The 72,089-nt window shown below is 34.1% G+C and overlaps 1 protein-coding gene across 1 annotated transcript; it reads left to right on the forward strand.

Moving 5' to 3' along the window:
* The first annotated feature begins 37,253 nt into the window (after nt 1–37,253).
* LOC122138364 (endoglucanase-like) lies at nt 37,254–45,698 on the forward strand. The gene is made up of 3 exons (XM_042730459.1): nt 37,254–37,470; nt 40,129–40,179; nt 45,445–45,698. Exons 1-3 carry the CDS (start codon nt 37,407–37,409, stop codon nt 45,696–45,698), a joined length of 369 nt encoding a protein of 122 aa, XP_042586393.1. The 5' UTR covers nt 37,254–37,406.
* The last annotated feature ends 26,391 nt before the right edge of the window (nt 45,699–72,089 follow it).

The following is a 72,089-nucleotide window of genomic DNA, read 5'->3' on the forward strand; positions in this document are numbered from 1 at the left end:
TTAGACAACACATGATGCAACGCTGTTATTATATTAGGCAAATTCGAAATCAATATTCAGAGTTCGTAGTTCCATAGTTCCAAAATTCACCTGCTTTCTTTCAGTTTCTTAGACTGACAGTGAGACATGGGGGTTTGTGTTTTTGTTTGCGTGTGTTTGAGTGATTTTCAATCATTTTTTATTAATTATTAGTTTAGTATCATTTTGTATTTGGCACCACTGAGTGTGAGTCTCGTTTGGGTGCATTTTAGTCTTGTGATGAAGCAATGAAATGAAGCATTTGTTCAGGACATCATGGATTGTTTGAGAAGGAACATCATCAATATAATCCATCTCGATCGCATTCACTGAAGTGATTCAAAAGGAAATCATAGCTTGTTTTTCTATAAAATGGTGAAGGTAAAATGAGTTCTTTACAAGAGTTCTGAACATGAAAATATGGATGTTTTCATATCAAATAAATGGACACTCTGAATCCCGCTGTAAATCAAATGCATGTTAATTTCATTGTAAAAAATTGCATTTATGAACAACACTTGGTGGGGAATAGTTGATAAGTGTTTTTTGATTACTCGTATCAATGTTAAATAAATGTAACTATTTGGAATTGATTTTCGGTGATGTTGTGATCATATTGCTGTTCGCAATTATTTAAAGCACAAGAGGGTGTGCAGTACAATGATTTACCACAATAAAACACTGATTGCGGACCATTTTAATCATAATGAAAGACAAACAAAAGACAAACAGCTAACAAACAGTTTTGCCAACATTAACTAAGTTGTGAAAATATTTTTATAAATGTTTTTTTTAAATGTGAAAATGTCCAGATTTTTTAATGCATTAAGAATTTTTCTTTTTGGTTATGTGAACATTGGATAAACATTCCATTCAATCAATTTTGAAAATGTACCCATTTTTTATAAAAGAAATGCTTATGTTCTTGGTTTTGGAATATGCCATTTTATCATTTTGAAATCATGAAAATGTAATTTATTAATTATTATTATTTTTTTTTTATTATTTAAATGTTTTTTATTAATTCATGTTAAAAAAACACATTTTTATGAATTAAGAATTGTTCTTGGTTTTGCAAACGTTAAAGGAACATTTCATTCTATCATTTAGAAAACATTGTGAAAATGTTACATTTAAATGTTCGCTCAGTGTTTAAAACATCCATTTTTTTATGTTTAAAGAACATTTCTTTGTGGTTATGCAAATGTTTGAGGAATGTTCCATTCTATCATTTTTAAAACATCATCAGAATGTGACATTTGAATGTTCTCTCAACATTTAAACAGTTGATGTTGTTATACGCATTATTTCTTGTAAGAAAACATTAGAGCAGTGTGAATGTGAACAAAAAACTCAAATGTACCGTTAATTTAATTATATCGCGTAACATTCGACCAAGCATGTGTTTGTCACGGGCAAAATATATAAGCACAAAAAATGTGTACAAAAAATGTGTAGTGTACAAAAAATGGTAGCGCTATATTTTCATATCAAAATATCAACTAAATAAATGTAGAATTTCACTGTCTGTTTTCTCATGTGCATCAATTGGAGAACAAACAAGTGAGAGATGTTGAGGCAAGTGCGACGCTTACGTACCACGGGACGCGTGCTCCAATAAAAGAGACTGAAAAATATAAGGTAAGTTGGTAATGGGGTACGGTTAAGCTTGTAGGTGTAGAGGGAGGGGTTGGTTGTATTTTTTTTTGCGTGAATCAATTAGTGCGCATGTGCATCAAATGAGCATCAGTTAGTAATTTAATAAAAATAAAAAAATAATAAATACAATAGGTTGAATACAAATGATGTGTTGTTTTTTATAAATACTTTAGCATGAGGGGGTTACGCAGAAGGACCACTGCATTAGAGCAACATTCTGTTCAATCATTTTGATAATGTTACGAGAACGTCACATTGTTACTGATGAATGTTATCGAACATATAGCGTACTAATAACATCATAAGCACACTCCGAGAATGTTGTTCTAAGAACGTTTCCTCTCAACATTACGAGAACATATATTAAAAATGTTTCATAAACATTATTCTGAGAAGGCCTGTCTTAATAGGAACGTTTGCAGTTAGCTGGGGAACACAAGTTACTACTTTTTGATGAATGATTACGAAGACAAACATATTATTTACTTGAGATAATGTGCACTGATGCATCATTCACAATTAGAGCATGGATATAAGGGAATGAGTCTGTCATGTTGACTTTTAAGAAGGTGTTATTGGTTAATAATACAGATCAGGAGCCCAAAGAAACGCAGCAGAGGTTTGTGTGAAGAGAATGAAGTACAGCAGCACTTACAGATCAGAACTGAGCAGGAGATTTGGCTGGAAAAGGAGCTTTTTTGGGGGGAAGGACATTCACAGTGATCCTCCAACAGCGCCGAGCCCTTCAGAAGAACCATAAATGACGGGACAGGAGTGATGCGACTCCTCACAGTTCTCCGGTGTGAGATTGTCAGTCCTTCGTTCTTCAGTGCCGCTGATGTTAGTGAAGGAGCTCCGAGTCCTGGAGGTCCAGCAGATCGAGTCCAGCCTGAAGATCTTCATCGCAAGACACTGCTGAGGACCTTCATACACGCAACATCCACCGACTCCTTCCAGATCCAGAGAAGCGACAGTCAGCCAGAGCCTGGAGATCAAATACAATGTTCATCAGTGTCAGTCTGCATTAGGAATAGTGTTCTCAAAGGACTGACTTCAGTGCAAGTCTTTTTAAAACATGTATTCGAGTGCTGTTTAGCAGATTCTTAAACACTGCTGATTGGCCAATGTGTTGTTCACACGCTCAACAGATATGTCTGTAATTGGCTACAATGATCATCGCTTCACACTCTTCACCGAGCCGCCTCTACCAGCGGATCCGTCTACATGTAGATATATTAGAGATCAGCTGACAGGCGCTGATTAGGACTGTTTAACACATCTGATACTACTACTACTACTACTACTACTACTACTACTAATAATAATAACACATTAGCCATGAATAATAGAATTTTAATAAAAAATTTTTTTGAATAATAATCATAATAAAAACACGTTTAACACATCTGATAATACTAGTATTATTATTATAATAAAAACACAATAACCCTTTATTGTAAGTATAATAATACTTTTATAATAATAATTTTGCCCTTGTAATAATAATAATAATCATAATAATAATGTAAATATTACTTTATTATTATAAGAGCAGATAGTATAATAATAATGAATTATCCCATAATAATAATAATAATAATAATAATAATAATAATAATAATAATAATAATAATAATGTATCCCCTTATAGTAATAATAAGAATATTAAGAATGTAGCATTTGTTATAATAAAATTAATAATAATAATAATTAATTAGCACTTTATTATAATATTTTTATAAGAGAGCCAGTGTACTCATAATAAATTATCACACTAATAATAATAATAATAATAATAATAATAATAATAATTGTATCCCCTTATAGTAATAATAAGAATATTAAGAATGTAGCATTTGTTATAATAAAATTAATAATAATAATAATTAATTAGCACTTTATTATAATATTTTTATAAGAGAGCCAGTGTACTCATAATAAATTATCACCTTATAATAATAATAATAATAATAATAATAATAATAATAATTATATTTTAGCACATTTTTTAATATTTTTTTTAGGGGAGTGTGTGTATATAATTATTATTATTATAGGAGGTGTTTTTTTTTATAAAGAAGAACAACAAACATTATTATTTGTTATTATTATATTTTGTTATAAGAACAATAATTAAATAATGACAACAATCATAATTATTAGTATTATAATATGTTATAAGAACAATTATTATTATTATTATTATCATCATCATCATAACATAGGCATAACAATAATAAATTAGTACATTTATTAATATATCATAAGAACAATAATTAAATAATGACAACAATGAAAATAACAATAATTTAGCCATTTATTATAAGAACAATTATTATTATTGTTATTATTATTATTATAGTGGGTACATTTGCTAATTTCATGAATGAATTAAAAATTCAAAGAGTTACAATATCATGTGGGTTTGATTATTATTAGTGGGTATATTATCTAATTATTTTAATGTTTAGTTTGTGAAAATGAGACTGAAGGCCTGTGCAAAAACTGAAGTCAAATTTTAAAGGATTTAATCTTCTGAATCACATCCATGAATTCAAACTCAGTATAAATGATTGAGTTCGGGGAGATTTTAACAGCAGTATATGGACAATAAAAGCAATATTCAGTATTCATCACCCAGAAGCTGTTCCTGTTAAAAATAAAGCATGAGCTGGCCTACTTCTGACTCACACCAATCATTATCTCTTATTAAACAGACCGGCACAGTCCCAGACGCAAGGACAGATAAAGGACAAAGACAGAAGAATGACTTCAGCACAGAGAAACCAGATGATTTCACACGCTTCACGTGATCATGTATGATAATGATGGTAATGAGTGACTCTCCTGTAATATTTCACTCATTCAGTGATCCACAGCAACACACACTCATATTCATGTCTGATAAATGAGTGTTTACATGCACATCATTTTAAATGGTCATAAATAGATGCATGTCTCACTCTTCAGTGGCACGGATATAAAATAGTGCTGTTATTTATCACTAATATGCAATAGACAGTGTTGCTTTTTTCTGTCAGTGAACTCAACATTTGACATTGTGATTCATTAGTTATTTTAGTATTTATCAGGTACTATTATTTATTAATATTTTGGAATAGATTTTATTTTTACATTTTATGTTTTCATTTATATTTTAGTTAAAGGTTTAGTAATTTTTTTTTTCTGTTTAGTTGTTTCTTTATTTTAAATACACACACACACACACACACATATATATATGTGTGTGTGTGTGTGTGTGTGTGTGTGTTAAAGTTATATTTTATGTAATATCACATAACATGAATTTTTTCATGGTTTACGTTAACTTTAGTTGACTAAGTATTTTTATTATAGATTTAAATACAACCACATCATTGCATTATGATTGACCTCTTAGCATATTATTATTATTACCATATTATTATTATTATTATTATTATTATAGAAATATGTTAAGTGGGTAAATTAACTATACCATATTATTATTATTATTATTATTATTATATTTTAATATTTAGTTTGGGCAAATTACACTAATAAAGAGATTGAAATCCTGTTTTAACAGTCGAATACTGATAATCTAAAGCAAAGTGAGAATGACTGCTGAGAACGAGGAGAGCTTAATAAATAAATAAATAAATAAATAAATTACAAACATTAAAAGAAAAATGTCCACAAGAATTAAAGTAATGAGAATTTTAATGGGGGGGAACCAAACACTGTCATTAAAATTAAAGGATGCAAAAAATTACAATATCAAAATGCAACTTTTATTTCCTATAATTTTAGGGTGAAATTTGATCACTATTTTACATCAATCCACCAAACAGAAAGTACTGCACAAGACACTGAGAAATATAGAAAATCTCATGCTACTAATATAACATTTTCTATGAATCTCTCAGGTTTATAGCACATCATCGAACAATAACGTTAAAAATAATATCAAACATTCAGATAGCTAACCAAATGAGCGCCAAGGCCTTTCTGTCCGGCTCTGATTTAAACACCCTGCTGATCACTAATCCGATATTCCCATAAACACACAGAAAGGACTGGAGAAATGAATTCAGTCAGCTGATTTTTTCTGTATGATTGGATTGCTCAGTAGATGGTCTGTTGGAAGATGAAGGGCGGGGTTCTGAGGATCTCGACTCCCCAAGGGTTTCGACACACAAAACAGCCCGTTTTAATTAAATCAAGAACATGACGAGCTTTTGAGGGGTGGGGGGGGGGGCGGGGTCTGCTGCTGGAATCAAATGCAACTGTAATTTATTTGATTTTCAAGGTTTAGAGGCGACTGTTTATTGACTTTAGAAATTCCCAGCTGAGTCACTGATGAATCATGAGTCAGGCACATTCACAGCACAATCAAACTCAAAGAGAAGAAAATATGTGAAAGGGAAATAAAGATTGTTTTTGTATCATGCCTTTATTTTTAAGACAATTAAACATATATTCCCCTAAAGTCTCATTATAGTATCTCATTTATATGTGAAAAATCTCCAGATTCTTCTGATATATATATAATATATATAATATATATATATATATAGATATTATATATATATATATATATATTAGGGCCGGGGACTCGTAGATTAAAAAAATTAATCTAATTAATTTCGAGGCTTTGCATAATTAATTAATCGAAATTAATCGCATTTTAATCGCATATAAATATTTGCCCTGGAGAACAGTGAGAAGTATTTTTTTTTTCAAATGGATTTATTGTAATACCATTGAATAATGACTGAATACATAAGCTTAAGCACAAAATAAATAGTTTTATTTTTTGTTCAACCAAGTCTAGCAGACCAGTGCACTTGGGGTTGCCAGGAAGTGTAGCAATAGCATATTTAGAAACACTTTAGAAATAGTACATTTCAGAAATTCAGGAAGCTTAAAGGTGCTGGAACTTCTGTAAAGAGTTTTTTAAGTATCGTACACAATACTGTCACATTACATTCAGAACATTGGAAACCCTGACTATTAGGAAACATCTCTCTGTTGCTTCAGAAGGCCATAACATACTCTGCTAGTCCCATAAGTCCAACTCTCAATAAACGTGGGTGTGGCCAAACAACAATAAAATACCTAGTTCAACATCCAGAACACTGTTGCACCCAATCCAAAATACTACATAGTTAAATAAAGTGGTAAAGTTCCTACGCGAAAGCACTGCTCACGCTTGCTGCAAATGTGTAATGCGTTGAGGTGATACTTGACGGCTCGATGTGTGCTGCGCCGGTGATATGCGAACGCTAGTTTGGTGCTTCACGGGTATAATCGGTCCGGCCAGAGGAAAAGAACGCATCCAGTAGAGAAAACACTTTCGCAGTTGCATTAAAATAAGTTATTAAAAGGATCGGGAAATTTTTTTTCTGTAATTAATGAATCTTAATGTAACGCGTTAATTTTTTGTGTAATTAAAAAATAGTAAGCGTCAATAAAAAATAGTTAAAAATATCAAGCGCAAATCCTCTTAAAGTCTCTCCAAAATTATACGGCCCATTTAAATCCCGGCCCTAATATAAGATAGAGATAATATATATATATATATATATATATATATAATCGTCAAATGTAAACTGTATTATTGCACAAGTCTATATATAAAATTGGAAGTGTACTACATAAAAAAAGAAATAGTTTTTTCATCAGGTTTATTATTAACTATATATATAATCGTCAAATGTAAACTGTATTATTTTTAGATTTGTCACTAATACACTTTCATATATGATGTAAGTCAGGTCCGCTCCATGGACAGTGCAATTATTAAAGAACACAAACACAAAGAACAATATACAAAAAACATATCGATATGGAAAAAGTAAGATAAAAAAAAATTAGAATAAAATAAGATGCTTATAAAAAAAAATGTGCATGGACAGTATACTGTAGACTTGAATAAAATATTAAAGATGAGCAGGAATGTAACAAGAAGGAGAATGTGCAAACAGGTTGTAAAGGGTTTTTACCATAGCAGCAATAGAGGTAAAAAAAGTAAATAAATAAAAATAAAAATTATAGAAATTGCTGTGGTTGCAAGTGTCAGTGTCGGACATGATATTCACGTTCTTACTGAATAATTTAAGTGACAGTCATAGTAGAGTTTAAGAGACCTGATTTTTTTGAGTTTAAAGAGCCTGATGGCCTGTGGTGGAAGAAGCTCCCCTAAGTCTCTCAGTTTTTGCCATCAGTAGTGACGGAAGTGCTTACCAGATGGCACCAGCAAAAAATGAAAAGAGAGTTACCAGGGTGATTTGTGTCCTTAAAATGATTTTAACAGCTCTGCTTATAATATATATATATATATATATATATATATATATATATATATTCTTATATATAATAAATCTGAAACATAATAAATAAATATCATATAATATATATATATATATACATGATATAAGAAGTGGACGAGAGAGGAGAGACCGGAGAGGAGAGAGAGACGGCGAGAGAGAGAGAGAGAGAGAGAGTTATTTTAGTATCATTGGGATACTATTAAATTTTTTGTTAATATTTTGAGTTTTTCAAATTTTCAACTTAATTTTACTTAGTTTTTTTTAAATGTCTATTTTGTTTTTTATTTTTAGTTATTTTAATACATCAAGATAAACTAAATGAAAATTATAAATGTTACCTTGAAAAATTCTCCAATTTCAGTTTAAATGTTTGTGTCTTATTTCAGTATATTTAATTTTATTTCAAGTAAAAAATTTTTTTTTTATGTTTTTTTTCAATAGCTATCAAGCGTTTACCAATACTTAAAGTACTTTTTCTAAACTCTTAACACAGCAGCACACCTACATCACACAATTAGCCAAAGAGTTAATTTTCTGGCCAAAACCACATGTTGTTAAATAAATACAAACTCTACATTTCATCTACATCAGCTATTTCTAAATAGTTCAGTGATCTGTTACTTAAAAATGCTTATCAGTTTTTATAATATTTTATATATGGAGAGTTTTTTTTTCAATACTTTTGAGCTGCTGTTGTTGCAGAAGTAGAAGTTTTATACTATATGCAAGGTTTGGATCATTAGGTCTTCATTTCTGTCATGCTGTGTTTAAGCATTTGTAAATAAGACTAAAAAGATCCATGATTTTGGTTTTGGGTAAGTATATGTGAAAATAAAATGTAAGCATTTTAGAAACATGGTAATTGACTAAATTGTGTGAAAACAACATGAACTGTGTTAATGGTATGGAGTTTTGAAAACGTGATGAGAGATTGGACAAAAGGATGTTACCAATTGAAAAAAAAACTGTAATATATATTAAGCCTATAATAAATATTTTAAAGTACAGTATATAAAGTTGAAAATATATTATATCCTGCTTTATCTGCATGCATGCATACAGTACACTGACATGAAGCAATATATGTACTATATAGCACAGTTCAATGGCATGAGTGTTTTTAATGTCAGAAAATGTAATTATATAACCTTCCAGCTCTAATATGTAAAATATGAGGCATGAAGATATTAAGATATTATAAACATTGAGATCATGATTTTCTGTAAAACTCACTGAAATGATGTGTAACACTTCCTGAAGATCCTTCAAAACCACAAAACTCGCTCAAGTTTTAGTATTATTTACTTTTATTCATTAATATTTTTGTTTTTATATTTTAATTTTAGATTAAGCTTTAGAAACATTTAGAAATGTTTGTTTGTTATTTTTATTAGATTTTGCTTTAAAATATTTCTATATAGCTTTAATTTTTTAACTTCAGTTTAAATTATTTAATGTAGTTTTCAAAGCAAAATCAGGAATATTACTGTTAACTAAAAGTAAAACACCAAAAAAAAAAAAAAAACATTAAATTACTTCTTAAAATTATTTTATGCAGATTTGTCTTTTTTGTTAATTTTTATTTTAAACATTTCTACATAGCTTTAACTTATTATTTTAGCTTTAATTTTAGTAATTTTAGTTTTTCATCAGGGGTATTTTTTTTAACAACAACAACAAAAACTAAAACCATAAAATTATTTTCATTATTTGAAATAAAATAAACATTAACTAAAATTTTTGAGTTTCAGTAATTGTATGTGCTTTTGTCATTTTTTTTTTTAATCTTTTGAAATAAAATAAACATTAACTAAAATTTTTGAGTTTCAGTAATTGTATGTGCTTTTGTCATAAAAAAAAAGTAATTTTAAAAAAAAATCAGTTAGTTATTCAAAAAAATAATACTTTACAAAAATTCTTGTTAGTTTATCAAGGCAAAATGCTTTGTTTTTATTTTTAGTAATTTAAAAAAATTCAGTTAGTTATCAAGGCAAAAATTCATTTTTTTTAATTTTACCAGAATGTATTGTTGGCCCACTACCCCAAAAAACATTTACTATAGGGGTCAACATAGAACTTTAATTAAACATAAAGTTAATAAATAAATAAATTGTAATTAAATTGTATTATTTACAAATTACAATGGTAGCTCTACAGAAAAAAAAAAAAAAAAAAAGAAAAAAAAAGAAAAAAGAAAAAAAGAAAGAAAGAAAGAAAAGGGAAAAAGAAAAAAGATAAGAAAAATGTACAAACTAAAATTACACACATTAAATAAACCATTTTAAAAGATTAAATATTATCAAAATAAACAATAATAAATTGAATCAAAAATCAATGGCAGCGGCTATTTGCACTAAGTGTAAATAGTGATAGAGGCTATTTACACTAAGTAAAAATCGCATATTTTCTTAGACGATAGATTGCGATATTACATAAGTATGACAATAGCATAATTTCTTAGAGATATGCTATTCCATAAGTGCAAATAGCTATAGATTCCAATTTACACTATGATAAAATAGCAGGATCTTTCTGCTATTTATACCTTCTTATTTCAAAATATTGGAAATTTATCTGCACCTCAGTATTTGTAGTAAATTATTAAAAACAGTATGAAAATATAATAACATATTGAGTGTAAATTGTAAATTTTGAGGTGTTCAAAAAAATATGGATGTCCCTTTATGGGACACTTAAAGCCCTTCCCTACACCTACCAGTACCCTCTACCCGATTACTAGTTTCAAACTTTTCGATTCCTTTATTTTTATTGAAAATAAAATACCTTTCCAATGTGATATGAGATTTGAAAAGGAAGAAAAAAAAAATTCAATCTCGGGTCGATCCCATCAAATGGATTAGTGGCACACAATATTATCATCTATGCCACTGAAGCTATTGTTTTGCTATTATTTTTGTCTTTTGTAGTGTTGGACTTCCCAATCACACGTAGGTGGGCAGAGCTCTGTAAATAGCTTCCTGCCAACAAGGCGGGGTGATTTGCACTAGTCTATATAATAGACACTACCAAAAATCAACAATTATTCACATCAACTGCTGGAGCATTCCAAATTTCAAAATTTACAAAGGCACACTCCTGCTTTTTCTGGAGGCGAAGTCATCAGTAAGGTCATCATATGATAATTAAAACATGATTTAACGTTAATAAATGTTAATAAATGTATAAATTTGCAAAGCCAAAAAAGTTTCACAGGATTATTAATGTACCTGGAGGGGATGCATGGGCTTCATCTTGGCTGTTTTAACTTTTTCTGTGTGTACTGTAAAATGCAATGTTTTACTAATTCTGTATGATAGGTGTAAGTTTATATTGTATTTATCTATATTCATAGTGTTAATATTAATATAGAACAATCGTTTTTTTTTTTTTTGAGCAACTAGGGATGGTTGCCCGATGCCAAAAGGCGTATCTGCGTTTAGGGAACGGCGGGGGGGTACTGGACAAAACTACTACTAAAAAAAAAATTAAAAAAAACAAAACTACACACCCACAACACCACACACACACATATAGTATATATATATAGTATATATAAACTTAAAAACTAACCAAAACTAACAAAAACACAACAAATCTACTGCTAAACTAAATTAAATGAATCTATAAAGAAATCAGTTAATCTAAGTTGATTTAAATACGTAATGACATCACCATGTATTGGTTATTCCCCAACCCTGCAAATCAGAGTCACTAGGACTGAAATAGAAAACAACTAACAAAATAAAATCACTGCTTGAGAATCAAATACCTGCAAAGACAAAATAAAAAATATGAGTTATGACACAGGTCAATATCACATTATGACTTGAACTCTGCTATCATAAGAAATAGTCCTTTTGTTGGAAATTAAAGTAAGTAAATTGTGGTATTGCAACTATAGTCTTCTTTGACTTGTCTGTTTCACACCATGCTCTGTCTCTCTCTTCACATTACTGCTTATATTTATTCATCACTCCGTGCAAAACAAAGTCCCGCCTGCTCTTGCATAATACATTTACAGCAGTATAAACAGAACAGCAGATCTCTTCCAGATGACACATGATATATGTGATGATAGACTGAGACTCTAACACGCATCAAGAAGACCGATAGAATGTAGATAAAGAAAATAGATAGATAGACCTAGATAGATAGATCATGCAGATACCAAGAGAACATATGGTGAAAATTCAACAAGAAACAAAAGGTAAGAAAATAAATAAAATACAATTATCTACACTTATACCTAACCATAAATAACTTACATTTTCAAAAGGTTTATCTTTTCACAACAACAAAAAAAAATCTAAAACTAATCTACCCTCAATTATTATTATTATTTTAAAATCCATTAACATATATTTCAGATATATTGGACTGTGGCATAAGAGGAGCATAAAAGAGGATCTTCAGGGGTAGAAAATAATTCATTAATAATAATAATAATAATAAGAGAGGGATTGATAGTCAATGTTTACATGATCGTTTCTGAGGATGTACGTGTTATGGGTTTGAGGTTGAAGGTGGACATGGCGTTGTGCTGAGGAGGATTCATGAACAGGATTATGAAGCCATTCTCAGGTTATGATCGTTGATATGAGGCTGACACGGTAACCAATCACCAGCCCCGCATCAAAGTGAACGAACTACCAAAACCTCTCGCTCCAGGCCAGACGCGCTCTTATTCGTTGATTATTTCCAGATCTCTGCGCTCTAGATCCGCAGATTATGTTGGTCCCGGTCACTGATTTCCCCTGCAGACGTCAACGGACATGGGGGTTAAGTGAATAATGACTAAATTTTTCATTTTGGGATGGAGTCACCCGTAGAGGAATGTTGACAGCATTGTTTTGCCAGCTAGGAGTATGTTGCTTTTAGATTAACTTTGTGTGCCCAAAAACAACCAGACATGTATTGTTATTGCCACTACCCCAAAAAACATTTACTATAGGGTAAACATAGAATTAGTTAAACATAAAGTTAATAAAATATAATAAATTGTAATTAATTGTATAGGTCTACAAATTTACAATGGTAGCTCTACATGCAAAAAAAAAAACAAAAAAGAAAAAAAAAAAAGAAAAAAGAAAACAAAAAGAAAAGAAAAGAAAGAAAGGGAGAAAAAGAAACAAAAGATAAGAAAAATGTACAAACTAAAATACACACATTAAAATAAAACCATTTTAAAAGATTAATATTATCATAAATAACAATAATAAAATTGAATCAAAATCAATGGCAGAGGCTATTTGCACTAGTGTAAATAGGATAGAGGCATTTACACTAAGCATAAAAAATCGCATATTTTCATATTTAATAGATGCCATTTACACTAAGGGACAATAGCACAAGTTCTTAGAGATATGCTATTTACACTAAGTACAAATAGCTAGAGATTCCATTTATTATCTGGCGATAAAATAGCAGGATGTTCTGATATTTATACTTCTTACTTCAAACTATGGGCAATTATCTGCCACCTCAGTATTGTAGTAAATTATCAAAAAAGCATGCAATAATAAAACATATGAGTGCGTAAATTGTAAATTTGAGTGTAAAAAAAAATGGATGTCCCCTTATTGGGACAATAAAGCACTATCCCTTACATCCTACCCCTAACTCTACCCTATACTATGTTTCCAACTTTTCGATTTCCTTTATTTTTATTGAAACTATAATACCGTGACAAGGTGATATGAGATTTAGAAAGGGAAGAAAAAAAAAATTCAACCTCGCGGTCGATCCCATCAAAAATGATATGGCACACAATTTATCAAGCTATGCCACTGAAGCTATTGTTTATTATTAGTCTTTTGTAGTTGTTGACTATCCCAAGCACATGATAGGTGGGCAGAGCTAGTGTAAATAGCTTCTGCCAACACGGCGGGTGATTTGTAATCAGTATACATAGACACTCCAAAAATCAACAATTATTCACATCAACTGCTGGAGCATTCCAAATTTCAAAATTTACAAAGGCACAATCTGCTTTTTCTGGAGTACAAGTAATCATTAAGGTCCTCATATGATACGTAAAACATGATTTAACGTTAATAAATGCACAAATGTAATAAACTTGGCAAAGTCAAAAAGCTTCACAGGATTATTTAATGTACTGGAGGGGAATGCATGGGCTTCATCTTGGGTTTTTTACTTATGATCGTGTTCTGTAAAATGCATGTTTTATAAATATGTAAGATATGTTAATGTTTCTATTTTGTATTTATCTATATTCATATGTTTGAAATATGAATATAGGAACAAAAGTTTTTTTTTTTTTTTTGCGCAACCAGGATCGGTGGCCCGATGCAACCTGCGTGACTCTGCGCTTAGGAACGGCAAGGTACTGGAAACAACTACTACTAAAAAAAAAATTAAAAAAACAAAACTACACACACACACACACACACACACACACACACATAATATATATATAATATATACTAAAACTAACAAAACGAACAAAAACCAAAAAAATCTACTAAAATTAAATTAAATGTAACTATAAAGAAATACAGTTACTCATAGTTTGTATTTTAAATACGTAATGAACATCACATGCATTTCAAGTACGCCCCAACCCTGCAAACAGCCTCTCTTCACCTAGACTGAAAGTATGAAAACAAACTAACAAAATATCAATCATGCTTAGAATCTCAAATAAGCAAAGACAAAAACAAAAATAAACAAAACTATGAGTTATGACTACATGGATCTAATATCACATTATGACGGACTCTATATCATAGAAAAAATAGTCATTTTGCTGGAAATTAAAGTGGCAAATTGTGGTATTGCAACTATAGTCTTCTTGACTTGTCTGTTTCACACCATGCTCTGTCTCTTCACATTACTGCTTATTTATTCATCACTCGTGCAAAAAACAGTCCTGCCTGCTCTGCAAATACATTTACAGCAGTATAAACAGAACAGCAGAATCTCTTCCAGATGACACATGATATATGTGATGATAGACTGAGACTCTTAACACGCATCAAATGATAGAACGATAGAATGATAGATAAATAGAACAATAGATAGATAGATAGATAGATAGATCATGCCAGATACCAAGAGAAACATGTGAACAATAAAAGAATCAAAGGTAAACAAATAAATAAATACAATTATCTACACTATACATAAACATAAAAAACTACATTTTCAAAAGGTTTATCTTTGTTACCAACAACAACAAAAAAATCTAAAACTAATCTACCCTCAATTATTATTATTATTTTAAAATCCATTAACATATATTTCAGATATATTGGACTGTGGCATAAGAGGAGCATAAAAGAGGATCTTCAGGGGTAGAAAATAATTCATTAATAATAATAATAATAAGTAGAGGGATTGATTTAGTCAAGTTTACACTGATCGTTTCTGAGGATGTAAGTGTTTAATGGGTTTGAGGTCTGAAGGTGGAACAGGGCGTTTGTGCTGCAGGAGGATTCATGAACAGGATTTATGAAGCCATATCTCCAGTGTTTATGATGTATGATATGAGGCATGACACGAGTAACCAATCACCAGCATCACATGTGACACAGAACATACCAAAACCTCTCGCTCCAGGCCAGACGGCTCTTATCTGTGATTTATTTCAGCATCTCTGCGCTCTAGATCTGCAGATTATGTCTGGTTTCGGGTCACTCGATTTCCACTGCAGACGTGTGCTGTGTTTTTTCCACTCACATGCTGAGAAGATTCCTGCAGACGGGCGCCGCGGCGCAAAGTGTGCAGAGGAGGAGATGCTGACGCACTTCTGAGCACCTTCATCCTTCCCAGAATGCACCAAGCTGTCCAGCAGAAGGCGGGTCAGCAGAAAGTGGTCTAGATAGTTAGTGGTGAAATGAGTCTCAAACCTGTCTTTGGTTCGACCTTCAGGAGCCAGCATAACAGCAGCTGACATGAAATAGAGGCCTGCACTCCCGCAGAAATATATCTTATTTGGTCCCGCTCCCGCCCATAAATACCTATATATTTAAATAAAATGGGTACTTGGACTAATACCTGTTGATTAGTACTGTAGAAGTGGACTGGTAGATGTTGTTAGACTTAGGGGCTCATATATGATTTTTGCATACAGCACGGCAGCCATGTAAGCATAATCACGCAATGCAATTAATTTATTAAACTGTATTCAGCTTCAGATACATCCTCTTTTGTTTCTGTAAGAGTGAGTCTGGGTAGAAAGGTGTTATACAAATACTTATTATTATTAGTAGTATTCTTATTTATTATTATGCTTATATTATTATTATGATTATCTACATTACTACTATGAATAAATACATTAAAATATTTTTTGCTATAATATATATGATATATATATATATATCTATTATAGTTATATATTGATATATATATATATATATATCTTAGCATAAATATATATACAATCATCTATATATGGATTAGCCCTGCTTCAGGGTGTGTTTGATTGGGGTTGGAGCTGAAATCTGCAGGACAGTAACTCTCCCGGAGCAGGGTTGGAGACCACTGTTTAGTGTTCCTACTCATTAAATAATTATATTATTAGTGTTATTGTTATGATTATTATTATTCATGATTATAATTATGTTTATCATCATCAATCACCCTGAATAACACGACGCATCTGAAGATCACGGAGGTGTTCAGAGTCACAAACATCAGTGTTCCTCACAATCAACCGCCGCACTGTTCAGACTCTCTGAGCACACATAATCAGGATTTAAACTGACTTAAATAGTGTTTAATCAGAAATGGGTCTCATAGTAACAATCGACAACTGACGTCACTTCTGGACTGCCTGATGTGACAATGACCAAAATAACAGCAAACTACTGCAACCGTTGACCCACAAAAAACGCCTCTGGTTTGATCTGATGTAGCCAGGACAACAACAATAAGAAGAGAGGAGAAGCACGGACAGGTAAAGAATGACACTTCCCTAGCTTTCATGTTGTTCAGACTCCAATTCATTGATAGACAATTGTTTCATCAGACAGGATGCAACATTTTGTGGAGTAAATGTTCATGAGGAAATCACATTTCTGCCTGTTTAATATGAACAAGATAAACACCCCTAATTCTTAATTGTCCTATTATGTCATGTTAATAATTGTATGTATTAGTGGGTCTGTTCAAATTCCTTATTTACATGAATGCACTTCACAAATGTTTTTATCCATAATGACTTTCAAAGACGTTGCATTCAATGTAGGGCTGCAGAAATGGGGGAGGAAAAAAAATAGTGATTTTTTTCAGATAAAAATTGTGTTTATGGTTGTTGGAAAATGTGAATCCAGGTTTGCTGTGTTGGGGCTGTGCACAATTTTGGCTAAAATTAAATATTAATTACGGCTAATAAATACCAATAATAATTACCAAAATAATACAATTTACAAATCAAAAATTATGTTAAAGTTTATGTTAAATAGGAAAAGTGTTTAAGAAAAAACAATCATATTAACACAAACAATATTTAATAAATAATACAATAATTTACTGTAAACAAAACCTACAAAATTGCCATACTTTATTCATGTCTGTCTTTATTAAGTTGTATATAGGTCTGCCAAATTTAGATATAAATTTCTGTGATTAATGTTTATTAATATGACTTCAACAATAATAATAATAATAATTACATTAATACTTATATTTTTATTAATAATGTATTATTTAATCACATGAAATACAAAATAAAAAATACAATTGTTAACAGATATTTCACACAGAAATCAGCGGGGATGTTTGAAATTACAATAAATATTTGGACTATTTTACTGTATTTTTGATCAAATAAATGCAAAATAATAATAATAATAATAAGAATAATTGTAGCAATCTAATAGGTAACTAAAAAATGAAAACTATAGCCATAAAGTTTAACATTTCATTAATTGATCATAAAATAAACGTTAACTTGGGATTGAATGAATGAATACATTTAGCAAGTTGCTCAAAGCATCATCATAAAAAAAAGGATCTAAAAAAAGTTATTTGTTTCAGTGGCATCTGGATATTCATGTATACCAAAAAAAAAAAAAAAAAAGGATACATCCTATGTTATGCAGAAATAAACATGTTATTCATTCGTGCTGCAGGTTCAGGGACGAAAACTTCTGCAGTTGAGCGTGCAAACTAAAAGCCATATAATCGAAGAATTCGCTGCATTACAGAGGCGCAGCGTCATTATTTACTGCACAATGACTTCTAATTTATTCTGGCCATCGCTGAGATGTTCGGCTGGACCCGAAGGGTGTCTGGCGCTCGTTTAAGCGCCCTTCATAGGGAGGATGGTGACGGTGGTGTTCTAAAAAATGGTGTTATTCTTACAGAACTGAGGAGATGTTTTCTGCCTGACACATGTGGAGAAGATATCCTCTCTTTCCATTGAACTGTGCTGATGTGTTTTTCAGAGGACGGTGAGGTGTCAGAAATTTCAGAGATTCTGTCTCTGTGTACAGCTTTGCAAAGAGGCAAACTGTAAAAGAGCTTTGAAGTGTACTGCAAAGTCCACAGGAAAAACACTGTTTGGGTTTAATCATCTTTCATCAGAATGAAATAACTCTTCTTTTTCAGTTGTCAGCAGCAAATCCTTTTTTTTTTCTTGTAATTCCTTTTTTTTTTTTTACAAAACACATGACCAAAGCTTTCAACATCCAATCAGAATCCACGTGGCTAAAACCCTTAACTGCATGTTGACAGGTTCACCTGGGAATCTTATTGTTTATTTCTACAGTTTTAATTAAATGGAAATTGGCACTAAAAATGAAATTGCAAATACCCCACTAAAGAACTAAATGTGGAAAGAAAAAACTGTAAATAAATATTTCTTATAGATTATAAGATATATAAATATAAAAAACTAATAATAGATAAAAAAAACATACAAAGAACACAACTAATAAAATAAATTAAGAATAAAAAAGTAAATGAATAAAACAACACTGTTGAAAACCACAATTTTTAACTTTTTAAATGTTTATTTTTTACATGAACACCATGGTCAATTAAAAAATGAATCAATCCTTTTGAGTCACAGTGTTTAATTGTCAATCAAGCAAGTTAATTTGTTAACTTTGGATGTCATTTGTGTTCGGGTCGAAAGATGGATATTTCTTTTTTCATGAAAAAAGTGAGTTATTGCCAAAATTACTGACAAATAATGCTTTTTTTCCATTCAAAAACTGAGGTGCATGAGTTAATTGAAAGAAAACAAATTGATAATAAGATTGAATCCAATATTTGGTGATAATATAGCATAATGAGATATTTACAAGCAACTTTTAAAAAGTCAGTAATTTCTTGACTGGGAAAACTCTAAATCAGGCAAACAGCTGTAAACTCATGTAACAGTAAAGTCAGTGAAGTCGCGCGCATAAGAAAATCAAGCAGTAGCCAATGAGGAATACACAGGATTAGAGCACCTGTTTTGCATCTAATTTGGCATAGTCCACATGAGGTCACTCCAATATACTCCATTTCATGATTCTGATTGTAGGAACAGGTCTGTTTCAGACACCAAACTAAATGACAAAATATTCAATTCTACTCAATTAAAATGATATGATTTGTTTGTTTTGTGTGTGATGAGAGGTAAAACAGTGTTAAGATTGTCTATGATTATCTCTCAGCCACACACATTACAGCACGCTGAATTATATCATATAATCTAGCTGCATAATGGAGACTTGAGATTAAAAACCAAAAAAAAAAAATAACCACAAGTAGCAAATTCAGACCAAATTATTCCACAGGTGTTTGTTTGTTTGTGTGTTGTTGTTTTTTTTTTTAAGATCTTATGTGTTTTCATTATTTTTCTTTTCTTTTCTTTTCTTTTCTTTTCTTTTCTTTTCTTTTCTTTTCTTTTCAGGCCTGGAAACCAGGGTTATCATAGTAACTAAAACTTTGATATTTAAAAAGTTTTTTATTTAAATAAATAAATAAAAGCAAATAAAAATCAAGTAAATTAACATAAAAAAAAAGTTATTATTACTGAAAATAAAATAAACGTTTCACTGAAATAACCAAAAATACTATAATTATTTCATATTTATGTTAAAAAGAAATTTAAAGTTAAAGTTACAAAAGTAACAAAATTGATTTTATTTTTACTTTTGAAAAAGTAATGGAATTGTGTGAAATCCTAAAAAAAAAAAAAAAAAAAAAAAAAAAAATTATTAACTTGTGTTAACTTTATTGTTTAACTTATTTATATATACATTATTTATTTATTTATTTTTATTTTATTTATTAAACATTTCTTTCAGCTAGATGTCAAGGCAACATATGCCATTTTTATTTAGTTTAACTTAATGTACTAAAACAATTAAATCTCAAATCTAAAAATAAATCCATAAAAATATATATAGACAAAAAAACTATTTAAAAAAATGACAAAAACTCACAACAAAATTTCTAAAACATTAACTAATTTTAAAATTAAAACTAATTTTAAATATTAGCAAAACAATAACAATATCTCAAAGATACTAAAATAACACTGCGGGCAACCACAACTTGTAACTTTCCTGATATTCCAGGTTTTCCATGAACATAAGAACCTTTCAATCAAACAGATCAGTGTTTTGAGTAATCAAGTCAACTTTAAGTGACCTTCTCACACTTGACTCTGAGACAGAAGCACTGTGTTTTAACTGAACTGAGTAATTCTTCAGTATCTTCTCATGCATTGGATTTGAGATTATTCTGAAGGTCTTTCTCGACAAGCTTTATCTGGAGCAGATAAGAGCAGGCAGCTGTAGACGCACAATCTCCGTGTGAAGATTGCTGGAGGGTCTGAGCTCTTCAGAATAAGATCCTGCCTGAACAGGTTCACCAGCAGCATTAAACAAAGTTGCATTTTCAAAGAAGGCAGCTTGTTTAATCTTAATTTGTTGAATTTTTAAAATTAAATTTTCATTTTTAGTATGTGATGTTTAAATTAAAATTTCCATATAGTATGTGCATTTAAATGCACATAAATTTAAATGATTAAAGATATATTACTATGTACAAGTTGTAAAATATGTATATGTTTACATGCATATAGATCTAAATGGATCTAAATGCCTATAGTATATTGGTATATGCATGCAAATTGATATGCATATACATTTCTATAATATAAAGAACTTTCTAAAAAGTATGTACATGTATATGCATGCATATCAATTTTAATACACATTCTTTTCTTTTCTTTTCTTTTCTTTTCTTTTCTTTTCTTTTCTTTTCTTTTCTTTGGCATACAAATTAATATGCATATAAATTGACATAATAGATAATACAAATATTCTATTCCTGCAGTGCATAGAATTTATTTTCTATATAGTATGTACATTTGCATGCATATTCGTATAAATTTAAATGCATTTTCTATTTAGTATTTTCTATATAGTATGTACATTTGCATGCATATTCGTATAAATTTAAATGCTTGATATGCTTAATTATTCCTTTGCCAGTGTTGCATGCTTAATATTCCTGCCGTATTTTTTGTATTCTTATTTCTTTATTTTGTATATAATTTTAAATGAATTTATTTGGTTAATGTTCTTTATTATATAAATTTCCATGCATATATGTAGAAAATATAAAATAACATACTAGTTCATAAATAAAAATTAAATACCATCTAACCCAGTGTATAAGCATATAGAATACTGCATACAATTTCAGCATATATATATTTACCAGAATAGAAAATTGGGAAAATGCAATTTATACACTCATGCTTACTAGCCATGCTTACATGGATAGTATACATGTTAGATGCATATGCATAAAGATCACAGATATATGGCACACTGCACATGCGCCAAAAGTCATATGCGTTAGGCAACCACTGTAACCACACTGCGGATCTATTTATAGGGTGTAAAAGGACTGATCCACGATTAATACATCATAAATAATAATAGTTTTGTTTACATAATATATGTCGTGTATATGCTGTTATATTTATTATGTATATATAAATTACACACACATGCATGTATAGATTTAAGACGAATATGTTAGGTTCCTATATATTAAATATATTTAATATAATAGAAATATAAGCATTAAATATATAACTGTATATACATTTTTGTACCAATCATTTTTCTTCGTGTAAATATCTAAATTCTATGTACTGTTTTTTTTGTTTTGATGTATTCGAATATATACATAAGTACATAAAACATTATACATAAATGAAAATGATGTAAACAAAACTTTTATTTTGGATCTGTGATTAATCGTGATTAATCATTTGACAGCCCTACTATTTATATTTATGATTTTTAAACTTCTATCCAACTTTCTGGCTTTTTTAAACCAAAAGGCCTTGTACTTACAAAACACTCAGATGGCAGCAGGCGTGCAGTAGATTGTGTGCGACAGGTTTAACAGCAAAGATGGGATCATTCAGAGGCCTTGTGCTTTAGAGGGTTTTTAAACCAAAAGGCATTGGTTTATCTTTGTTTTTGATTTTTATGTTTTTGTATTGGTTTTAGTTCTTTTTTGTTTTTCAATCGGATTTTGTATCGAGTAGCTCGTGTCTCTACTGAGTTTTCCTGCTTCTGGTTTATACGAATGGACAAATGCTCGTTTTCCTGACTGATTTATAACCCACACAAAAGCATTGCTGCTGGCCACATGTCATAAACTAGACACCAATAAGCTTGCAAGCCCAACTGAGACTTCAACACAGATTCCCTGTCTGGGCAACATCATAACAGCCCCAATAAGCTTTCAAGCACAACTGAGACTCCATTGATTTTTTCTATGTGCTCAAAAACACCCAAAACTTCTTTTACTGTAATAACATGCAAAAGAACACATTAAAGTAAGATTTCACTGCAGAATATATGCATTGAATCTCATTCTGACTCGATTCTCATGTGGATAAACTGATATTGATACTTAAATCCAAAGAATCAATATGTGCTGATTGTCTCATTCTGACTCGATTCTCATGTGGATAAACTGATATTGATACTTAAATGATTGATACATCAGATAAAGATATATCAACAAAACATAATCAAACAGCTCCTCCCATTCAATAAATCACAATTATCTTTGTGCTTTGATATGTTTGATACATCAGATAAAGATATATCAACAAAACATAATCAAATAAACATCAATGAACATCAGAACTGAAATGAATCAATGAATCAATAAATGAATGAATCAATCAATCATTCAATCAATCAATCAATCAATCAATCAATCAATCAATCAGTGTTTCAAACACAGAAAGACATCAATAAAACAACTTCACATTTACCTCAGAAAAGACATTCAATGAACATAAACTCAATAGTCAGCGACATCAATAAAATAACTTCACATTTACCTCAGAAAAGACATTCAATGAACATAAACTCAATAGTCAGCCAGAAAAACATTTTGATAAATATGTGCACTATATTACATATTCATTTTTACTAAACCTGTTCTTCAGTATCTTATGAAATGTTTGTATGTATGTGTTAGGACAAAACATTCTTAATCTTCTTATAACTTTATTAATATTTAATAATACCAACACCCTAGCAACCATCCAAACCTACCTGGCAACCACCCCGGGTGCCCTAGCAACCACCCCAGGTACCCTAGCAACTGCATAGCAACTTTTAACTTTATTAATATTTAATAATACCAACCTAGCAGCCCCAATAGCAACTCCTAGCAACCATCCCAGGGTAGGCCTATCAACCACATAGCAACAGCCCTTAGTAACCACCTCGGGAGCACCCTAAGCAACCTGCCTAGCTAACAACCTAGCACACTCACCGCAGATTACCCTAATCCAATTAATCTGTAGTAAATAACCATTCAAATAATGCCACACTTTTGAGTAAAAACAAGGTAGAAATGGGATGGATCAACGTTTTTGTAACGCTTATAAATATCGTCTGCGATTATGACAAAGACAAACTGGTCATGCTTAACGTTCGCAATGGATATAACAAACATTGAGGTAAAAATAGAACATTGTCAGAATGATTGTGTAGAAGGTTTTTGTTTAACTTTACATATTTGTTATACATTCATAGGACAAGAAAGACATTTTGAGTTTTTAGAAACATTTCAAAACATAAAAATATCATTATAAATGAATGAAAATAAATTATAGCATGCACTGTTTAAATGTTTATATTCCAAGAACAAACTGGAGTAGAAACATAATTATATCATTAAAAGTTATAATAAATTTTGAATAGTAGAAACATAATTATATCATTAAAAGTTATAATAAATTTTGAATATAAAAACTGCCTTATGTGCAATTTAAATATTTGTGTACTCTTAATGACGTGGGACTGTTTATGTGTAGTTGACGAGTTGATACATGCTATTAATTGAATGGACAACAACCTGTGACACTGATACGTCGGAACATGACTTCGCCTTCTATTATACCCTTGCCTATCCCCAACTACCACCGCAATCCACATGGCAACATCGAATTTAAATTGATATCTCGCAAGCTTGCGTGACATCCAAAAGATGAATCAAATCCTCCCAGCCCTAACTCCGCCTCTGTTACAGCATCTTCAGGTGAAGATGAAGATGAGAGATGGTAATGGTTTTGGTTTGAAAGAATAACTGTATTTGTAGTTTGTTTTTTTTTTCTTGACCTTCTCTTGTTATTGTTATTCTGTTCATTAGTTCAACACGATCAATGCACTGCAGCTCCATTAGTATTCACTCTGTGTCTCTGAGCCTCCTCGAGCTGCTCGACCTGACATGATGCTTGCCTTGTCGTGATGCTCGACCTGACATGAGCCTTACTGTCAGTACAGAGAGACCACAAGAAGCACATGTACATTATATGTGCCTTATATTAACATTTAATTTGCATTCAGTTTAACTTGATGTTCTAGAGAAATTAAAACTGAAATGAAAAAATTACTAAAAACTATAAAGACATTTTTAAAAAACTACTAAAAATGAAAACTGATCTGAAATATTAATAAAATTAATTAATATATAATTGTTTCTTGATGTTACGCTGCATGTATAATACTAAAAATGAAAATTGATGTATCTTTATGCAGATGCATTATATCTGCTATTTATATGTATTATTTTTTTTTTATTTTGTAGTAAATTTAATAAACTTAACTAATAATATTATGTAGTTCGGTGTATTATTGGATATAATTAACATACTTATCAAACTGTGGAAAAGAAAAAAAAAAAAACATTTCAGTCCTGGTTTATTTTACTGTCATATAGCTTTTATTTATATTTTAAAAAAAAAAAAAAAAACATTACGTTATTATTCCTTTTTTTTTTCATTAATTTTATTCCATTTTTAGTTAACAATAGAATAATAAAATAAAATAACAACTGTTTTTTTCCTGCAGTTTACTGCTTTATTTGTACAGATTAATAAAAATAAAATAATTTTCTTAAAATAATTTATTTTTATTTTTATTATTAACAACTCTTGACCAAAAATTTAAACATTTGCATGCTGAACATATCAAATAATTTTCTTAAAAGAAAAGCTGTAACTAAATCAGCATGCATGTTAAATCGCACAGTTGTTGCTCTGTACTGCATTTTACAGCAGCATCAAGCTGTTTTCTTGTTTTTATACTCTTCCACATATCGATATCTGTGAGCGACAACACAGAAAGGTTCACTATCATGTCCGTCAATAAGAGTAGTTGGTAATTAAGACTAAAGGCAGCCCACAGGCCAGTGAATTTGCCAGGTTATATATTTTCTTGGCTTCAGGGAATTAAAAGTATAACCTAATTATCTGCTCCTATTAACAGTGCTGAAGCCCAGGGAGCGCAGCAGACACGGCACCCAAAACCACTGCACAGCTCATAAAACTGCATGCTTCCAACAACCAAAATCTACCATATTAGAGAATCTAAATTGTCCAAAATTGGGGTTTTTTTTTTCTGACTTTTTTGAATGAAGTTATATTTCATTGATATGCTTATTAAGATCCTCCTGACGATGCTATCAATACCCCTGCCCCTACTGCAGATCTTTCTCCGTCAGTTCATCTTGCGCATTTCAAAGACTTTTCACTAATATATCTGTGTATAAGCTCTATATTGGTACACTAGGTGCACATTAGTTCCATTTTACATTGTGCAGTAAAAGGTTCATAATAAATACTGCTTCACATAATACGTATTTATTGTGTTTGATTTTTTGGGAAATAATCCCCCCCCCCCGGTATCTGAATTGGCCACTGAAAAACAACTATTATATTTGTATCTTTTATTATTAGTTTTTATTTTTATACTTTGTTTTAATATTTGAATTTTCGTTAAAATTGTATTAGTTTTGTTGAATTTTTTTTGCCATTTTAATTAGTTGTTTTTGTTTTGGCCGAGGCTCTATAGTTTGTCATGTTCAGTTTCTATATTTTAGGTTCAGTTCATGTATTTTAGTACATCAAGAGACACTAAATGAAAATTCTTTAAAAAGTCTGTACCAAATACATATATTATCACTATAGAAAACAAAATGTATTTTATCAATAACAATTTTGTTGTTATTTGTTTATTTTAAATTCTATAGCTATTTTACTTTATTTTCCATTAAATTTATTCATTTATTTTATTAAGTTTCTTTATTTATTAAGTTTATTTTTAAGTAACCTTCAAGTAATGAGTAATGTGTTCAGTTTCAGTTAACTCTATAACCCTGTTTTTTTGGTATAGTTTTCGCTATGCCACAAATATACTTACTTTGTCTCCTGTATATTTTAAGTGATAAATTGCAAACGTAGTTTAGTATTTCTTGAATTGTACCACCATTTATTACATTTATTAAATAGAATAAATAATAGCCAGACTCAAATGCACCATTTATTACAAGCATAATATATGCTAACATCTCCTAATATAACATTTTTCTTAGGCTTAATGCGATGCAGCAACTAAATTTTGTCATTTCTGCACACCGGAGACTCAAAGCTCAATGCCTGTGGACTGTATTACGATACTGCAAGTCTGTATGTATGCCTGGCCTTTACCCATTATGACAGGCACTCCTCATATCCATCAGCTGTCTTAACGTCTCTCAAATCCCGCCTTTCCCGCAACCCTTTTGCGCAAAACTGGTTGAAATAAAGAACAAAATAATGAGCAGGTGTTTGCACTGTCATTCAGATATGCCGCATGTTAAAACAACTAAAACCGCGGTACATTCCATTTTTTGTTCTGTTTGTTTGAAAACCCCCTGATGGCCGTACCACTCAGAGCTCCAGAGTTGTTTTGATTGAAAATTGCTGAATGCTCCACATGCAGCGCAAGATCCGCATGAGGCCGTATGATCACTGAAAAAAGAACAAAAACCTTTGCTGATTGAAAGAAAACAATCTTAGGACGACTTTACAAGCAGGTTTTTGACTGGGAACAACCAAATTTGGTAGACATAACTATGAAGATATTGAGATACTATTACAGTTTTTATTAATATTATTGAATATCGATAGTATTTGTAGCTTTTTGCAGTTTTTAGTTAAATTTTATTGTGTTTTTGTCATTTCATTATTATTATTTCGTTTTAAATATGTCTGTATAGTTTTATTCACTGTTATTTCAGTTTTAGGACATCAAGTTAAACTATATAATGAGACATGGCAACTAATTGAAAAAAAAAGTTTATTTATTTTTGGTTTCTATTTTATTTCAGTTTATGTGTATTTCAAGTAATGTACTGTAAATATTTTTGATGGTTTTGTAATTTAAGTTTTTTAATTTATTTTTTTTTGGTTGTTTTTGTGTTTTTAACCATTTATACATCTGGCATTAATTCATGTCTCAAAGGTGGTTTACCAAGGTAGTAGTTTAAGGACATTTCAAGACCAAGGTACAGAACATCTAGTAATAGTATGAAAATATTTATAGACCTTTAACATATGTGCCAGGGGGGAACTTACAGAGTCATTTTTAAAATCTGCAGCAACCCTGAAACTGAACCCAATGTGAGTTATTCATATTCCCCAGTAATAGCACTGGGGTTTTTTTTTACCAACTGTTACCTGGACACTTTTCCTCTCAACAGTAGCTAAATAAAAGAAAAATTTCATGTGTGCAATGCAAGCGCATGAAACCAAACAGAGCAATTCTACTCCAGTTCAAATCTGGATTACATCCGTTTCCATAAACAGGCAGTTAAAAATGTAACTTTACATAACAGTTGGTTTAATATTATCTTTTTTTTATAAGCATCATTGTCTTGTCTTTTTTTATTTTTCCTTTTCATGTGAAGCAGCTTGTTTGGTGGAAGTAATAATGACTGGCTGATAGTGGTTGTTTTTTGGTGCTTTCGCAGGAGAAACACGGACGGCTTTGGATTCCTCCCGAGAGAACCCTTCCTGGCCCACTTTCTATGATTGACATTTCCAGGAGTTCCTTATCTGCCATCTATCCCACCAAACACAAGCTCCCTGCAGCCAATCCAGGGCAGGAGTGTAAACACACACCGCCGAGCCAGACAGACACACTCTCACAGAGAAACCTCACTTTCATCCCGCAGCCAAAAATATTATGATTCATGCTTATCTCTCACAGAGAAACCTCACTTTCATCCCGCAGCCAAAATGTATGCATTAGTGTTTCAAAATTTTTTTGATTAATTTGTTTTGTAAGTATTTTGACAAAAGGGATTTACATTAAAAAGTCTTCATTAAAGCTAAAATCAGAACAAAGATGCAAGACTGTGAACTTAACCGTTTTAACTCAAAAATTATTTCAGTGAAATGAGTGTGCTATATTTTAGTTCGATAATGTTTTTTTTATTTATTATTTTGCATTTTTTGGGGATGCTATTGTACTAAATTATATTTATGTAATCCATTCATTAACGGTTAACCACAGCACAGACCTGAAAATTAAATTTCTAACTTAAACTGTTTTTGGTTCATTAACGGTTAACCACAGCACAGACCTGAAAATTAAATTTCTAACTTAAACTGCCATAAATCTTCAATTAAAAGCTGAAAAAAGTGAAATACTTAAAAAATATATAAAGAAGCTTGTTAATATTTATTAGTATAAAAAAATGCACGAAATATGCGCCTTGGTTCAATAAAAACTATAGGCAAATATATATTTTACTTTTGCTGTTTTAATCTCTAAAACTGCATGGTCTAAATCTTAAAGGCCTTGTGTTGTTGGGTATAATCGCCTAAACAAGCTGTGTCTTTCTGATCTCCCTCTTGAAGTTGTTTAACACAAAACGCCATAAGGGGTCCTATTTAATGATCTAATCGAATGTGTTCCTAAGCTCAAGACGCAGTGTGCAGTTGCTCCATGTGTTTGAAGGACGCGTTGTTGATCAAGGTATAGTTGTTTATTAATCTATAGGCGCTTATTACCAAAAGAAAAAATATTGCAACCTATGCCGTACTTTAGACCAGGTTTGACCTTGATCTATGGCACTAAGTCCTACCTCGTTTCAGTTTCTTCAAAATAGCAACACCACAACAACATGCGCCTGAAACACTCATTTTTTTTTTAGACCCGCAGTCCCCAATGGTAGCTCACAAATGGTGCCAAATATGCATGCTTTGCTATTTAAACAACGCAGTGTGGGTCGGGCTGAAACTAGCAAAAACGCTTGCGCCGCATTGTGCCGGGTGTATTATTGGGCCCCATATTTTGTTTGGCTGCAGTACCAAATGAAACTAAAAAAATCACTTCACTTTTTTTTTCTTTTCACTAATTCTGCTATTAAACATGATTGTTTTACAATAAGTTGAATTAATACCAACAAGAATAGGTATCAAACAAAAGTGCAGACAATTCATTAATAATCCTCAGATAGCTCACAACACATCGTTAAAGTCTTTATCTTTATTGGTAAACAATCAGTTTGGAGTAAATGGAGTTTTTCTATTCAAATGGACTGTTTTTAACGAATTTTGAGATGACTTGGGCAAGGCTTTGAGATAGAAAAAAAAGTTCTGTCACCATTTTACTCACCCTGATGAAGTTATATAACACAAAAAGTTCTTTGACACTGGGGTCCTATTTTATTGGCATTGATCTAAAGACCGAAGCATGGTCTAAAGTTCTTTAGAGCGCAAGACAAGGTTTAACAGTGCTCAGTGCTTATTTTTTTAGGATCACGATTGTGCACCCACCTCTAGGCGCTACTTACTAACGCAAGTCTTTAACTAACAAAGAAAAAAATTATTGCAACCAGAATTTAGACCAGGGTTTGACTTGATCGAGGGCAACAGTCTATTTGTACAGTTCTCAAAAAATCAGCAAACACCCAACACAAGGGCCTGTTCTTCAATATACCAACACACCAACAATGCGCCTGAACACATCTTTTTTTTAGAATGGATTTGCTATTTAGAGAACGAATTGGTGGGTATGGCTTTTGCTATTTAAAAAGCTTGGTGTGGGTTGTGCCGGGTGTATGATAGGGGACTCTTTTTATTTACAGCTTATTGTGCTGCACAGTACCAAATGAAACTATAAAAACAATCACTTCACTTTTTTTTTTCTTTTCACTAAATTCTGATTATTTAAAACTATGGTTGGTTTACAATAAGTTGAATTAATACCAACAGATAGGTTCAACAAAAGTGCATACAATCAATTAATATCCTCAGAGCTCACAACACATCTTAAAAATCAGTTTGGAGTAAATGGAGTTTTTCTATTCAAATGGACTGTTTTTAACGAGTTTTGAGGATTAATTAGGCAAGGCTTTGATCAACAAAATAAAAGAAAAAATAAATAGTTCTGTCCACCATTTTACTGCACCCTGATTGTTCATTCCAAGCCTGTAATATTTGTTACATAAAACACTGAGGGTGTTTTTGACAATGTTTGAAACTTTGTGTCATACCAACTCTTAAAACTAAAAGTTATTGTATTTGGCAATTGATGGCTCAATTAAAGAACCATTAACCATGCATGGAACTCACTAAAAGGTTCTTAGAGTGCAAAAAAAAGCAAAGGAGAAAAAGAAAAGGTTATTTTACAGTGTTCTTTACCACCAAGGAAAAAAAATGCTTATTTTAAGAACCGATCACTGACAGTTAAAAATCACTGAAAACTGGTTCTTCTATGACATTGCTGTAAAAAAAAAAAAACAAAAAAAAAAAAAAACCCCCTTTACGGAAACTTTCTTTTTAGGACCAGTTACAGTGACAGTAAGCATTATAATTTATCCGTTAGGCTCCACAACAATAATATCATAAATGAAAGTCACAAAAACTTTGTGTGTGTCATGCGTATTATATATATATGTTTTTGGAATGGACAAGATAAAAGTCCAGACTTAAATAGGATTGAGATGCTTGTGGCGTGATCTTAAACAGTCCATTCATCGAGCAAACCCTCCATACGTCGGCTGAATTTAAAACTATCCTGCAAAGAAGAGTGGGCCAGAATTTCTCCGCAGGGATGTAAAAGAGTCCTGCCAGTTATCAACAAACACTTGACTGCAGTTGTTGCTGAGAGAGTGTGGCACACCACCAGTTATTACGGTTTAGGGTTCAATTACTTTTCCCACTATAGTACCAGGGCAGGTTTTGGACCAGCGTTTTTCCCTTAAGATAATGAAAGCATCATTAAAAAAAAACTGAAATTTTGTATTTACTGCATTATCTTTTTGTAATAATAATAAAATAATGTATAATAAATTAGTTTGATGGGAAAAATATCATGATATTATTTTAATTTGTGACAAATATGCAAAAAAAATAACATAAAATAAAAAAAAATCGGGAGGGGGGCAAAAACCTTTTCATGGCACTATATGATATATTAAAAATTATGCAGTGTTTAGGGTTGGAGGGCTCAAGTATTCATTTGTATATTTAAAATATAATAAAACATGTGGTTAAAGTAACTTGTGTATTTTGCATCATTGCATAACACGTGAAAAAACTATCCGATTGGCAAGGCTTGTCACAATCCGCTGAACTTGAGATGAGAGTGTAGGCAGAATGACTTTTCAATGGAAGCTTGTTTTCACCATGATTTTTTTTCTGAGTTTGGTCATTTCTGACTTTTTTCTCAGAATTATGAATATTACCAGCTTGGCAGGTCTGTTTTTTTTTTTTTATTTTATTTTTTTTTTCTGCCATGGAATAGATAATAAAGTAATCAAAGACACAATCTGACTTTTTTTTCTTGCAGTCGTTTATAACTCATTAATGTGGCTTTTTTTCTCAGAATGAGTTCATCTAGCTTTTCTTCTCAGAATTGTGAGATAGATATAAACTGAGAAATTGAACATTACACATTTGCCAACTACAAGAAAAAAAAGTCAGAATTACAAGATTTAAATCAGAACCTTTTTTCTTGCCATTCTGTCTTTTTTCTCAGAATTGTGGGATCCAAAGTCTCAATTACCCCTTTTTTTATTTTTTTTTTTATTTTTTTTATCCCATGTTGGGAAATAGGCTTTCGTACATTTTAGTGATTGCACATCTACAGCATATGTTTCCTTAGGGACACTGTGGCTTTAATGTCACAAAGTACAGAGGTTTTTTATTCGTTATATATAGTTTTACTAACGCATTACCAGTAATGCATTGCTATCTAAGGGAACTGAATGAAGGAACAGTGATTAAATGATTAAAGAAATTTCCTCAATACCCATTACCATCAACAACTGTTGTGAGTGACAGGACAGGGACGGCAGGGCAGTGGCTACACTATCATGATTTATACTAGGGACATTCCTTCTGGTTCTTTCAGGTGTGACACTTAATTTTCTCCGGCTTGTTCCTGTTCCAACCGTTCACTACAGGCACGACCAATGATTATTCAACCGAGATCCATTCTGCCTTTTGCATGTTTTTTGTTACAATTAATACACCGAATCAGCACAATCTCACTCAAAAGACTTTGAAATGCATGAATAAATTGGCGCAGGATAAATGTCTGGTCGACTGGTGTCGATGCAGAAGTGGCTGTGATGAGTTAAAAGCGTATTGAAATGCCCATGAACCCTGCGTTGAGAGAGTTCAACAGTGCTGTCTCAACCCACAACTGACAGTATGGCAATTTGCATCTGCCCTTGGGTTCTCCTTCGCAACCCATAATCGCGCTATTTTAACCAATAATGCGAGACTGTAGGGGCGCGTGTGAATGTGCAATGGGTTCACCTTCGAGTGTAGAGCGCCTCAAAACTACATGATCATTAACCGAGAAACTATTCAAATTAAGGACAGCAAGGGTGGAATATTACGAGAAAAGTGTTGTTTAGGATTCTCCATAGGGAAGCAGGAAAAACCATTACACACGCTGTCTGTCTCCTCAAGTCCCAGAGCTGCAAGAATAAGATGCTGTTAACAAGTTCAAAGAGCAAAGACTGCAATAAACTGCTGCAAAGCTGCGGTCAGTCTTAGCGTCCCTCACTTCTTACTACAAAAGTGCATGATAACAGACTACTGGAAAACAATCATTTGCTCAAAATCAGTATTAATTATCAAAAAATCTTCATAACAGTAGATTGCAACCTGCGATCAACAGTTTGTGTTATTTTCATATAACCTTCCTGCATCTTGTTTGACTTTTGTTTAACTAGTTACTTTTCGACAATTGAATCTGCATTGAATGTTTGGGGAATTAAAGTTTGCGCTATTCCTTCAATTTCTGCACTTGAGTGCACGCTTCGCGTTTATTATTTCGGGCTAATCAACTCCATCCAGACATTCTGTTCTTTTTAGATGTATTTTTAATAACCATAAACTAACGTTCCCGGAACGTGCATGGAACCAAAAATGTTGTTTTTCGTGAAAAACCGTTCAAGTGCATTCCGTTTCATTCGTAATGAACAAGATGATGACGGTTTGGTGAGCCGTGGAGTCATTGCAGAGTGACACATCTATCACTTCGCGTGCAATAGCGCGCTATAATGGAAAACGAACGTATGCATAACTCACAAAAAAAATGATTTCTGACCACTGTTGTGTGGCGATTTCATTAAGATAACGTGTGATTGAAGGGCATGCGGACGCACTTACCGGGGTCACCCTGACTTCTCCGCGGATCCGCAGCTTCGGTTCTCCAAAATCAAATGCCGTGATCACAGTCCACGTCTCTGCATATATACCAAACAGTATCACATAGAGGATGAGCAAAATGGGCAAAAATAACACAGAGCTACAAGGATAGCCTTAGTCACTGGTGAGATGCAAAAGACTGCATTTCAGCAATTCGCAACAAGTCCGCTGAGGCGCATGGATGCTCGGCTCGCTCCTCACCATCAGACCAGACCTTTGGCTTTTGACGTTAACATTTCCAGCGTATTATTCACACGCGTTCCCGGTGAAGGCGCATCATGAGCGATCATCTGGAGAAAGCCGGCCGGTGTTGATCATGCTCGGACTGGAGAGCAGATGCAGCGGCTCTGGATCTGATGTGGAACAGGTTGATTCGCCTTTTTCAACTTCATCAGTTGGAATTGTCCATGAAGCCTCGTGTTAAGGGGGGAGACCACAGAGATTGACCCTCAATGATGGAATTAAACAAAAGAACAAAGAAAGAACGTTATGAATGTTCATGATTCATTTATGACAAATACAATTAATCTTTTTTTTTTTTTTTTTATCTGAGATAATAGGAGCCTACTACTGTGTCCATTGATACAGCTATACTTTCAAGGGTTAAAACTTTTAGTTGGTTTCGGAGAATCCAATTAGCCAGCAACATTAACGTTAGACTTTTGTCTTTAACAAAACGCTGACTTTTTGAGATATGTTTATGATGTAAATATTTTCTGATCTATGGATTGTAAAAATATCGGCACTGCTGTTTGTTAACTTTCCATTACGATTATGACGTTTTCATTAAAGCGCTCAAAATCGCCTTCTGTTGCTATGGTTACCTCCTCAGCGATAGTAATTTGCTTGTTTAAAAGCAGGTTAAAATTACGCGCCCTGACTAACTTGTACTGACTTTCTGAGGTATGTCCTGTGATAAAAAACATATCACAATTCCTGTTCGCAAGTGCATTTAAGGCCAGGTGTAAATACGTGCCCTGACTAACTTCAGAGATATGTTTATGATTAAAAACCCTATAAAGCTCAAATATTGACACTGTTTTGCCAAAGTTCCATCCGATAATAAAGTTTTCGCAAATCTCTCCACTCGTGTACTGCTGCTATAGCTATACCTGCTTAAGCGATTGCATTTTCTCTTTGCAAGCATTTGTTAAATACTAGGTTAATATGTGTCTTGGACAAGATATGTTTATGAAAAACAAAACTATAAAGTTTAAAATACTGGCACTCTTTTGTCAACTTTGGTAAATTGCAAATTCTGTTCCAGAGCATCTATTTAACGCCAGGTGAAAATACACACCCTTGATTCGGAGATATTAGTTTATGATAAATTAAACCACAAAGTTTCAACTGGCACTGTTGATGATGCTGTCAAAGCACTCAAGTTGCGTACTGTTGTTGTGGTTGTTTCCTCATAAAATAGTAGCTATTGTTTTTTGGGAGTTGTTTTTTGGTGGTTAGTTTGACATGCCCTTGTACTGACTTTTTGAAATATGTTTGTGATAAATCTCTCCATAAAGTGTCAAAATAATGGGAAGGTTTGGTTTTAGCCAATAAATCGCTCAAATCGCATACTGTTGCCATGATTACCTCAAGGGATCGTTATTCCTGTTCTCAAGCATGTGTTTAGTTGTAAATACGTGCCCTGATTAACTGAGATACATTTATAAAAACTCTAACTACAAAGTGTCAAATATTGGCACTGTTTTGTCAAAGTTCCGTCCGATTATGAAGTTTTAGCAAATCGCTCAAGTCATGTACTGTTGCTATGGTTACCTCTATGATCGCATTTTCTCTTAGCAAGCCTCTATTTAATGCCAGGTCAAAATACACGCCCTTGACTTACTGAGACATGTTTATGAAATATAAAACTATAAAGTGTATAATATTTAGACTACAAGGTTTCGGTTTTAGCCGATAAATCGCTCAAGTTGTGTACTGTTGCCATGGTTGCCTCCTGAAGTGATCGCAATTCCTGTTTGCGCACGGTGTGCGATATATGTTAAATATATTTGCTTGCTGTTGAATTATTGAGACATGATTACGATATAAAGTGTCAAAATATCCGCAAGGTTTTGGTTTTAGCCGATTAAATCGCTCAACTAGTCGTACTGTTGCCATGGTTACCTCAGGAAGTTATCGTAATTCCTGTCTGCAAGCGTGTTTAAATATAAATGCACGCCCTTGACTTACTGAGACATGCTGATTAAAAATAAATAAATAATAATAAAAAAAAACTATGAGGTGTATATTGGCACTGCGTTGTCAGCATACAGTTTCTGTTTGCGAACCTGTATTTACCACCAGGTGAAAAATAGCCTTCAACAGTGATAAAACAATCATTATTAAAATAGGTTTACGAGAAAATATTCTTCAGTGTTTCTACCTCAAAATTTTCACATACTTGCCATTTATTTGCGATTAGTTGTGAAATGCACTAGCAATCACTTAAGTAACCCCAACAGGTTTTTTTTTTTTTTTCCAGAGTCGGCTGTACTTTTTTTTGGTTACTCAAAAAAACTGGTCCTGTTTGTTTACTAACGTTAGCGGATCAAGCCTCATCCGCACCGCGCCCTTCTGATAAGTTACCCGTGTAAACAAAGAATTAGCACAGGTTGCGTTTTGAGCAACAAAACGTGCCTGAAGACAGATATGACATTCAACTCCTGAACTCGAGTGCGTGCTGCTGCGTTCCCCCGCTGGGTGGCTCAAGTTCAACAGTAAAAGCTTTCCTGAACGTTAAAGAGGGAACTTCCCCAGAGGTGCGAAACGGATGAATGGAGCTGTGTCTGAAAAGCCCAGCACTTCAGGCAAAGGTGGGTTTCTAGTGAGCTGAAAGCCAAGCGCTGAAGCCCAAAGCCGCTGCTTAAGTAGGCAGCTCACTAGGTTTTAAAACCAGCTCCATTCATTACGTTCACTCTCAACACGTTAGGAAACGCATATTGAGACGATATTATTGGGGGGGTTGGGTGGATGTTCATGGAGGTCAAGAAACCTTGCTATGTATTTAAAACACTAATTCCTAAAGGAAAAAGAAAATGCATCAGTAGCCGGAAACGTCATGCACTGCGATATACGGCACGCAAACCTATGTGCTTTTGTCGAGTCCTAATATATGTGTCAAGCGAGGGAGGGATTTCCCCAGTGCATCCTCCGTGCATGAGACTTCAGTGAGAAACCAGCGAGACAGACTTGCAATTGGATCCTACAACAAGGTCAGTCCCACATGTGGGTGGGGCGGTGGGCATCAGAGCTGCACACCCAGTAAAGTAAAGTTTGTACAACAAAAGCTTGCGGGGAAGTTGCACATGCGAGCGCACGCGAATTATACTTACACCTCAGTCTACACGCGCTAAAAGTGGAAACACATTTCGGACCCTGTTCAGCTCAGTTTCATTTAAGACACAATGAGGTCGTGCTTGTGGATTTTCGTCCTTGGGAGTTTAATCGTGACTGGAGTCAAGATGCAAGGTAAGGGTTTTACTGAAAAACTAGTTTAAAATCACATTTAAGAGGTTACTAACAAGAGATACTAACATTTGAAAGTTTCTCTTTTTTATGTTTAAACACTTGTTAGGTTACACCATTCAACCCATTCATATACTTTTAAATTGAGCATTTTAATTATATAATGTATTAATTTTGTATATAAAGAGAGACTTCTGGATGAAACGGGAAGCATACATGTCTCTGTTTTTGATAGAGTGAGTCTGTATGTCAGCTCTAAGATCACATGTTTGAGACAGAAGCACTATTATTATTATACATGCATGATTGGAAATCCATACATTCTGGGTTGAATTTTGCTGGTCACAAAATAAAACCCTCAGAAATGACTTGTTGAAGCTGTAAAGCCTACCCAGCTTTTCACAGCTCACTGCATTTCCCCCTTTGTACATTGTGTTCTTGACTAACAGCTTTCAGCGCTCAGAGTCTCAGAATTACTTCATCCTAATGTTTCGCACTTTTTAAACGTTTACAGGATGTAACCAAATGTTCGGGATCTGGATTAAAAAGGTTTCTGTCATTTAAAAATCCCATCTAAATATGATCTTTGGTGTGATTACAGGCCTGTTTATCGCTAATGTGTCAGATTTCCTCCAGATGTAGAGGAGAACATGCATTTCGCTCACTGCTGTAAACTGAGAAAGACTGAGGTGTAGTCTCAGAAAATTCAATCCAGTCCCAGATGTAGACCACACCCTGTATGGAGTAATATGGTGGAGTAGGGATGCTTTTGATGCACCGCGAGAGAGTTTGCGTCCCTCTCTCCAAATCTGAGAGACGCAGCGAGGCACATGCATGGCCACAGCCCTGGATTTCAGGATTCTGCCTGCGCAGAGAGAAGCTCTTTGTTTGGTGTTTGTGTGGAAAGGTGTGTGTCCGACTGTCCTTCCTCTGCTTCTAGAGTAAACTTCCTTTGTGTCTCTTAATCTGACAACTTTACCAACTGTGCCAAACGGCATCAAATAAAAGAACGGCTGTGGAAATTAAAAAGATTGAGAGACAAAAATAATTTAAGTCCTTAGAATTGTGCAAATGCATGCAGGATTTCCTCCATTCGACGACACACAAAAGCGCGCTGAAACATGACACTTTTTGAAAGAAGGGTGTTACATAATGCATCTGCGTCATTTTATAACACAAAAGGCTATGAAGACATGATGCATGAAGCAATGGAGGTCCATCGATGTGAGCCGGCTAATAAATCAAACAAAACCAATGGTGGACTAAACAATACCACTGCATTGCCATTGAAAACTGAAGATGCATTGTTTGCATGCATATCACAAAACATTGTTCCATTCATTACAATGTTGACAAGCAGTCAAGAGTTTGGATGCATCGTTTCACACATTTTAGAACAAATAGTAGGCTAGATGGATGTCCACTGAAATCAAAATTCTGACTTAATACTTGAAAATAATATTTTACGTTACATTTGATACTTTTCATTTTACATTTTGATAATTACTTTACATGCTATTGGACTGATAAAACAATAAATGGCAACATTAAACTCATTTATTATACCCTATTTATGATAGAAGTGAAAAACAAAAACACTATGTAACTAAAATCAGTGTTTTAAATGTAAACTTAGTGACTTTTATGCATCACAACATTTAATGATAGTGCCTGGAATAAATAGAGTGTTATTTTAAACTATTAGTGCTGTAAATTGTTAATTTTAAGTGTTATTTAATATCATTGAGATATTGTTACTTGTATGGAAGGATATTCCGGACAGTTTTCAAAGGAATTGCTAATTTTTAGTTGCCATTTTCCATATTTGTTAATATTTGATGGGACTTTTTGTCATTATATTTTCTGATTTCATGTTAAATTTAGTAAGTTTAGTAACTTTATTTATTTGACTTTTTTTGTTATTTTTTGTTGTTTATAAATACATCTTGAAAAGGAAAATTAGAAAAGCTGCCTTGGAAACTACCTGAAATAAAATAAGTTTTCTACATTTTATTTATATTAGTTAACATTTATTTTATCTCAAGTATGTTGAATTTTCTTTTAATGGCTTAAGTTTTATTAAACTGTAATAACCCTGACTTTAGATGACCGTAAATATAAAAATAAGGGAAAAAATGAGCATGCACAATTCAATATCTAATTTTAAAAATATAAAATATACATGCTGGTTGATATACAGTATCTTTGTTAAATATTAATGAACAATTTAGTACTAATATATAGTGAATCCATAATAGTAAAGTCATGAAAACCAAACGTATGACCGGTTTTATGAATGAAGCAGATATTTGTGCATCTATTAGTTCTTTAGGATAAAGCTCGCGTGATATAAGCCTGTTTTGTTTTGTTGTTGTTTCATGTTTCCATCATATCTTGTGCTGTAATAACTCTGACACACAACCCCTCTCTGATGAGCCAAAGCAATAAAACGGAAGCAAAGCAACAGCAAGATTTTACGGCTCTCACGTCAGGTTTATTTTACAGTTTCTCATAACAGAGATCTCACACTGTGTTTATTCAGCTCAACCCGTTTGACGGGGTCCAGTATATATCACCTGCCATGCACCTGTGTCGTTTTTTTATTCCGATGATAAAGATGATAAACGTGGGTTGCTAATTTACCTTTTATCTCATATCCAGATTCTCCAGCAGATGACCTTGTGCCAGAGGAATCAGCCGTTCCTGATGAAGGTGATGATAAACTTTGTGCAACTGAATTTACAGCAGGAGATCTTGATGCTAAATGCAAAAAAACAAAAAACAACAAATCATGCATGTTTAGGATAAAAAGTACCAAAAGAATCATGAGAACTCTCGACCTTCATCGCTGACGTCAGAGACTGTGAGAGTGTGCAAATGTAGTCAAATCAGACAGAAGTCAACATGGTCACAGTGTTTTTGCCCTCATGCTCAGAAACAATCAATAAAACCCCCCCAAAACAGAAGGAAATACGAGCTGGGCGATATTAAATACGGGTCTGGTATTGTATTGTCTGAGTCCTGAAGGAAAAACAGTTGAGAACGGTGATATTACACCATATCACTAGCAGCACAAGATCACTTTCATGGTGCTAATAGTGGATACGATTGATTTCACATCCATCGTTTGTAGGATTGCAAAGTGCTGCTGTGTAGATCTCTTTCTGTATGAACAAAATAATAAAAACATAGTACGTTCATATCATAACTGAGAAACTTTCACTAATGTTAAAAAAAAAAAACGTGTTTAACTGTATTAATATGTAATATACACATTCTCATAACTTTGAGAGAAAATGTTCTGAGATCGACAGTGATGTTATTGAGATCCTTATGATGTTATTTGTATTTGATGAACATTCTAATAATGTTTAGAGAAAATGTTCATTATTCAGAAAATGCTTAGAATATTAAAACTAAACATTCAGGTAACATTTCATTTTGGGTGAAAAAAAAGTTAGTAGAAACATTTTTATAACCTTTAAACAACATTCTAAAGAAAACTGGACTAATATCCTTAGCAATAAACATTTGAATAACATATTTGGGTTAAAAATAAATGAGTAGAACATTGGAAGAAACTTTTTTGTAACCTTTCAAAAATGAAACATTTGAAAACAATGTTTCCACAGCTTCTAATAAAATCAATGCATTAAGTTTACACACATTTTTAAGTAGATTACTCACAAAAACATGATTTTAAGCATTGGTCTTGGAATCAATTACTCTGATCTATTATTTCAGGTTAAAAATGAACCGCATAGAGAGCCATGATAAATAGTAATGTAACTCATATTAAACTTTAATAAATAAACTAAGCCATTGTTTATCACTGGGATTAGTTGCAGGCATTGCTCATATGGTAAATTGTGATCTACAAAACTTCATGAAGCCAAAACACCAGCATAAAATTCATACAGAAACCAAATATAACAGCTCTTTCCCTTCACTATGAAACATATGGATAAACACTTACTTTCATCATTACTTATCTAGTCTATACAAAGCACAACTGCCACATCATTTTTCAAAAGTTATCAAGACAAGCTACAAGTTCATTAAAATACTACAATAAAAAAAAAAAAAAAAAAATGCTAAATGTCAGTTTACACTTTTAATCGCACAATATTAAGTAGATGTAATGATCAACTTTATGATGTCAAAAGAACTCATCAAAATAATGTAATAATAACCTTAAAAGGTCTAATTAAATGCATTTACACAAGTTTTTTTTATAAATGCATTTATTTTATTTAAGCGTAGTAAATTTCTCTCAATTTCTTTTTAGAGTGCAAATGGAACTTAAGAATCTAAATAAAACACTATTACAAATAAAGTTCTTTCACATGACATTATGCATGCCTTCCACTCTTTCCATTACACAAAAGTTTCTTTACAGTAAAAGGTTCTTTAGATTATTAAAATGTTCTTCACATTAAGATAAAAATGTTTCTTTTGGAAACTGATCACTGAAAGGTTCTTTGAGGAACCAAAAACAGTTCTTATGACATTTTATCTTTATTATTAAGTGTGTATGTGATCATGAAACCCTTCATGAATTCATATATGTCATGTTCCTGCTGCCAGAGCCGGTGATGTTGGATCCAGTCTGTTTAGCAGATCTCATCATTATCTGATTAACACAGAAATAAGTCTGAAGCCAAAGCCAAGTCATTAACAGACTCTTCTGTCAGCAATCAGGCAGATGGAGGCAGAGGAGAAAGTGATGGTGAAATGAGTTCATTAGTTGTGTATTTTCTCCAGGATTTCTGACCAGCATGAATTCAACAGGTGTTTTTATCCCAAAGCAATAGAAAATGTAACCCTTGAGAGAAAGAGATAGTCATCTTATTCTCCAACTTAAATATGGAAAGCATCAGCACACAACATGAGATTATCAGTGATAGAAATATTATATAAAATGATTGAACTGAATACACTACTAGGTGTCAAAATTTTTTGAAAATAATTTATTTTTTATTTTTAAATTTTTTGTTTTTTCAGCATTTTTATAATTTATTTATGTTTTTAAAAAAGATTTCTATTTCAAATAAATGCTGTTCTTTTGAACTTTTTATTAATCTGTGAATCTTGAAAGATAAAATGTATCACAAAAAAAATGTGCGGGACAACTGTTTTCAACATTGATAATAATCAGAAATCAGCATATTAGCATATTATAATCATTTCTGATGGATCATGTGACACTGAAGACTGGAGTAATGATGCTGAAAATTCAGCTTTGATCACAGAAATAAATTACATTTTAAGATATTCACATAGAGAAGAGCTTTTTCAGATTATAATAATATTTCACAATTTTTTATTGTATTTCTGATCAAATAAATGCACCCTTAGTGAGCAGAAGAGACTTTGTTCTGTAAAATGGCCTCAAAATGTTCTCAAACAGTGGCATCATACGATTTTTTTTTTTAGATGTGTGCCTGTATCATTACGATTCCCCACCATTTCTAAGCATTGGCAGTGATTTCTGGCTCTCTCCGAATGTAAAGCATGGAGCAAAAAAGTCTGGGCTTCAGGAACGGCCTGTTCTGAACTTCATCGTTGTTCAGAGCATGAAAGTGACGTTTTGATATAAATGGACTATCAAAGGCACTGATTCTAAGGTTTTAGTTGGATTTAGAACTAGTTGAGTGTCTGTTATTGCCAGACCTGTGCAGAGCTGCCAACAGATCAACATGACTTCATTAATGCTTGCATTTTAGTTTTTAATTGTTTAGAATATTTAAATACAGATATATTTCCTCCAAGTTTAAAGGAATAGTTCACCTTTCAAATAGTGCCATAATATTTTTAGCAGTCACACCTCATGTAGTTCCAAACCCGACTTGATTTTCTTCCCTGAAACAAAAAAGATGCATGCATGAAGCTTTTGTCTTTGCATACAGTGAAAAGTGTATTTCAAGTTGTCTGAGATCATGTGATGGGAAACACTGTTGATTTTCTCATGTCATGTGGAAACAAAACAGCATTTGGGATTTGAGAGGAAGATTATCAATAGTGACTGAAATTTAATCGGTTCTTCACATAAAACATCACAAAAGTCATGTATAGACTGGGAAATATAGTGCTTGTTTGAGATCATGAAAGCATAAGAAAAACAACTGGATGAGGATGAGTAATAACCAATGTTTTAAACTTTTAAACTATTTCTATAACTGTTTACAGTGATTTTACTGCACTTTTTATTTTTATTTTTCACGAGTAAGTGGAGTTTTAAAAATCTGGGATAACAAAAAAAGAACACTATTAAAAATAATTTTTTAGTAAATGAAAATAAAGCCAAAATCAAATATTGGATGAAAATCTTAAACTTTATGAACATAATTTAAAGGTTACAAGTATGTTTCTTAAACTTTGTACTAATTGTAATTTTTACTCAAAATTAACATCATTTGAACACATTTTTATTTTATAAACATTAAAATGTATTTTTTTTTGTTAAGACTATAGAGCTATTTAAAGATTACAAAAATGTTTCTTCAATGTTGAACTAATTTTATTTCTAGCCCAGAAAAATATAACGTCATTTGAATGTTTATTTTTAATATTCTAAGGAAGTTAAAATGTCCTTGTGATTGTAACGTTATTTAAAGTTTACAAAAGCATTTCTTAGATGTTCATCAAGTACAAATAACATCGTAAGGACATTTTGAAAATTTCTCAACATTATTAGAGGGTATATCAAATATTAATAAAGGAATAAGAATTAGTGGTCGACCGATATTGTTTTTTTTTTTTGTTTTTTGACTGCCGATGCCGATATCTTAGAAAGCAGGGTGGCCAAGAAATTTTTGAAATTTGAAATCATTTGAAAATGGATTAAAAATTATTTTGTAAAATAAACACTTTAGATGACAAAGTATTTTTCACAAATAAATCGATATTTTATAAAATTTTAATTAAAAAGGAAGTAAACTGTAACCAACAGAGCACTCAGTATTCTGGGAAGTTTGTGTGAATATGACATGAATATGACAGTGGGGGCAAATGCAATTAAGCGCAGCACATTCTAAGTCTTAAAATCTCGATGAATTTAATGTTTCGAAAGCAAGTGTCAATTTGTCACAGACTGAAAGTCGAGCCCCTAGTCTGCCGTAAAGAACACCGCAGGATACAAATGATTCCTTTTTACACTGTTTCAAATCTCACAACTGGATCCAACTAACCGTGCTTGCAATGTCTTGTGAAATTAAATTCATAAATTTCATTAGCCATTCAAAGATTTGTTTAAATGATGTACAGTAAATGCATATTTGCTGAATGCTGACAGCAAATGACAAAGTATTATAATATTTGCCTTTCTATTACTAATAATATAAAAGCAATCATTATACTACTTTTTTTAATTCCTTTGTTTAACAGTTATATTGGATTACAGACTTCTATCCGTATTAGACAGAACTGTTAAGGACAACGGCAAACAAGAGGGAGAATGTGAACACTGTGGTGTAGGCAAAAAATGACAAATATTGGCGGTCAACCAATAATAAAAATGTTCCATAAACATTACTTTAAGAACATTTTGTCCTAATATTGATATAACTTTTAAAGAATGTTAGAGAAAGTTGTGACCTCTGAAATCATGTGATGGGAAACACCACTGATTTTCACGTATCATGTGGAAACAAACCTGCATTTGTGAATTTGAGAAGAAGATTATCGGTGAATAGAGTCTTAAATTTAGTTTGAATTCTTGCATGTAAAGTGTCGTTCAATCCTCATAATGAAAGCATTCCTCTAGAAGCTGATATAAGGGTCTAGAACAAGTTTGTTCTTGATAAGTGCCTACTCAAAGCCCCTCACTGAAACACAGAACTGTCCCGACATGTAACATATAGATATTATATACGCTGAAAACACAGCCACAGGAGATTTAGAGCCTGATTATGTGATTTATGGTCAGTGAGGAGAGCTTGCACAAATGTGTCTGATTGAAAGATTTTTATGTTTCAGCTGCAGATGCTGAAAAACCAGCTGAAGATCCTGCACACCTGAAGAAAACACCAGAGGAAACACATGAGGAAACACATGAGGAAAACACTGAAGAAACACCTGAGGAAACCCTGAGGAAACACCCGAGGGAAACACCTGAGAACACAACACCAGAGGAAAACCTGAAGAAAACACCCGATGGGAAACACCTGAAGAAACACCTGAGGAAAACACCCGAGGAAACACCTGAAGAAACACCCGAGGGAAAAACCTGAAGAACCCGACACACCCTGAGGGAAACACCGAAGGGGACAATGAGTGGAAACAGGGCAGAAAAGAAGCAGCAGCTCCTGCAGGTTAAACAATACAGACATTAAATTTAAAACACTTACATTGATTTTATCTTGAGTAAGATGTGTTTAATAAAAATATAGCTATTAAAAAAAATCCAAAAGCTGAAATATCATAAAAATATTAATAAAAATAAAGTATTATAGATACTGTATAAGATGAAAAAAACTAAACTTGGCAGCTACTTAAAATAAGTTGACACACTAAAGTTACTAACTGGAAAAAAATAAAAGCTGAAACTGAGACCAGGGCAATTATTAAGTAAAACTCAAATTAAAAGCATAAAAATGTTACTTAAAATAAAATAAAATTCAACTTAAAAAATAAATTGATATACTAAAATAACTAAAACTTAAAAATAAAAAGGAATAAAAACTATATAGACATATAAAAAAACTGATAAAAAGTGTAAAAAAAAAACAACAACAACAAAAAAACTAAATTACTAAAACTAACTAAAATTAAAATAAACAGTTTTTGGTATCTCCCGTTTGTGGAGTACACCAAGGAATTCTGCGGGCTGCACAGCCAAAGACGCTGTCGGAATGACTTCACGCTCAACTCTCTGTTCTGGATTGGAGCCAATTACCATCGGCCCGTGGACCTCTCAGACACCACTGGACTGAGTTGGAGGGCAGGTATCCTCCGGTGTCTGGAGACTATCCGGCTTCGATCCAGAAACACCTCTGTCAAGTCCACGGGCCATTCCTCAGTCAAGCCCGCCGGCCACTCCCGCATCAAGCTATCCGGCTTCGATCTCACCGTCTTTTCCTATGGAGGGCTCCAGCCCCTAAGTTACTACAGTGGCGGCTACAGTCCCAGAAGTCCGCTCCACGTGTTAGGCTCCAGCCACCTGAGCCCCATCCAAGTGTCGGCTTCAAGTCTCCTGAGGCTGCTCCAGTGTTTGGCTCAGCCCCACTGTAGCTCCCAGTCCTGAAGCTGGCTTTCAGTGTCAGCTCCATGCCCTGAGGAGCCCACTCCCAGTAGTTGGCTCCAGCCAAGGCCTGCTCCAGTTGTCAGGCCCGAACCCTGATGTTGGCTCCAGTCCCTGAGCCCGCTCCAGTGTCGGCTCCAGCCACTGGCCTGGTCCCTTATTTTGGCTCCAGCCACTGGCCCTTGGCTCCAGTGTTTGGCTCCAGCCCCCTGAGACTGTCTAGGGGTCGGGCTCCAGTCAACTGAGCCACTCCAGTGTTGGCTCCAGACACCTGGCCTGCGCAAGTGTTGGCTACAGCCCCTGAGCTGTCATAGTGTCAGCTCCAGCCCCTGAGCCCCCTCCAGTATGTGGGCTCCAGCCAACTGGCCTGCTCCAGTGTCTGCTACAAGTGTCAGCTACCGTCCATGATGTTGGGCTCCAGTCCCTGAGCCCACTCCAGCTTTCGGGTCCAGTCACTGGCCTGCTCCAGTGTTGGCCTCCAGCAAGGAAGCCCTGAGGTCCTAGGTGTCTTGTTCCAGTCCCCTGAAAGCCCACTCCAGTGTCGGGCTCAGTAACCTTAGCACCGCTCCAGTTTCGGCTCAAGCCAACTGGCCTGCTCCAGTGTTGGCTCCAGCACGGCCTGCTCCAGTGTTGGCTCCAGTCCCTGAGGCCTGTCCTAGTGTCGGCTCCAGTCCCCGAGCCCACTCCAGTGTTGGCTAAGCCACTGGCCTGACTCCAGGTGTTGGCTCCAGCCACCTGAGCCTGTCCTAGTGTTCAGCGCCAGCCCTGAGAGCCCAATCCAGTGTTGGCTCCAGCCACTGGCGCTGCTCCAGTGTTCTGCTCCACGTGTCAGACTCCAGTCCCTGATGTTTGCTCCAGTCCCTGAGCCCCACTCCAGTTTCGGGTCCCCAGCCAATGGCCTCGCTCCAGTGGGGGATAGCCCCTGAGCCTGTCCTAGGTCGGTTCCAGTCCCTGAGCCCGCCTCCCAGTGTCGGCTCCAGTCTCTTGAGCCCGCTCCAGTGTTGGCACTCAGCTCCACTCCAGCCCTGGCTGTCCAGTGTTGGCCCAGCCCCTGAGCCCACCCTGTCCGAGTGTAAGTGTCTCTCCAGTGCCAGCTGAGTCCCCTGTTGTCTCCAGTGTCGGCTCCAGGTTCGGGCCAGCCTGGCCTGCTCCAGTGTGGCTCCAGCTCCAGTGTAGTGTCTCAGTCCTGAGCCACTCCAGTGTCGGCTCCAGCCTGAGCCCCGCTCCAGTGTTGGCTCCAGCCACTGGGGGGCTCCAGTGTTGGCTCCAGCCACTCAGCCGGTCCTAGTGCAAGCCCAGTCCCTGAAGCCCACTCCCAGTGTTGGGCTCCAGCCAACTGAGCCTGTCCTCCAGCCACTGGCCTTGCCCAGTGTTCCTGAGCCAGAGACTGTCCAGTGTCGGCTCCAGTCTCTGAGCCCGCTCCAGTTTGGGCTCCAGTCCACTTGAGCCTTGCCTCTCAGTGTTGGCTCAGCCCCTGAGCCTGTCCTAGTGTCGCCTCCAGTCCCTGAGCCCGCCTCCAGTGTCGGCTTCCAGTCTCTGGCCCCTGCTCCAGTGTTGGCTCCAGCCACTGGCCCTGCTCCAGTTGGTTGGCTCACAGCCCCTGAGCCTGTCCTAGTGTGGGCTCCAGTCCCTGAGCCCACTCTAGTGTTGGCTCCAGTCTCTGAGCCCGCTCCAGTGTTGGCTCCTGCCACTCGTCCTGCTCCAGTGTCAGGCTCCAGTCGCCCTGAGCCTGTCTCGTGTCGGCTCCAGTCCCTGAGCCCTCCAGGTGGCTCCAGTCTCTGAGCACGCACCAGTGTTGGCTCAGCCCACTGGCTGACTCCAGTGAATTGCCTCCAGCCCTGAAGCTGCTCCTAGTAGTCAGCTCCAGTCCCGGAGCTCCCGATCCCAGTGTTGGCTTCAGACACTGGCATGCTCTCCAGTGTGGGCTCCAGCCTGGCCTGCTCCAGTGTCGGCTCCAGTCCCTGGCCTGCCGTCCAGTTTGGCTCCAGTCCCTGATCCACTCCAGACCCTGAGACCATGACAGTGTCGGTCCCTCCAGTCGAAGTGTTGCCTAATTAGTTACAGTTGTTCCATGATTTTTCCTGTAGTAGCCCATAATTTTAGGCCCTGTGTGTTTCAATGTCGAGTGTCCGGTATGGGTTCGTCAACCCCTCCGGTCTACTGTGTGTGTGTGTTCCTGCCTGTATTCCTTTTATTTTGATAACATAAAGACTGTTGATAGTTAATCCCCTTAGTTTCCCGCAATCCTTCGTCTCTCGGCCACAGGCGAGACGTTGAAAACTAACTGCAAGTAAAATAAAACTACTTAAAAATGATTTTTCGTAAACTGAAATAACGATGAAATAAAATAAATAATTTATTTAAAAACTGTAATGAAAATTGAATGAAAAACGGAAAATTTCCTTGGCCACTAACTGAAAAGTTTAAGTTTTAAAGTGCCTCCATCAGACATCTAAAATTACTACCTGGAAAAAAATATATATAAAAAATAAAAAATATTAGTAGAAACTTAATGGGGAAAACCAGAATGTTCCGCCTGGCAAAACAAGATGCACACAAAGTTAATGTAATGGAAATAAATTAAAAACTTAAATGGGAAAAAAAATAAATAAATAATAAATATAAAATAAAAATAAAACAAAAGCACATAAAATTGCTAAAATAAAACAAAAATTTTAAAATATAAAATAAAACACTTATTCAAAACATGAATCAAAATAAATAGTACATCAATATATTTCTAAAAGAATATAGTTTTTTGCACAATGCAAAGGCACCCTTGTTTTCTGTGGTAAAATCACTGATGCACTACTTTAAACTGGCTTAATGCATTTACTTTAATAAGGAGTCCATTGATGTTCAATATATTATACATTTTAACATTTATTTACATTTGATAATAAGAATCAGAATAAACAGTTAGTCTGTTAGTCAATGCATTATCTTTATAACAGCAGCATTACATATGTGGTCCTTTGTGTTAATAGAGCCTGAAGCTGCCAGCACAAACCCTGACACAGGCTACACTTCATTTACTACAGGTTTCACCAATTATTCAGTCACCAAAGAAAATCAAGATGTGCTTTAGTGTCGAGTGAAAGCGTTTTAACCCTGATGTGTGTTTCCTCAGACGCCGCCGGCAAAGAAACAGCAATTGCCCCCCCCTAAAGAAAGCAACCAGCCAGAGTGATCTGATCAAACATAAATAACATTACACTCCACACAACAACTGACACCAAAACACCAGAATAAAGATTCAAAACAAGCCACAGCAACCTGACAGATCAGGACATTTTAAAAAAGGAGTTTCTGTCAGAGAACATGTCCTCAGCCCTGGAACGCTTTCATAGCCAGAAGCTGCTCTTTTCTGAATGCAATCCTTTCAATCGAAATGATTTCCAAAAATCCTTCAAATAGCCTGTAACCATGAAGGCCTGGTAAAAGTCATAGAAATTCATCGGGGGTCGGTGGGCTGGGAAGCCTGTAATAATCGTGTGGTTTGGAACTATGACGTATTTTTTCCTCCTATCATGTGCCGTTTCGCTGAAAAAAAAAAAACAGACGCAGAAGATCAGCACATGCTGGTCTGGCAACTAAATGAGTTCAAGCTTAAATACTTAAAATTACTAACTGGAAATAAAAATAACTAAAAATATACAAAATCATTCACTAAGGGAAAAAAAATGAAATAAATAAAAAAATAAGCAAAATAAATAAAATACACATCTAATATATATATTAGTTGAAAAAACTTAACTAAATGGTGCTTTGAACAACTACTAAAATAAATTAATAAATTAAATAATAATAAATTAAAGCTGAATCATTAAAATTACTAACTGAAACTGAAAAAAAAATCATGTTCCAGGAAACTATAACATGAAGCTGAAAATTTTAAACTAAATTAAATGAAATAAAATAAAGAAAAAAATAAAATAAAAAATGAAATGAATGAAATGATAAACATTCCATGAAATTAACTGAAAAACAAATGAACTAACCCGAATTTGGCTTTGGCAACTAAAAAATTATCTGCTTGAAATAAGCTTGTGTTAAAGAACTAAAGTTTCTCGAAAGTTAACTAAGGTAATAAATCATATACAATACTAATAAGATCATAATAATAATATAAATACTAAAACTAAATTATAAAAAATAATTTTAGTATTTGACAAAAAGCTCAAATATATTAAAATAGTAGTAGATACAAACCTTTGGAAACAACTGAAATTAGGTTTTAAGCTGAAACACTAAAATTAATAAAAACTAAAACTAGAATAAATAAAAACTAAATAGAAATATTTTAAAAAATAATTTGAAAATATAAATAAAATGACAATAATAAAACACACCAAATAAAGCAACCAAAACTTAAAAACAACAAATCGAAAACTGAAAAAAAAGACTTGAGAGTAATAAAGATGCGATGCAGAGTTTAAAGCAGGTGACTCAATTAAACACTTGGAATTTGAATAATGGGTGTCGTTCACACTCGACTGATGTTAGCAATGAAAGCCCAACAAACATCATGTGTTTCTCTGGTTTCTGCTCCATCAGCTGAAGAGGAAACGCTGCATGCTGCTCGAAAGAAGAAGACAAAAGCAGAAGCTCCAAGCGAAGCGGTAGAAAACGCCAGACTCGATCCCAGTGTCTGTTTTTCACTTTGCAGTCTTGTTTTGGTCAGTTCAAACTCTGTGGCATTTTTAAATGACTTTCACTAAAAGGTATTCAGGGGGGTCGTTTCTCCCAAACTGCATCCTTAAATGGAACAAAATTCATACTACTGCAGCATCACTGTTCTGTATAAATTCTCTGTTTAGCATAATGGACAATGGTTTCAAACATAAGCTTGTATAATGTCTGAATTGAGTGAAGATGCTTTTATTCCAATGCAACTTAACTGCCTTTTAAGATATATACACACATTAAAAAAAAAATATTATATATATACTAATTTTTTTTGACAATTTATATTTGAAACTAACCTCTAAAGTTTATATAAATTTTGCATTCAGTCAAAAAATATTTTTTCAAATTTATTTATTTGATTTGACATGCATAATTTTTTATTATTTGCTTACCCAGTTATTTTAAACTTAAACCTAAGCAACTAAACCGGTACGCAGCTCACTTCTGTCATATTAGCAGTATGTTATGTATGATTAGTCTTTTGGGTGAGACTATTTGAACTGAATCCTTTGACTTTAGAACCGATGGCAACCTTTCGGAGATCCTGAAGTTACTGAAGAAGGGTGAAACGAGAGATTTACTGTTCGTCTTTATCTCAGTTTGATCTTCTACAAAGCCACAGTCTGACCTCAGGCAGAAACTCTGCTTTCCTTACATAGGTTTTTCCTTTTATTGCCCACAGTTAAACTATAACTATGTCAACTCATTACTATGAGCATTATATAAACTATTGTCATATCAATCTTTTATAAAAAAAAAAAAAAAAAAAAATGATTTCAAATACAAGACGACATAGTGGCTTCATAAGAAAACCTTTTTAAACTTCTTTTGCTTTCGTATTTTACATCAAACACGTTTCATTAAGTCCAAACACGTACCCTAGCCGTATTTAATGTGGTCATGGTTTGTTTTCTTTCAGTCTTCTGGAGCTTGATGATGGTTTTGAGGACTGAAGGGTGATCTGTCCTGTTGATCAATGCCTCATTTTTACGAGTTTCTACCGACGTGGCAGATCAAAATGCATCAAGACCATTGCTTAATTGGATACCAAAAATGTATATGACTTACTTTTTTTTTTTTCACATATTCATAAACATCATAAATTCATAGAATGTTTCCCCTCTGGTTGTGTGGGAATGCTGGAATGTTCAAAATAAACTCATAATTTTTGACCTCAAAATAAATTCTTCCTAAAACTTTTGCCCCATAATCAAAAAGAAAAAAATTGGATAGGATATTCAAGCAAAAAAATTATGCTGTTAATATTAAAAAAAAATAAATTGTACAGTTAATTATATATTTACAATATTACTAATATTACTATTTTTTTTTTGACAATAGCACATTTTACTCCCTGGCCCATAAACAACAACAAAGTTTTTATGATTAACCGATAGGTTTGTTACATTTCTATTTACATTATTTTTTGTGAAATTACCCTATTTTTGCCTCCAAACATATAACTGACATATGAAAAAAACTACTATTCTTGTAACTTTTAAAATACAGTAATTTTATTTATTTATTTTGATGTGTTGTGGACATTATGTAATATTTGTTGCTCTGTTAGTTTTACGTATTTGAGTTTATATTGTATTTGAAATTAATGGATATTCAGGTGTAAGAAAAATATAAATAATAAAATATAATAATATAATAATAATAATCAATAAATAATATAATACATTCAATAATAGGAAGTAAAACTCCGCAGTACGGTAAATTACGAAATGACAAATTTGTTTGAAAAAGCCTAATATCATGAGAATAATAATGTAATGACAGTTTTGTGTGAAGAGTGTGACTTGATGGTTTTTTGGTGGGATTATTATTGTTTTGTTGGCCGAATGTCATATATGTATTTTCCTAGACGTTACCGCTGTACTGGAGGAACCGTGCACTCTGGGACGCAGTTGGAGGTTTGACGCCGGACTCTTCTGTCCTGTAATAAGTGTTTAGGGTCAGATCATCTCACCTGCTGCTGTTTCACTGTCCGTCACATTCATGTGCTTCTGTGTTTCTCCAGTTCATTCTGTAGGATTTGATCTTGCTGATGCGTTCCCTGAAGATATAGGTAAGAGATCATCACAAATCTGGAAGTACAGTGGAAAATAAAATGATCCCTGACTGTTACAGTTATTACCGTAATGCTGTGTTGTAGTAGATTAATGATGAATTATACTTACATTCTCCATCATTTAACAAAGACGGCATCCATTAGTCTTGAGCTTCTCTATACAGAACAAATGTACAGTATCAGCCATAACGTTTGGAATAATTACAATTATTTAATGTTTGTGAAAGAAGTCTCTTCTGCTCACCAAGACTGAATTTATTTAAAAAATTGTGAAATATTATTATAATTTAAAACAGCCGTTTTCTATGTGAATATCTGTTAAACTGTAATTTATTTCCTGAGAATAACATTCAACAGTGATAATAATCAGAAAATGTTTCTGTGAGCCGTAAATCATCATATTAGATGTTTCTGAGATCATGTGACACTGAAGACTGGAGTAATGATGCTGAACTCCGCTGCGCAGCACAGAATACATGACAGTTTAACAGCTATTCACACAGAAAACGCTGATTTTGCAACACAATCATTTTACTATTTTTTGATCATTAATTAGCCGTTGGTGAGCAAAGAGACTTCTTTCAAAAACTTGAAATATTCGTAATTATTCCATCTCTTGACAGTCATATAATAATGTGCCTGCGTGTAATTTCCAAACCTCGTCGGCGGCTCGTTCCATGACTTTACACACATGACCGCACCCACAGCCCTGGCGCATGAAAACATTCCCTGTGTCTCGATGGTTTGAGGCATTTCAAGCACTCACATAAACGCATGCCTGAACGGAACAGATTCAGATTGGGTGTTTCCCTGATTACGTACTCAGTTTCCGTGTTAGTGATCACACACGTTCATTATTTCTGCTGCTCCCTGGTTCGGCGAGTCACCGCAGTGTCAATTAAAAGACGCCTGATCCACTTTAACTGACAGTATTTCAGCACGATTACACTTACTGTTATAAACACTATCAGTAGACTGTTCATATATCATTTATCATTTTACTTTACCAGAAGAGAAAGCACCAACCCGAGGATCCAGGTAATCAATCTATTGCATTCAAATTTTTAGCATGCTCCATAACCATGGGATGTTTCTCTCTTAAAATAGCCTGCTTTTGCAAGTTATATCATATATCAACACAGTGTACAAATTTGAGCTCGATTCTGAATGAATGATGAGTTTCCATATTCAGTATAGCTGCAATACATTATCAGAGTTGCTTTATGTAATTATATATTTGCATTACATGGAGAGACTGCAGTGGGAGGTGCAGTGACCGGCACACAGCGCGGGGTCATAGCAAATGGAATGGCCACTTGTAGTTTTCTAATCAATATTTACTGTGAGCTGTTGGCCATGGCATACTTTATAGTCTTAACGCCCTCTTCATCTTTATTATTATGCATTATCTCAGGTTAAATGAAGTAAACTGCAGTCTGGCCCTAAAATTATAATGCGTACTTAGTTTCTGCGCTCATGTTTTGAGACAAAAAAGATTAAATGCCTCGGTATTGAGTTAGTCTCGTTTAAATTGTTTAAAAAATCGTATATATGATAATCATATTAACAATACGTATAAATGTATAGAAATAAATCAGGATTTTCAGTTCTGGGCTTCTATGCATAAGATATACTGAGGAGTATAAAGCATTTACCTGAAAATAAACTAAAATAACATACAACTAAATAAATAAAAAAATAAAATAAAGAAATATTGTAAGCAATGCATATAACCACATACATTGGCTAAATGTGATGCAGCAAGAAGCATCTAGACATAGAAGCAAAGCAGGGTATTTGTGTTTTCCCTTACATCAGCACCCAGCAGTAGAGTATTGGCAATATGTGTGTGTGAATCTCGTTATGGTTTTCTCTTTCCATTACGCATGCTCGCGCATGCTGCTTGGAAGCCGTTTTCTGAGCCGAACGGGTATCATATCCTTCAATCGACATCATAGAAACAAACATTTTTTTAAATGTTACATTTGTGGAGAAAGTCAAAGTGCTGGAGTGTTCTGGGTGGATTATTGTTGTTAGGCGGGGGTTTGGGGTGGTTACTAGGGTGTTGCTAAGAGTTTGAGAGGGTTCTGGGTAGTTACTAGGGTGTTGCTGGGTAGTCATTAGAGGCTTCTAGGTGGTTGCTAGGTAATTAGGGGGTTCTGGGTAGTTACTGGGTAGTCGTTAGAAGTTTTAAAGGGGTTCTGGGTGGTGTTAGGGTTTGCTAGGTAGTTGTTGGGGGTTCTGGGTTGTTCACACCCTTGCGTCTCTCTGATCATTTCTAAGGACTGTAGACTGTGGCTCAGGTCCCTTCTTCAAAGCAAGTATGTGGGTTTTTTTAAAAAACCTGTTTCATTGTCCATGCAGGTGAAAAATATTTAGGGTTATCATTAAGAACAAACCCCTAACACTGAGCATTTAAACGCATGCAATCATCTCACGTTCTAAACACAAGAACTTTCTTTCATGATCCTCTAATATTTTTCATGGGAAGAAAAGGAAATAATATGGTTTGGAGTGGCATGTTGGAATAAAAACATAAAAAATTATGACAAAAATGCTAAAAATATGACTTCTAAATTACCAGTAAAAAGTAAAAAATATGACATAAGTCAAAATAGTGAGAAAAGTAAAAAAAATTTGGACTTTAATTTTCATAATTATGATAAATGGAAAGTTCTAAATCATGGATTATCCTTTTTTTGGATTGATGTTATAAACACAAACATTCTGTACGAAAATAATGCTAACGATTCATGGAGAGAAAGTAAATAGTTTTGTTTAAATTAAAAGTCATATTCATGACATTAGGTTAAAATTATAAGATTAAAAATCAAAATTAGGAGATAAAGTCCAAATGACGACAAACTGCCAATTACGAGAGTAAAAAGTCACTAATACAAGATAAAGAAAAAAATCTATCAAAAATGTACAAATTTTGTACAAATTAATTTATGGAGTAAAATAACAAGTCTAAATGATAATAACCCTCTTTGGTGGCTGAGAAAATTAATACAGGCTTGCGACATGTTGAATTACAATTTATGACGTGTAAAAAGTATACATATTTGAATGATAAAAAAAATCTAAATTTCAAAATGAAATTGAACAAAATTGGTTAGAAAATATGAAAAAAAGTATAGATTAGGAAGAACATGATGTTTTGTGGAAGACATAAAAGATTCAGTTTAGATTATATAGACTTTATTGTCATTGTGTTAAAATAATAATCTAATGTAATAAAACCTAAGTATTTCCTGTCTCCTGTGAAACATGTTAGATGATGTCCGTCAGATATATTGTGAATATCGTTGGCTCTTTGACAATTGCCTTTTGTTCCTCTTTTGTAGGTCGCTTTGAAATAAGCATCTGCTAAATGCATGAATGTGGAATGGACGTGACATGATTTGAGAGAGTGACGATGACAGAATAGTCATGGGTCAGTTTTTATTATCAGTGAACGTCCGAAAGCCTTGTTTTAAAGTACATGAGCTCTGTTGAGCGGCGACTTTCTCTCTCTTCATCTCCTGCAGGATCTGTAAATCAGGTTCAGGTCTTGGTCCGTCTCGTCTTTTTCCCTTCCACAAACATTCCTGTCACTGCGTGTGTGGAGGTATCTCGCTGCGCTCCGTCAAATCCTGCGGCTCATGGGGCCGACTGTGACAAGGCGTAACTGATGCTTCTCTGCAGCAGAGCATGTGTGGGTAGACTATTGATATGATGCCACTGCTGCATTAGTGCTTGTGATAAATGCTGAAGCAGAAACCAACCTGGATCCCTAAACCTGGAAACATCAGAAAACTGACGTCGCACGTTAAAAACTTCTGTAAGTTAAAAAAACATTTTACATTTCTTTTGAACAGGACATAAAAAGTCACAACTTATTAAAAAAAGTCAACATTATGACAGACCAAGTCTTTTTGAGATAAAATATCAAAATTATGAAATAAAAGCATTTGTCTGGCTAAAATAACCTAACATGTTTCATAGGAGAAACAAAATAATGCAGGTTTAGAGAGAGATTGAAATAAAGAGTCAAACTTATAAGTTATAATTATGACAAAATGTCACAATTATGACATTATGAGATAAAAAAAAAAAAAAAAGTTTTAAGTAAAAACTAATCTAACACGCCTATATGGAATAAAGAAAAATAATGTGGTACAGTCTAAATAAAAGTCAAGAAATGTTGACACAAAATCTTAAAATGATGAGTTGTATAATAAAATAATTAAAAAATGGACAAAAAGTCATTATGATAAAAAGTTGATGTCATAATGAATATAAAGTCAAAAATGATGAATACGTTGTGGGGATTGATGTCACGATAAAACACACTAATATCTATTTCATGGAAGAAATAAAAAATGTTAAATTTAAATATATATGAGAATAAAATGTTTAAATTATGAGATTAAAACCGGATATATCATTATAACAAAAGGGTGAAAGCTTTTTTTGCAACAACGTCATAATCATACATTTTTGTCTTTTTGGTCATATATGATTTTTAATCAGTGAGGACTTTCTTAGTATGTCATAATTTTGATTTTTTTATCTCATAATTATTTTTAATTTGATCATTTTAACTATTTAATTATTTTATGTCATAATATGGTTTCATCTCAACGACCATTTGTGGCAGAAATGGGCTTCAATATAAAACCTGAAGCGGCTCCAATATATACTGCCATCTAGTGCGACCATATATGTGAATATTGTCTCTTCTTATCCACTGATATTATAAGAAAAGAGAATATTGACTTTTAACATGATCTGTTTGTTGACTTTAGTGAACACATGAAGCAGTGTCATGTGTTTCCCTCAGTGCTCAGTGTGGAGGGGTTTGTTTATAAGAGAGACATAAATCTTTTCACCTGCTGGACAATATAAACAGGTTAAGAAAAATCCCACAGGCTTTGCTTAAATGAAGAAGTAGCGAACGAATTGCCACATACGACAGACCTGAGATCTAAGAGGGACGGGGAAATCTTTACCATGAGAATTTCCTTATGAACTAGCAACCACACAGAACCCCCTAAACAACCAGTGCTGGGAAGATGACTTACAAATTGTAATTCGTTATGATTCCGATTTTACATGACAAAAATTGCAGTTAGGAACTATACTCTTTTTGATTACACATTTTAGGTGATTATAATCAGATTACTTGATCAGGGTACTTTTGATTTGACAATTTGTTATCACCATAGTGATATAAAAAAAAAAGAACAAAGAGATGCTAAAAATAAAATTTCCAATTTTGCTTAATTAACAACATGAAATTTATGTCAGTGTTTGTGGTGTGTGTGTGTTCATACATATACATATATATATTATATATATATTATATATATAGTACTATATATTTATATATATATATATATATATATATATATATATATACACACACACAGCACACACACACATTTTTTTTTTTTTTTTTTTTTTTTTTTTTTTTTTTTTAAAAAAAAAAGGAAAAAAATATAAAAAATTATTATTTGGCAGATAAAAATAAATTATGAATAATTTATCATATTCTGTGAAATTACATATAATCATGTAATTAATAAAAAAGTATCTGTAGTCTGATTACGAGTATTTGTAAAATGTAATCTAATTACAAGTACTTCCATTTTGGAAATCTGATTATTTATCTCCAGATTACAATGTAATCAGTTACTTACAGAACGGCTAATAACTACCTATGAACCTCCTAGCAACCACCAGGAACCCAGAACTCCCTGAGAAGACAACTCCATAGCAACCACCCAGAACATCCCTAACTAACTCCCTATCCAACCACCCTGAACTCCTCTAGCAAACCACCCAGAACTCCCTAACAACTCCCTAGCCACCAACCCCTGATACTCCTCTAGCAACACCCAGAGACCAGAACTCCCTAACAAACTCCCTAAGCAACCACCCTATGAACTCCCTAACAACTCCTAGCAACCATCCCTGAAACTGCCTCTAGGCATACCACCCAGAACTCCCTAAAACTCCCTAGCAACCACCTGAACGTACTCTAGCAACACCCAGAAACTCCCTAACAGCACTCCCTAGCAACCAACCCTGAACTCCTCTAACAACCACCCAGAACCCAGAACTCCCCTAACAACTCCCTAGCAACCACCCCAGAACTCCCTAACCAACTCTCCTAGCTCAACCACCCTCTGAACTCCTCTAGGCAACCACCAGAACTCCCTAACAACGCCCTAGCAACTCACCCTGACTCCTCTAGCAACACCACCCGAGACCACAGAAACTCCCAACGTTTGGATAACTCCGTGTAGCAAACCACCCAGAACTCCCTAACACTCCCCTAGCAAGCACAACCACCCTGATAACTCCTCTAGCAACCACCCAGAACTCCCTAACAACTCCCTAGCAACCACTGAACTCCCTAACTACAACTCCCTAGCAACCACCCTGAACTCCTCTAGCAACCACCCAGAACCCAGAACTCCCTAACAATCCCTAGCAACCACACCAGAACTCCCTAACAACTCCCTAGCCCAACCACCCTGAACTCCTCTAGCAACCACCCAGGATACTCCCTAACAACTTCTGTAAGCCAACCACCCAGAACTCCCTAACAACTCCCGTAGCAACCACTCCAGAACACGCGAGATAGCATATATACACACGACCTGAAGCTTGTGTGTGTGGTTCTGTTTGCAGACAGCGGATCCAGTACGGTTGTTGGTGTTGTTTGGATCGGATTTCGCAGTAGCAGCTGTTGGAGCCACTAACCGGATCATTCACCTATCCAGAAGAATAGACAACTGTGCTTCAAGGTCCTCGAGAGGTGTGTGCGTGTTTTACACTTTCACTCACATGAACATTCTGAGTCTCAGATAAACGCAGCGAGTGTGATGAGAACATATGCTTTCTCTTCAGGTGGACCCTGGAGAGCGCCAAAGAAGAGAACGGCCACGCAGAAGCGACCCCACAGGGTGAGCCATCCACTGCTCATTTTCACCTTTAAAATCATGTCTGTCACTGAATATTATCTTATTTATATAACATTCGATTCCCAGCTGGTGGTACCTTAGTAACTCACTCAGAACACCTTAAAACTTCAGGAGCAACATCAAACAACGCCAACTAGAACTCCACACATGCCTAGCAACCACCTACAAACTCCCTAACTACTCCTCTCTAGAAAACACCCTGGCAGCCAACCAGAATCACCCAACCAACTGCCTAGCAACTACCCAGAAACCCCCTATATCATTATTATCTATTATCTATTAATATCTATAATATTATCTAGCAAAACACACTATGTAACCAATCAGAACACCCAACCTATCTAGCAATCCAGGAGCCCCAATGAACTACTTGGCAACCACCTATGCGAACCAATCAGTTCATAACATTACTAGAAACACCCTGCGCAATCATCCCAGGAACCCGCCCACTGGTATTAAGCAACTAACGTTAGTAACCCAATCAGAACACCTTACAAACTATATAAGTATTCAGTGAGACCCCAATGACGACTTGGCAACCTACCTAGAAGCCTCCAAATAATACCTCAGCAAACAACTAAAGCCAATCCACCAGAACCCGCTAACAACTATCTTAGCAACCACCCTGAGCCAAAACCAAACAGAACAACACAACTAAGCCTAGCAACCAGCCTAGAACCGCATAACCTATTTATGTAGCAAACACTCTAGTAACTGGTTCAAAAACACCTAACCAACCACTCAGGAGAACCAATGACTACGTACAAGACCACTCCATGATACCCCATAACTATTATCTAGCAACGCTCTAGTAACTGAGTCAAAATACCTAACAACCAACTCAGGAGAACCATATGACGACTTATGCAACCACCTAGACCCTCAAATGACTACCATAGCAACACCCTGGCAACCAGCCAGAACACACAACTACCTAGCAACCACTCCAGAACCCCAGTAAATAATTATCTAGCAACACTCTTAGCCAATCACCCAGAACCCGTAACAACAACTTAGCAACACCCTGGCAAGCCAACCTGAACCCACAAATACCTAGCAACCCACCCAGAACCCCATACCTATTATCTCAGCAACACTCTAGTAACTGGTTCAGAAACACCTAACAACCACTCATGGAGAACCAATGACTACTTTAGGCAACCACCCAGCTTAACCCCAATTAACTATTGATCTAAGCAGCAAACTCTAGCAATCACCCAGAATCCCGCTGTATACAACAACCATTAGCAACACCCTGGCAACCAAACCAGAAAACTCACAACTAACTAGCTAACCTACCCAGAGAACACCATAACTATTATACTAGCATACACTCTAGTAAACTGGTCACAAATACCTAACAACCACTCAGTAGGACCAATTGACTACGTAGCAACCAACCTAGACACCCTTAAGGATGACTACATAGCAACACTCATGGCAACCAACCAGAAACCCCCAACTAACCTAGCAACCACAATAAAGAACCCCCACATGTACTCCGGTGTAACATTCCAGATCTGATGGGGTCGACAGGCACATTGTCTCAATGAGGATTAGACAAGCAGTGATCCGGAAAACAACAATATACTAGATATAATCACGTTACCATTTGGACATCAAAATTAAACACTTAAACCAAGCTCGTCAGACAATCGAGGAGAAACACATCCTCTCTTGTTGCTGTTCGATATCGAAGGTTACCCCCCCCCCCGTTGTGTAGACCGGAGCCATGATTCGGTATCAGTCTAATAAAAACAATAGGCAAGACTGTCCAGTTCATAATACTGCTGAATAACTGTAATAGTTAATAAGATTTCAAAGGTGGGTCAGGCTATAGAGACGGTATAAAGGACCGAACGAGTTTTGTTTAGTTATTTATACAATGAGATAAAGAATCCCTAGTTTGTGCTGCTGGTGGACATAGTATGTCCAGCTGTCTTAACTCCTGAGAAGGGAAACAGTTGAGGGAAAGCGTCGTAATAAACTACGAGTCACCATGACAATGATGTGAAGGGCTTACTGTATTTGTGATGTTTTTGTGTATTTTCGTTGCGCTGCAGTTAAGCCCGTATAGATGCTAAGTCCTGAAAATCATCAGTTATAGATTATATCCTCTTAACCCGAAGCAGTGAATAGTCAGACCCGAGTCCTGTGAGGCCGACAGCATTTGGAGATCTTGCTTCTACACAGCGTAAATACGTCACAATAGCTGATAGTCACTGAGCACTTCACAGTACACAGCATTCACAGTAACCAGTACGTCAGCAACAAATTATCTGCGCTGACGCTCAGTATTAGGGCTTTGTCATAATATATCGATCATATCATTCTACTGCCCTGTACGAACCGTGACAGTTCTGGACTAGCACCTAGGACTTGTTAATAATGGTTTTGAATGTATTTTTCATATCGGTTTGAGAGGGATCGCGCGATATAGATGTGTGTGTGCGGCTGTCTGCATGTGTAATGATCGTAAGAGCCTTCTGGGGATGAGGCATTCTCATTTCGTTTACTTTTAAAAAGTGTTCATTAAATCACACATGTTTGTTTTTGCATCCACGACGACCACAATGATAGATATGAGAAAGCGAAATTATTCTATACCGATGGCATCCGAAATTCACTTTGAGCAAGATTGTGGTTGAATCTGACCGAAATAACCAGTGGACTTTTCGCGCGAGCGGAACCGTCCTCTGTGTTTGTGTTTTGTGTTGCTTTTAAATCTTGTTAATTATAATTGTAGGGCAGTTTGAATTACATAGGGTGGGTACATCTTTATATAACCCATGTGCGTAATGTTATTGCACAGTAAGAGCACATAACAAGTAGCGACAGAGCGACAGTGAGACAAACCCAGGAAGGACTGGGCAAATACAATTGTGAAATGTTTTTTGGAGAGCAATGTAACACTCTTTGGCTGGAAGTACCCTTTATTTATTTACCTATTAAAAAGAAAAAAAAAATCTATTGTCTGCTAAATATAAAATGGATGATAAAAATATAAAAATAATTTTATGTAAGAACAGCTAATTAAGTAGTAACAGTAATTTTACATAGTGATTATAATGCATATATTATATTATTCCATGATACAGAGCAATACTACCCACACACACACACACACACACACACACACACAACACACACACATCATCTTATATATAATATTTCATTTTAATCTTAGTTAATATTTTAGTACTTATTCACAATTTTTTTTTACATAATTTCAGTTTTAGTTATTATAGTACTTCTACCTGAAAGATTAGAATTTTACAAATATTATTTATTTTTTAATTTCATGATAACGTTATATTAGTTACAGTTTATTGTCATTTCAATTAAAATAAATATGTTTTATGGTTTTAGATTTAGTTAATCGATAATAACCCTGTAAAGATAAGTAATTCAGGATTTGGGACAGTAAGGAAAAACTAAATGCTAAATTTTTAGCAGCTGAACTATTAAAGATATTTTGCATTGTGGACATTATTTTCCAGGCTAGTATATAAGGCAGCATATTTCCGATCCTTCATTCTGTAAAATGTTCATTGGCAGTATTTTCATGAGTAATCTAATTTGGTTTTATGACACTTTACTAATTTAAACTTAAATTCAGCTTCCTTCTTTGGTAAATTCCCTCCACTGGGCTGCCTTTAATTTGATGGGCAGGAGGAGGTGAAAATCTAATAATGTATATAATCTTATAAGTTTTTAGAGGTTTGGTACTGTGTGTTCAATTTTTTTTAATTTTCTTTGAGGAGAGGAAGAACTGAGACACCAAGAACGATGGAGGCGGCTGACACACAGCTACGACTTAGAATACACACAAAAAATGAGAAGAACGAGAGATAATTAAGTTAGATAAAAATACTAAGACAAAATATAAAACTAAATAAATACGAAACTTAAAGTAACAGAATCTAAAAAAATATAGCAGGGGAACACATAATAAAACGCAATAAAATAAAAAAATATGAAGGACACAACCAAAGTAAGAAAGTTAACGGCGTAGACAAGTAACGAACAAAAAGATGTCCAAATACTAAATTAATCTGGAAGTTATCACTGTAAACCCAATAGTGCTGTCAAAACAAATTAGAGTCGCAATCCAAAATATAATGTTTTTTTTTTCTGTACCATAATATATGTGTGTGCTGTGCTAAATATGCCATTATGTATATATAAATCTATAATATATATTTATTATATAATATAAACTATATGAATAGGAATATAATGTAAATACATATTTTCTATATATATATATTATATTATTATATATGTGTGTGTGTGTGTGTGTGTGTGTGTGTGAGGCGTTTACCCACACACATATTTATGTAAACAAAAACTTTTCTTTTGGACGCGAATTTAATCATCTGACTTGAATTGGTTTGACAGCATTAATTAAAAATTTGTCGTTGCTCCTTCACAACCGTTAGAAGACTGGCATGTAGGCTGGGTTTATTTTATTTTTTTTCAACAGTCCAAATAGTAGTAAAATAAAGACTCTTCCATCCATAACTAAAAAAGACATCGCCTCGTCACAGATGAATGTGCAACTGGGAACAAAACTCCAAGGGGGTTTGTTAAATACCACAACAAAATCCACAAAAATAAAAATATTTAGCTTGTTACCTGCTGAGTCAATTGAAAAGTAGGCCCTATTATGGGTTATGAAAGTTCACTTATTTTGGATTTTGGGAGATCCGCCAATCAACAGGGTTGACATGCCCTGCAAGGTCAAAAAAAAAAACACTTTCTTGTCTAATAATATGGCAATTTATATTCTTACTTTAGTTGCCCTCAACGAATAGGCTCCCAGTACGCTTTTGCTCAACGTATTCATTGCTTGCCCACGGACCCCTCCTTTGACCTGGTCGATGGCCGTAATTCGTTGCCGGGTGAGCTGATCTGATTGGAACACACAGCGCGCCGCGCAGCGTGTTGTCTGAAATTAAAAGCAGCAGTGTGTGTAGAGGCTTTGTATTTACAGAGTTACAGCTGAAACCGCATTTTTACTGCCTCCAAGAAGCAGCAGCACTAGTGGCAAAGAATGAATCTGCATTTATAATTCAGACCACACACGAAAATCGCACAACAAGTTCTATTTGTGGCTTTAGGTCGATCTGCGGGGCAATATGGCTAATGTTTCATGTTGACTTCAACTTAGGATTCTTTTTTAAAACGACTTGTTTCACTGATTCAGAGTCGCACTCTTTCTTTTGAGGGAGACAATAACTTTAACATGGTGGCATTGCACTTTCAGATTTAAACTTTTGCAGGATGTTTTCATTCCCTTAGAGACTGTGTTTACACACTGCATGAAAGCTCATTTCAGAAATCCAATGGGGCACTGTTAATAAAGATTCATTTTTTTCTTCATTCAAACTATAAATTTCTTATTTACCTGTGCTGAAGTTTGTGCATGTGTTCTTGATGTGTTCGCGTGAGATCGCCTCACACCGTGTCGACATTTGCATGCCATGCATTGCTTCATTTGAAGTTGGTTAATGCAGAAGAATGACTCGTTAGACTTGTCCCGACAAGATCAGCTTTACGGGTCTGGTTGTGTTTCCCACGCACTCATTTCTTTTGCCTGCCGGTGGGAAACATTTCTTTGGTTTGGTTTAAGAGGTGATTATGAACTGTGTTGGTGCTCTGATTTATGATGTCTCAGACACACAGAGAACAAGCCTTTCTTGCTCTTATTTCTCTGTCATTGGGCACATGTGCACACGCACCCCTCTTTGTGTCCGAGGGCCTTTGCCGGAAAGAAGCAAACATGGGCTGTATGAGGACAACGCTGGGAAGAAGCGGACTGGATGATTGCTTAAGTGATGAGTAAAAGCAATGAGAAGCATCAATTCATCCAATCAAATATAACAATTAAAGTGAGCGTTCGCCCAAAATGAAAATGTGGCTGTTGATATTTACTTTCCCATACAGGTCATCCAAGATGTGGGAGACTTTTTGGAGATTCAGTAGAACAGTAAAGAAGATTTTTAGCTGAAACTGTGGTCCTTAGGTGATTTATAAAGTGTAAGTCACTGGCTACCGGGACTTAGAGTCCAAAAAAAAAAAAAAAAAAAAAACCATAAAACAGGCAATGCAAAATGAATCCGTGGCTCCCGCGAGCTGTTATATTGCAAGGTCTTATGAAGGCCTCTGGCTCAACTGTGCCAAAAACTGCCCCTGTTTGTGAATGAATCATTCTTTGAATCAGTTCACCAGTTTGTAGCTCAAGCACACACCATATCTTCAAGTTACTCAATCAAAAACTCATTTTAATAATAAATAATAATAATAAATAACATGTATTTATTTGTTTTTAATTAACAACGTACAAAACTTAGCCTATTGTGATTTATTGGATGGGAGGCGCACTGTACTGTTCATGCATAAAAACTGAACAACAGGAATCGGGTTGGGACTTAAGAATTTGATTATTGGGTCATTAACAATGAGAAGCTATTAAAATCGAGGACATCGAATGGCGTTTTTTTGTGTGTGTGTGTTTTGTTTTTGTTTTTTTTGCATATTTTGTTAGTTTTTTAGTGGTACTCTTCTTGCTGTCACTTTGAGCGGTTGTCGAACATGAAAAGTGACACAGGTTCTGTTCATCTGTCTCTATCATAAATAAATAAATGCAGAAAGGAAGTCCTTTATGATCGTCCCTGATCGCGTCTATTAGTTAAAATGTAAACTGCGAACAAAATTACTCAGCAGCACCTTGAATGGTGGTATTATAATTAAAAGATGAAGAACTTAAAATGACGGAGTAATACTAGATTATGACGGCATTTTTAACCCCTGTCTGTCAAACATGATGGAAAAATGTTAAAGTCTAAAAGCGGCAGAAGACCCAACAAGTCTGATGGATGTTTTCTTCCCCACAGTGGTGAAGCTGGCAGGCGTGAGTGCTGCCGGAGGACAGGTTACAACACCACTAAACATCAAACCATTATTAACCACACTTAACCCTTTGAGGTTTAGGAGCACTGCAATATTACATAATACATAGTATAGCCTAGCAACTACCCAGAAACACCCTTAATATCAGCATTAGCAATGCCCTAACAAACCACATTCCCACAAAAAACTTTAGCACACACATAAACTACTAGCAACACCTGTAGCAACCACCCCCAAAAACCCTTATCAGGTCTATTCTGCATTCACCCTAGCAACGCCCTAGTAAACAACCCAGAACACTCTAGCGATAGACCATGGGCAACTACCTAGCACCACTTTAGGCAACACCCAGAAACACCCTGGCATGTCTCTGAGTGCCTGTCTGCTGGAACCCAGTCGTCGACAGTGGTGACACACAAACACACACACACACACACAAAACATTAAAAATCTTACCGACCCCAAACATTTGAAAGGGTAGTTGTGTGTCCTCATTGCTTGTATTTACAATTAAAAAGTTTTTAAATCGATCAAATTAAATTAAGTTCAAACCAAATTCAACAGGAAATGAAAAATCAAACTTTAACTTTAAGTTTTGAATATTAAATAAATGTCTTGTCTGAACACGGTCTTTCACATACGGAATGCCAATGATGGCAAAAGTTATAAAATAAATAAATAAAGCATTATAAATAAATATACAAGGAAATCTAAAATAACAACCAACAAATAAAAATGCATGAATACAATCTACAGGAAAATGTTACATATAAAATAAAATAAACTCACTTAGCATCTCTACTTTTATCGTGTTTAAGAATAATTGGTATTTCCACATTTATTTATTTCTACCCAGTTCTTTCTCCATATGATAATGAGTTTACACGTTCTGGCTTAAGCAAAGAAGAAGCTCTTGCTCGCATTATAATACTTATATAATTAATAAGCATGGGTAATGACTTATTTTGACTTTTGTTCCTCAGAATTGCAAGTTATTAAAACTAGCAACTGTGAGTTTGTTTATATAATTAGAATTTTTGATGTTTTTTCTTTGTTTTTTGAGTTTTCAAGTTTTGAGTTTAAAATCTCACAAGTCTGACTATTTTTTTCTCAGAATCACGAGTATGGTCACAACTGCAAGCTTATAAACTCTTAATGCAAGTTTACCATCTTGCATTTCTTTTTTTTTTTTTCTTTTTTCTCTTTTTTCCCTCAGAGGTGAGTTATAAATTACAATTGCAAAGTTTATATCTCCAAAATTCCGATTATTTTTTGTCTCTCTCAGAAAACATCTCTTCAATTTACATATCTACAATTTTGACATTTTATCTCATAAACTGCAAGGTTTACACATACACTTTTTTTGAAATTTTTCCTCAGAATTGTGCAGTTCTTTCTTTTTCAAAATTGTGAGTTTTAAGAAAACATTGTAATTGAGTTTATTCCCTTGACAAGTTCTAACTTTGTCAAATGTACAGTTCTTGTAATTCTAAAGATGACTTTTTTCTGATTTTCACATCATCGCCAAATGACCATTTTTTTTCCTCAGAAACCCTCAAGTTCTAAACTCTTAATTTGCAAGTTGCACTGTTTAACTGTTATTCTCAGAATTTAGTTTATATTTCACAATTATGATTTTTTTCCCACAAATGTTAAGAACTCCTGACTTGACCGCATTCACATGCAGAATTCTGAGAGGAAACAAAAATCGTGCAATTTCTGGAAAACTCTGCATTTTGGCAACTTGAAGATTAAAAACTCAGCAACTCAAGCTGATGTCAGGACGATTCCTAAATAACGGGCATTAATTGAAGAAAACCTCAGAAGGAGCTCCAGGGGAACGTCATTTAATATGAAGACGCATCAGTCCTGTATACTGGTCAGGTCTTCATATTTTATGTCTGAATGTGTACTGGGCAAAAGTATGTAAAAGTTTGGAAATATCTGTACCATAAACATTTTTTTAAGAGGTGAAATCATATTAGTTGCTTTTCTTTGATCCCCATATCAAAATAGAATAAAATCGGATTTCTATTTTGTAATGTTGCGTGGTTTTAAGGTTGGTTTGTGTGACTTAAAAATGTTGTTATGTTTCAAAATAAAAAAAAAGAGCACACATAAGTCCTGAGTCCGCAGTTGCGTCCCGGACATGGTTGACAGCTCAAAAACTGAAAGCATTAAATCTAGGCTCTCCCATGCTGTTTTTCAACACAATTCAAAACGGTGGGACATTCAGTCACTGACGCTCTGTAAATCAGCAGCAGCGCTAAATCTTTTTTTTTTTCATATTTTGTTGTTTTTAGTGGCCTCTAAGGTCACTGCGGTTGAACATGAAAAAGTGACACAGTTTCTGTTCATCTGTTCTCATCATAAATAAATAAATGCAGAAAGTCTTTATGTCATCTCTGTAGGCTCATTATTAAAAATGAAACTGCGAACAAAAATACAAGCACTTGAATGGGCTATTATAATTAAAAGATGAAAACTAAAATGACGAGTAATAATAGATTATGACGGAATTTTTACCCCTGTCTGTCAAAATGATGGACAATGTTAAAGTCTAAAGCGGCAGAACCAACAAGTCTGATGGATGTTCTTCCCACAGTGGTGAAGCTGGCAGGCGGAGTGCTGCCGGAGGACAGGTACAACACCACAACATCAAAACATTTACCACACTTACCCTTTGAGGTTTAGGAGCACTGCAATATTACATAATACATTAGTATAGCCTAGCAACTACCCAGAAACACCCTAATATCAACATAGCAATGCCCTAGCAACCACATCAAAAAACTTTAGCAACCACATAACTACCTAGCAACACTGTAGCAACCACCCCAAAAACCCTATCAATATTCTGCATTCACCCTAGCAACGCCCTAGTAAACAACCCAGAACACTCTAGCATAGACCATGGCAACTACCTAGCAACACTTTAGCAACCACCCAGAAACACCCTGGCATGTCTCTGAGTGCTGTATGCTGGCACTCCAGTCACAGTGAGACACACACACACACACACACACACACACACACAAAGCATTAAAAATCTTACCGCACCCCAAACATTTGAAAGGATAGTGTGTGTTCTCATTGCTTTTTATTTAAATTAAAAAGTTTTAACGATCAATTAAATTAGAGTTTAAACCAAACTACAGAAATGGATCAAACTTCTTAAGCTTTAAGTTTGAATATTACCACGTCTGTCTGAACACGGTCATTACGGAATGCCAAGGCTGCTAAAAGTTGTAAATAAATAAATAAGCATATAAATGAATATACAAAAGAAGCTCAATATAACAAAACAAATAAATAAATGCATGAATAAATCTACCGGGTGGAAATGTTACAAATAAAATAAAGGAAATCAATTCAGCAATCTTCTACTTTTATTTTGTTTAAGTAGAATTGTAAATTTTTCCACATTATATTTAGTTCTCACAAGTTCTTTTGTCCATATGATAATGAGTTTTTACAGTTCTGGCGTAATCAAAGAAGAAGCTTTGCTCGCAATAATACTTTATGCTGTCAAAGTGATTAACATCGATAATCACATCCGAAATAAAAGTTTGTTTACATAATATATATTTGTTACAGGTAGTATTTAGCTATGTATAGATAAATACACACACATAAATTATATATTTAGAAAATATTTACATGTATATACATTTATATATGTATATTCTTATATTTTATATTATATAAATATATTTAATATATAAACATAACATATTCTTCTGAAATATATACATGTATTTGTGTGTATTTATAGATACCTAATAAATATACACAGTACACACACATATATATAATGTAAACAAAACTTTTATTTTGTGTTATTACTCATGATTAATCATTTGCAGCCCTAAAATACTTTATATAATTAATAAAGCATTTAATGACTTATTTTGATCTCTTTTTTCCTCAGACTTGCAAGTTATATAAAACTGCAACTGTGAGTTTTTATATATTAGAATTTTGAGGGTTTTATTTTTTTTTTTTTGTTTTTTTGAGTTTTTCAAGTTTTGAGTTTAAATCTCACAAGTCTGACTTTTTGGTCCGCAGCATCAACGAAGTTGGTCACAATTGCAAAGCTTTACACTCTTAATTGCAAGTTTACATCTTGCATTCTTTTCACCATTTTTTTTTTTTGCTCAGAAACTGAGTTAGAAAATTACAATTGCAAGTTTAATATCTCAAAATTCAGATTTTTTCCCTCTCTCAGAAACATACTTTCAAGTTTACATATCACAATTCTTTTGACATTTTAATCTCATAACTGCATGTTTACAACCTCACTTTTTTTTAATTGCATCAGATTTGTGCAGTTCTTTTCTTTTTCAAACGTGTGAGTTTGGTTAAATTGTAATTGAGTTTATATCTTGTCAGGTTCTAACTTTGCAAGATGTACAGTTCTTGTAAGTCTAAGCTGACTTTTTTCTTGAATTAACATCTCCAGAATTGGACACTTTGTCCTCCTCATAATTGCAAGTTTATAACTCTTAATTGCAAGTTCACTGTCGACTGTTTTATCAGAATTTAGTTTATATTTCACAATTATGTTTTTTTTTGTTCACAAATGTTTAGACTCCTGACTTGACCGCTTGACATGCCATAATTCTGAGAAAAAAATAATAAATAAAAATAATTAAATGGAGGCTAATCCTTGCATTTCTGAGAAAACTCTGCATTTTGCAACTGAAGATAAAAAAAACTTTTTTCC

The sequence above is a fragment of the Cyprinus carpio genome, chromosome B9, assembly GCF_018340385.1.
Source record: "Cyprinus carpio isolate SPL01 chromosome B9, ASM1834038v1, whole genome shotgun sequence".
Lineage (NCBI taxonomy): Eukaryota > Metazoa > Chordata > Actinopteri > Cypriniformes > Cyprinidae > Cyprinus > Cyprinus carpio.

What these genes read in the sequence shown, in the direction of transcription:
- LOC122138364 (XM_042730459.1), top strand. Translation starts at nt 37,407, where the DNA reads ATGAGGTCGTGCTTGTGGATTTTCGTCCTTGGGAGTTTAATCGTGACT. An exon ending in GACTGGAGTCAAGATGCAAG is followed by an intron (nt 37,471 to 40,128) that starts GTAAGGGTTTTA and finishes TCTCATATCCAG; the next exon opens with ATTCTCCAGCAGATGACCTT. An exon ending in ATCAGCCGTTCCTGATGAAG is followed by an intron (nt 40,180 to 45,444) that starts GTGATGATAAAC and finishes TTTATGTTTCAG; the next exon opens with CTGCAGATGCTGAAAAACCA.